Source organism: Spermophilus citellus (genome assembly GCF_964194105.1).
Source record: "Spermophilus citellus genome assembly, contig: SCAFFOLD_223, whole genome shotgun sequence".
Classification (NCBI taxonomy): Eukaryota; Metazoa; Chordata; class Mammalia; order Rodentia; family Sciuridae; genus Spermophilus; species Spermophilus citellus.
The window spans coordinates 4196-76284 of record NW_027672867.1 but is presented as its reverse complement, the minus strand read 5'-3'; the positions used below and the strand labels follow the sequence as shown (position 1 = coordinate 76284).

Genomic DNA, 72089 nt, shown 5'->3' with positions numbered 1-72089 from the left:
CCCCTCCCCTCCCCTCCCCTCCCATCATCCCTCTCTACCTCCCCTGCTGTTGTTCAATTCTCTCCCTTTTTTTAAAAATAGGAAGTTGAAAGTATTTGAAGTAATTTTGGTGATATAGAGGCACTTCTTCATCTTAAAAGTTTGTTGTGATTTTTTATTATAATAACTAGAAAAATTTCTACCCATATAAAACAACATAATGACAAAAGTAAGTCCTCATCTCCTACACAAAGAAATGGCCACCATTAACACACTTTTGGAAACTTATTGATGTATATGAAAGTATATATAGGGCTTTAAATAAAAATCACTCTCTCTATATATATGAAACTATGTGGTCATTTTTAATGTGTTTAATATATCTCTTTGTGAGTTGAAACTGATGTGCATAATCATCTGTGATCATTTTACTGGCTGTCTAGTTTTTTTTTTCATTTTCTATTTTTAGTTGTCAATGGATCTTTATTTACATGTATGGTGCTGAGAATTAAACCATGTGCTTCACACATGCCAGGAAAGTGCCCTACCACTGAGCTACAACCCTAGCTCTGGCTGTCCATCATTTAGAGGCATCATACTTTATGTATCTACTCCTTTGATAACAATTTAGATTGTTACTTGTTTTTCTTTCTTGTGAATAATGGTATGTTGATGATAGTATACTTATTCATTTATCTTCTTAGAGGTATAACTGCCAGGTCAAACATTACACATTTTAAATATTGATAAATATGGCTAAGTTGTTATCTGTAAAAACTATCCCCTCTCAATTTTAATGAGAATACTATTTTCAAAACCCTTGCTCATACCAAGTTTTGTTAATCTTTTTAATCTTTGATAATCCAATAGAAAAAAAATAACATTTTTGAGGTAAAATTTTTTTTTATTGGTACTGGAGATTGAACCTAGTGGCACTTCACCAGTAAATTAGATTCCCAGAAACTTTTGTTTTATTTTATTTTGAGACAGGGCCTTGCTAAGTTGCTGAGGCTGTCCTTGAACTTTTGATCCTCCTGCCTCAGTCTCCTAAGTTGCTGGGATTACAGGTGTGTTCCACTGTATCCAACTACTGAAGAAAACATTGTGTTATTCAAAGACTTCTTTTATTCAATATTCTTATTAACATAAAGAATTCTCTTCCTTAAGAACACACTTGTGATTCTTATTTGTGAGATATTATTAAGCATTAAATGTAATGAAAATATTTAAACATATTGAGTTGTTTTTAGGTCTTTTGCCTTGATTTTAACTTTTTATTAATATTTGAAAACTTGATGGTTGTGGAATTGGCTCAAGTCATAGCACACAAGCCTGGCATGTATGAGGCACTGGGTTTGATCCTCAGCACCACACAAAAATAAAATAAAGGTATTGTGTCCGCATTAAAACTTTATCCTTTATTTCTCCTATTACCTGCATTTGTTAAAATTTTTATACTACATTTAAATAGATATTAAGACATAATTACATGGCTGGGATTATGGCTCAGTGCTTGGCATGTGTGAGGCACTGTATTAGATCCTCAGCACCACAATCAATCAATCAATCAATCAATCAATAAAGCTATTATGTCCATCTACAACTACCAAAAAAAGACTTTATTACATGTTAAATGGGTTGGATTTTGTGCATTTGAAAAAGTTTCTTCCTATATTAGGCATAAAGCTTAGTTTAGACTGGCATAGTAAGTGATCATTTAATTGGAAAGTTGGGTAGACAGAGAAGTTCAGTTCCTGTGCACAATTTCAGACTTTGTACCCTTTGAGATGGAACAGCTATGCAGTGAGGGTGGTAGTACTGAGCTGCAGTGGGAGGAGAGATGCCAAGTGCTGATGTACAGTGTAGATGAGAGCCACTCAGGGTTTCCTTCTGTAAACTCTGCAACTGACCAGGTCTCTGCAAGGGGCACTGTTAACTCAAAGTCTTATGGGTGGAGTTTTAGAAAAGGGAGGGAAGAGCAGTAGCTTTGGGGCACAAGGTCCACAATGAGCTCAGAGCTTAGTGAAACTCCTTAGGGATATTCCAAAGTTCTGAGAAATCCCCATCCCTCTGAGGAATTCCCTCTCTTCTAACACTGAAAGTTTTTTCCAGTGTGTGGTATGATGCAAATTTGTATGGAGCTACACAGAGTGAGTCTATTCCTACCGAGTCTAGATGGTGTCTTTAAATAGACATCCAGCATGGGAGTATGGCTGAAAACCCTTTCCCCACACCTTATCTATAGCAGTGCAATTGAAATTTCACACAAGCTTTTCCTTCTTTGGTTTGTATAGAGAGGACACCTTGGTGAAGCTTGTGTTTGTGTACGTTAACCCCATGTGTTTTGTTTTAGATATATTTCAGTCTGTTCTAATATTTGAAAATGTTTCAGTCTGAACATTCTAACAGCCATCACTCAAACATTAATTGCTGTCAATGGGAAAGGATATCTTCCCACATCATCTCTTGGTGCATGAAACCATCCCACTTCCTTTTTTTTTTTTTTTTACTTTAAGAACAGATAACAGACACTTGGGAATTATAATCAGATTGTATCATTTTTTTATGGAAAGGTTACCAATTATTGCACTGCAAAATAGTCATTTCTTTCTAATAGAGAGTGTTTCTCCCCATGTCTCTCTTTCTCTCTCAGTTCAGTGCTCTGAAAATACCTCTTAGGTGAAGGAATGCTTTGTGTCATGCCCTGATTTAATATGTTTAAAAGAGACTTTATTGAAAGGTTTTTCAAAAACCTATGTGGGAGGTGGATGAAGGAGAAAGATTATTCATTCAATGTGAAATCTTCATAGATCTTTAGATGTCCACAAGGTAGAAGGATGGCCAATGTTAATCATCCCTACTCTGATATAAGTTCTGAAATGAGTATTTGCCGTGAAGAGTTGTGAAGAGTGAGGATTTTTGTGGTGGGCTGTGGATTGAGCATTGCACTGTGCTCTTTGTGTGCATTACTTCATTTTGTTCTCAATACAACAAGGACTCAGTAAAATTGTGAAGTTTGTCCTTGGGCATGTAGCAAGCATGTTTAAAAAAATAAAAACAAACAAACAAAAAACTATCACTTGAATTCAGTTCTCTCTATCTCTAAGGTCCAGTGCTTTCTAATGCATACAGAAAAGGGTACTGGTAGAAGCTTAGAAAATTATATGTGACTTCAGAGGCTGCAACAGGAAGATAGACAGTATAAGGCCAGCTTCAGCAACTTATTGAGACCCTGTTTTAAAATAAAAAGGTCTGGGGATGTAGCCCAGTGGTAGTACATCTCTGTGTGGTTCAATCCTCAGTTACATTAAAAAAAAAGAAAGAAAGAAAGTTGTTTGAATGTTTTCATGGTTGTAGTCTAGATAATGGAAGTGTTGAAAAGACTGACAATAACTTTATTCTGTCATCACCACTGCCATTATTAATATTATCCTTTTTATTTTTAATGTTCTTCAGCATCAACTAATGAAGTCTAGGAGCATGCCAGGGTGTCTGGCTCATAGGCTTATATAATTTAGCAGCACTCCAAAATGAAAGATTCATGCTGCCAAGTACAAACAGATGCTCTGTGGATTGTTAATTTGGTTATAGGAGAGAATGCTTGTTTTTCCTTGCTATGTGCTAATAAAGAATCTGGAAGATTTTCTTATAAATGTAACAGATTTTGACTTGTTTAAATCCATGTAATTGAAAAGAAATGGGCAGTCCTAATAAACATTTTTTCTTTTGTAGTGTTTGGTTAGTTTTATTCTGTAACCTGCCAGCTAATTGTGAATTGCATGCTCTTTTGTTCTTTGCTCTTTTTACTTTGGATCTGGTTTTATGGTTGGTTGCATTAGGAATTTATTGGTTGGAACACAGATTATTTCCCCATTTGAACAGATTGTGTGTTTTTATGACAGAATATTCTGTCACAGGTAGAGTGATTCAACCAGAACCTTATGCAGAGGTGTTACTATATGACTTTGTGCAACCATTTTAAAAAATAACAGTTTTATTGACATATAATTCACATTACCATCAAGATCACTCCTGAAAAGTGCAATTCACTGAGTTTTAGTATATTCGCATAGTTGTGTGCCTATCTTGCTGTCTAATTCTGAAACACTTTTGTCATCTTCAAAGACCCATACCCTTTAGTCATCACTTTCCACTTACTCTTGCTTCATGTATCTATGAATCTCCTTTTTCTCTTTGTGGATTTACTTGTTCTGGATATGTTATATAATTGTAATCATTCAATATATATAGCCCTTTGTGTCTGGCTTCTTAGCCTATTTTTGAGGTAGCACATATCAGAACTTTATTCCTTTTTTATTGCTAAATTGTGTTCTGTTATATGGATATACTGCAGTTTGTTTATCCATTTATCAGTTGATGGATATTTGCACTTTGTTGTTCTTCTGATCATGCCGCTGTGAATATTTGTGTTTTATAGTTGACTTATGTTTTCTTTGGGTAGATATTTAGGAGTGAAATTTATGGACCATAAGTAACTCTGCCAGACTGTTTTATAAAGTGACTCTACCATTTTATATTCCCATCAGCAATGTTTGAAGATTTCATTTCTCCATATTCTTGCCAACAGTTTGCCATGGTATTTTTCCATAGTAGTCATCCTAATGGGTGTGAAGTGGTATCTCATTGTGGTTTTGATTTGCATTTCCCTGATAACTAATGATATTGAATATCTTCATGTATTTTTTAGCCATTATTTATCTTTGTTAGACAAATGCCCATTCAGATTCTTTGCCCATTTTAAAATTGAACTGTCCTTTTCTTGTTCATTTGTAGTAGTTCTTATGTATTCTGGATATACACAAATGCACTCTTATGAGATATGTGAAGTATAAGATTTTTCTTACTATATTATAGTCTTTTCACTTCTTATGAAGCAAATAGATTTGTTGTTGGAGTCCAATTTACCAGTTTTTTGACTGCTTATGCAGTTTTCTCTGAAATTTTCTATAAGTTAAAAAAAAAAAACCTCATTTCTCAACATCTCCTATTAAAATTTTTTTCTACAGAAACAATGATCATTTCTTTAACTACAAAATAGGTTAGAGAGATTAGAAAATATTTTGTGTTTTCAAATATTTTCATCAAATTTAATGGGTGAAGCCCAAGTTGTCAAACCTGATATCCAGTGTACTTTTTTTTAAATCAGAAAATGTCTTTGAGTGTTCTGCTTAGCTCAGAATGCACATATTATTCTGTAAACATTTATAAATGTCTAATGTATTCTAAGGACTTGACTGGGTCCAGAGATCCAGGGATGCTGGGAACATGGCCCTGTCCTTAAAAAACCAAAGGTCATGTGCCAGGCTACAGATTTCTACAGAGTGTAGTGGCACCAGTGGAGGAGAAGGGTCACTGTCTGGGTGAGAAAGCCTCACAGGGAGTCAGTGTTTTTACTCTGTCTGCAGAGATGTGTGGGTGATCAGAACCTTTTGTTATAGTGTATGATTTTTTTTCTTTCAGATACTTGCTGTTGTGTGTGTTGTGTATCTTGGCACCAGTTATCTATAACAGCAATATTTAGGGATATCGATGTAAGGAAATGTAAATACCAATGTGATGACTTTGATACCTAGAAGCAAGCCTGAAGAAAGCCACTTTTCTTTGACTTCTCCAGGTTTTCAAGAATGGGAACTTCCTACTTACTAATGAATTCAGTGTGGTTTGTGTGTGTATCTGAGTTGCAGCCCAAACCCAAGCAATTCTGGGTAATCAGAGCTAAAATGTGAGTCAAGGAGGAACAGCTATTTGGCTGGAGAGAAGATTGTGTATATAAAGAGGGGTGAGTACTGTTAAGGAATTTAGATCTTTTTTAATAATGGAGAGCCATTGGTAGGTTTGGGTGTATGCAGGGAACATGGTTTCTCCTGTTAACTGTACCACAGATGATGGTTGTGAGGACTAGAGATAGGAGATTTGTGGGGCTGTTGGACTAGTCCAGATGAGAGCCAATGAGGACCTGAGCTAAGGCACAGATGATAGAGGTGGATACACAGACTGGAAATGTTTAGAAGGTGCAAGTTGGGATGTGTGGCTGCAATCAACCATAGTAAATTAAAAGGAGGATTACTGAAGAAGGAAGATTTCTGAAGAAGGATTCAAAGGAATAAAATGCCACCGAAGCCAGCATGATTTGGGGCCCTTGGGGGTAAAAAGTGACAGAGCAGGGGGCCATTCTCAGGCTCTCCCACAAGAGGGACAAAAGAGAGTCTCCTCCCAGCTGTGCTTTTTAAAATCCCAAGAGCACTCTTTTTTTTTTTTTAATTTATATTATTTTCTTTACTTGTTGATGAACTGTATATGTATTTTTTTTTTTTACTTTTATGTGATGCTGAGAATCAAACCCAGTCAGTGCCTTATACATGCTGGGCAAGTGCTCTAACACTGAGCCACAACCACAGCACTCAAGAGCACTCTTAGCCTTGGGTATTGTGGCCCTTGCTCAGGCAGAAGCTTTGCTGGGAGCTTCCTGCCATCATCACTAGCACTCCAAGAAGAGGGGAAGGATTGTGGAGCAGAACCATCTGTTTCTCTTTGGTAATTCAACCTGGCTTGGGCAATTGTTAAGATCTGAAGAGGAAAGTTGAGAATACTTCAGAAGTTTGTGGCCTGTTTAACCTGCAATGACAGCATTTCTGTGCAGGATCAAGGTTCACAAGTGAGTAGACTAGAATGCAGAAAGTAAACAGACTTCACATTTAGACCAGCTTTGTTTGGGATGTGACTGTCCAAATGTTATGTTTTTGTGACTATTCCCCTCTAGAGACTGGTTATTTTCTTTGCTATGACTTTCCAGAGCCTAGCATGGATTTTCAGAGGTACCCTTATCAGCTCCTAGAAAAAGTAATTAAAATTCATTTTATACAGTGAAGCTTATTGAGTTTTTTGTTTTCTGCCTTTTTTTTGTACTAGGAATTGAGCCCACAGTGCTCAAACACTGAGCCACATCCCCAACTGTTTTTTTTTTTTCTTTTAACTTGAGACAGACTTTTGTTAAGTTACTTAGAGCCTCACTAAATTGCTAAGGCTGGGTTTCATCTTGCAGTCCTCCTGCTTCAGGTTTACAAGCCATTGGGATTACAGGTGTGTTCCACCAACCTGGTTGAACAATCTTTCTTAATGGACAAAGAACAGTAGATGCTGTTTAACTGGTTCTTGCTCCTATGCTAGTGAAGTGTGAATTTAAATTTCTTTATGCATCTCAAAGAGAACACAATAGTGTACCATAATTTAAAAAGGGTGGAATTTATGTGGTTTCTGTAAACTCCTTTTCTTGATGTTATCCATTAAACATCAGTGTGTTTAGCAGTTAGTCATTTTTTTAGAAATGTTTTTTTTTAAAGAGAGAGAGAGAGAGAGAGAGAGAATTTTTTAATATTTATTTTTTAGTTCTCGGTGGTGGACACATCTTTGTTGGTATGTGGTGCTGAGGATGGAACCCAGGCCACACGCATGGCAGGAGAGCGTGACTTGAGTCACATCCCCAGCCCAAAATAGAAATTTTTGTCAGAGGACAGTGGAAGGCTAGACTGGCATTACACTGTTACAGCAACAGCATCGTTCAAAAACAAGCATTCTTGGCTGGGGATGTGGCTTGCCTCACATGTGTGAGGCCTTGGGTTTGATACTCAGTTGCACAAACAAATCACTGTTTTATGTTTTCATTAATGAAATACAAAGTCACTTTTGGAGGAATGAAGGATAAATTACTCATTTATATATCTTATTTGTTATAACATGACACGAATCATTTGCTTATGTGATAAACACTGCTACAGTTAAGATCAGAATTGTCTTGAATATTTAATGTCACTTTAAACATGATCAGGATTAATAATAATACTGCTGGTAAGGCCACTCTATAGATGTCATTTTACTAAGGATCTTGATCTTGCCTAAGTTTCCAAGATATAACAATAAAGGCTAGCTGAAAGCCAAAACTTGGAAGATAAATTGATGCACACACCCAGCTCTGCCACTATGTTGTTTCTCCTCAGGGCCAAGGCAAATGGTCAGATTAAGGTGAATTAGAGAAAAATAACTGTACTGAGATTAAATGGGAGTTATTCATGATAGGATGAATCCAATTTCTCTGACAGGTTTGGTCCAATTTGGGGCACTCTTGTTAAAAGGTTCAAGATATACTCTGTGTTGTCAGTAATGGGAAGTAGCTCAGTGACCTTGGACAAGTTATTTAAGGTCAGTTACACTCCACCTTTCTAAAATATTCTCCATTGTAGCATTGTTTTGAGGATGAGCACAGCTGCTGCATATAAACTGGTAAGCACAGTGCCAAGCACATTACGAATTACAAAGATCTTACTCCATGAAACAGTGTTTTTCTTCAAGGTAAAATGCAACAAGAGGGCAGTAATTGACATTGGACATATCATGAGGAACCACAAATTGGCTCTTAGCTTCAATGGAACTCAAGCTGTAGCAGGTATTATTTCACAATTTTAATTAAAATCAGTTTCAGAGGTGAGATGTAAAGTTTCATAATTTTAATTAAAAGTGGTTAAATGTCTTTGCTTTTTTCACCAATTTACCTAAAGAAAACCATTTGCATTTGTGAAACTCCAAAAATCAATAAATAGAAGATGCAATAACTGAATACTATGGTTTGTTTCATCTTTTGTTTAGTGGATATTGCTTCTCCATAGAGATGAGAATACTTGGATATTGTGCTTTCAGAACTCATGTTCTGCATTCCATGTTTACTGAACACTCAGGGTTAGTAGTGTTTAATGTAGATATGAATTTGGGTATGATGTGTTTAGAACACATGCAGAGGAATCATATCAGTCAAAATTTACTAAAAGCTTATTGTTTAGCAAACTCTACCTTTGAGAACACAAAACATGACAGTTCTGAAAAACCTGAAGAAATTTAGAAGAGGAGTGACTTTCTAAGTCAATCAGAAGCACATGCCATCCATAGTTATTGCTAACAAGTGATTTTTATAGATTTTTGTGTACCTGGCATGGGTCCTTGTATTCTTTTTTTAAATTATTCATTAGTTATGATCACTTATACATGACAGTTGAAAATGCTTAAATTCATTGTATACAAATGGAGCAGATGTTGTGTTCTTTTAGAGAAACAACCTTAAAGGATAGTATCATTGCAAGGGAAAAAGATAGTGGAAGATTTACAAATTGATTCCCTTGCTAAGCTGTAAAATGTCTTGTATTTTGTGGCAGAGCTATGGATGATTTTATTTGTGATGAATAATTAAGCTTGTATCTTCTATAAGATATACGAATTTACATTCTTGGTCCAGTTAGCTGAACTAAGTAATGAAGAATATGCTGCTACAGAGTATTATCTTTGATACTAGCTGAATTCACTTAAAACTTCCTATTTGTTTTTGGCATTAAAAAAATCATTTGTGGTCTGTCTTTTCACATCCTTTCATATTTCTAAGCCAGAATGAGCTCTTAGAGCTGGCAGACTTCATACTCACTGTGTGTGGAAGTAATTTGTAATCTTTGTTCTGAGTTCACTTAAGATATGAGAAATACTTGTAATGTTGGAATTAAGCTGTTAGGATACAGTTCTTCAGTCATATTATCATCAAAATTTATTATTTTAACCTTTAATTAGGAGAGTCACTGTTCTTGGCTGTCTGTGGCCTGTTTCCATTGCTATTCTTTCATCATGTGATTTAAGTGTTTCTAAATCTTACAAATTATTCCAAAAGAAGACATGGAATAACTTTGTAGTTCAGTACTGTCCATTCTGCATGAAATCCATCCCTTTCAACAGTGGCATACAGAGGGCACATGTGCAATAAACATTTATTTGAATTAATGAATTGTTTTAGGGCAGCTTGCAAAAGTAATGTTTTCAGTATTCAGTGACTGAGCCTTCAGTACTGGTAATTCAGCTAAACATTCAGACTTCATGTGAAGCCACTAAACAGACAACTGTGCAATCCAGGGAGACCAATTTGTTAACTTTTCTATCCAATAATAATTTACTTTTTTTAAGAGAGTGGGAGAGAGAGACAGAGAGAGAGAGAGACAGACAGAGACAGAGAGAGAGAGAGAGAGAGAATTTTTTAAATATTTATTTTTTAGTTTTTAGTGTACACAATATCTTTATTTTATTTTTATGTGGTGCTGAGGATTGAACCCAGTGCCCCAGGCATGCCAGGCAAGCACGTTACCATTTGAGCCACATCCCCAGCCAGTAATTCACTTTTACAATCTTGTTTATATAGAGTAAATGTCAAAAGAAAAGGTGTATTTGAAGCAGTTACATGAGTAAGTTTGCTACAGTGAAAGATTTTTGGTATGCTGATGGAGAAGGGACAATTTGGGATTTTCAAAAATCCCTAAATATGTGTCAGTTGATTAAACACTCTTGGGCATGCTGTTGTTCAAAGTTGAAAGATTAAATTTAATGATGTTTATACTACTTAAAGTAACTAGAGGCTCCATGTAGTATTCATCAACCTCCCATAGTTAATTTTTTTTTTTTTGCAGAGAAATCTATCCTTTAAATTGTATGAATATCCCCCACCCAAACACAAATAAGACTATTTCCCTGCTAAAAAAAAATATACTAAATGTTACAGCATTCAATTGTGAATGCAAACATGGAGTCAGGTAGATGGAGTTCTTAGTGAGGGTGGCAATAAGCCCTCACATCAATAGCAAATTAGAAACATTGCACACCAGTGTTGTTACATTGTTATTCAACAGAGCCATCATGGGGGACACAAACCAAATATCCCTTGAAAAGAACGATGAGCCATATTGGAATATAGAAACTATAGAACTTTGAAGTCAAAGAATTTATTCTAATTATATATTTTACAAAATGTATGTACACTAGGTTAACTGAAATGTCACAGAAAGAATACTCCAGAATTCTATGAACATGACAACTCTAAACTAAAAAAGAAGCTTTCTGAACAAAAGAGAATAGTTTTGTGATGAGGAGACGGAAATGAGCCCTTGCTTCCTAGGCATTTTTTTTTTGAGATGTAAACTTTGTGGAGATATATTGCATAACAATTTGAATTAATGATACTGAACTGTATATTTAAAATTTTGGAGACAGAAGGTTTTATTTTGTGATTTTGATTACAATGAAAATTATAAGAAAGAGAATTGCAACATTTCTCAAAGCTACATTTAAAATAAATTGGTCTTTATCCTATAAATCAGAACAAGCTCATCAACATATAAATGATGAGCATGCATATAATCTCAGCTAATAGGAAGTCTGAGGCAATTGAATTGCAAATTCAAGACATCCTCAAAAACTTAATGAGAACCTCTCTCCAAATATGAGTGAAAAGGAGCTTGGGGTGTAGTTTAGCATGAGTGTATCACTGCCATCAATCCCCATTACACTTACACATAGAAAACTTCAATTTCTACGTACATGGGCAGAATGAAAAGCCAATCAAGATAAAATACAAAAGTCATGGACAAAAGAGGCTTAATATTTATACAAGCAAGAGCACATATAATATTATTGGCAATACAAACAAGAATCATACATATCTTAGTTTGTGAAGCATTTAACTGATATGAGGAAACCCAGTCCTTAACAGGGAACCTACTGTATAGAATTAAAAAAAAAAAAGAAAAAAAACAAGCAAATTTTAAATATCTACCAATGTATTATTTTACAAATCCTCTAACTCAAATAAAACTTACACCATCTCTTGAAACAGCAGTCTTTGTCCAACTTGACATTCATTCCATGGCAGATAATTTCACAGAAAATCCATTACACATATCAGAAAGAACACTGATAAGGAAATTTTAGTGAAAAATATGTACAAATAAGATGAGAGAAACTGACTTATGATAGTAATGTATTACAATCGGTGGACCTAGAGGTCTCCAGAAATGTGCAAACTTTCCTGCAAATAATGGAAGAAGGGCTGGAGTTGGAGAGTAGTGTTAGAGAGCTTGCCTAGCATGTGTGAGGCCCTGGGTTCAATTCTCAGCACCATATGTGGATAAATAGGAAATTCATTAACAACTAAAAATATTTTTTTAATTATGGAAGAGATGTCAGATAATATTGACACTCACAAGGCAAGGGGACTGTTTTGTTGTTAATTTGAATATATGCAGACATTACTGGAGAAAAAGCAGGATACTACATAATTTTAAAGCACAAAATACAGGACAGGTTTTTCTAATAACAAGAGAAATAATTCAAAGCTTCTCAAAAATATTTTCTGCTGGATAATTTCTCAATGAACCTTTTTAAATATAGGCTTCCTCCCCTACCTCAACTATGTGCTCTGCTATATGCGGGCTACAGGATCTGACATCACTGCATTCCTCTAAGTCAACCATATGTCAAGTTAAAGATATATATCACGCCAAAAAAGGAAAACATTAAGGATGAAAATAAACATCATTAACATTTTCTTGTCAGCAGCAAGAACTACCCCATCTTCTTTATTGAAAGCATAAATCTGCAACACATTCTTGTGGAGAAGTTCCCAAAAGATATACTTCAAGGGAAGAAAACTAAATAATGATAATTAGGAATTTTGAAAGAAAGTCATGCTCACCCACAAAGACTAGGTTGCTGTAGTTCTCCAACATCACTTCTCTATATAAATTCTGCTGAGCAGGATCCAGACATTCCCATTCCTCCTCAGAGAAATCAATAGCCACATCCCCGAATGTCAATGGCTCCTGAAATAAAAATTGTTAGATCAATAGAACATGGACCAAACCATTATTCAGTTTTAACTTGAATTAAGAGTTTGTAGAACAGACTGTCATGTAGGAGAGTGACTTTAATTATGTAATAAGATACTTTCCATTATCTAATTCAAAGGAAAATACATGAGTCCAAAAACAGTGTATATATTCCATATCAGAGTGAAGTGAAGGATATATACCATAACTCAAGCACTGAATAAAAGCCCAACTCCTAACTTTTCTGTCATCAGCGAATGTGAAATTTGGCGGACATTCCAGATGCAAATCAGACTTGTCAAAGATATTCCCTTAAGGTGATTGTGCACAAGGGAGACAAAAAGAGTGGTAAAAAAGCTTTTGAAAACAGTCTGGTTCCTATTCTCTCTGCTTTCTATCCATGAGATAGATTGAGATCCCCAATACAATTACTTTCAAGTATCATCCATGACACATTCCCAATGTGTAAAATATTCATGAAATATTAATGTTTGGAGACATGTAAAGTGACACTTCCACCTCGTGGAAAGACAAACTTGAAATATTTCAAGTTCTATAAGCAGTTCAACGAGTGAATCAATTTGGTACAATAGAATGAACAATGGGTTACAGAAGACTTCAAAGAGGAGATTAAAAAATTCTTAGAGGTAAACAAGAACATAGACACAACGTATCAAAATCTCTTGGACACTATGAAAGCAGTACTAGGAGGAAACTTCATTGCATGGAGTTCATTCCTTAAAAGAAGAAAAAGTCAGTAATTGATCTCATACTACATCTCAGAGCCCTAGAAGAAGAAATCAACAGCAAAAGCATTAGAAAGCAAGAAATAATTGAAATTAGAACTGAAATTTAATTAAAAGAAACTATTAAACCTTGACAAAAAGTTGGTTCTCTGACAGACCCCTAGCTATGCTAATGAAGAGAAGGAGAGAGAAAATTCAAATTACCAGCATAAATGATTAAAAAGGCAGTATCTTAACAGACACCTCAGAAATAGAGAGGATATTTAGAAATTATCTTAAAAATGTATATCCCAATAAAATAGAAGACATTGAAAGCATCAAAAAATTTTGTAAGTCAGATGATATGCCAAGATTGAATCAGGAAGACATACACAATTTAAACAGACCAATATTAAATGATGAAATACAAGATGCCATCAGAAGCTTATCAACCAAGAAAAGCCCAGGCCCTGATGGATACACTGCCGAGTTAAACAAGACCCTTAAAGAAGAAATTCAAAACACCAATATTCTTCAATTTATTTCAGAAAATACAGAAAGAAGCAGCACTTCCAAACTCATTCAATGAGGCCAATATCACCCTGATCCCCAAACCAGGCAGGGACAAATGAAAGAAAGAAAACTTCAGGCCAATATCTCGAATGAACATAGATGCAAAAATTCTGAATAAAATTCTGGCAAATTAAATACAAAACATATTAAAAAGGTCATGCACCAAGATCAAGTGGGGTTTGTCCAGTAATACAGGGTTGGTTCAACATATAGAAATCAATAAAGGTAATTCATCACATCAATAGACTTAAAAATAAGAATCATATTATCATCTCAAGAGACACAGAAAAACCATTTGACAAAATACAGCACCCTTTCATGTTCAAAAAATTAGAAAAACTTGAGACAACAGGAGCATACCTCAACATCATACTGGCTCTCTACATTAAGCCTAAGGCCAACATCATTCTAAAGGGAGAAAAACTAAAGGCAATCCCTCTAAAAACTGGAACAAGAAAGGGGTGCTCTCTCTCACCATTTCTATTCAACATATTTCTTGAAACACTGGCCAGAGCAATTAGACAGATGTAAAAAATTAAAGGAATAACTACAGGAAAAGAACTTAAATTAGACTATTTGCTGAAAATACAATTCTATACCTAGAAGACCCCAAAAGCACCACAAGAAATCTTCTAGAACTAAAAATGAATTCAGCAAAGCAGCAAGATATAAAATTAACACACATTAAAAAAAGGCATTTCTGTATATCAGTGACAAAGCCTCAAGAAGGAAATAAGAAAATCTACCCCATTTACAGTAACTTCAAAAAAAGAAAACATAAGATACTTGAGAATCAACTTAACGAAAGAGGTGAAAGATATATACAATGAAACCTACAGAACCCTAAAGAAATAAATTAAAGAATACCTTAGAAGATGGAAAGATCTACCTTAGTCCTGTATAGGCAGAATAAATATTATCAAAACGACCATACTACCAAAAGCACTACACTGATTTAATCCAATTCTGATCAAAACCCCAATGACATTTCTCATAGAAATAGAAAAAGAAATCATGAAATTTATCTGGAAAAATAAGAATCCCAGAATAGCTAAAGCAATTATAAGCAGGAAGAGCAAAGCAGGTGGTATCACTATACCAGACCTTAAGCTAAACTACAGAACAATAGTAACAAAAACAGCATGATATTGGCACTAAAACAGGCCAGTAGACCAATGGTACAGAATAGAGTACACATAGACTAACTCACAAAATTACAATTATCTTACATTAGACAAAGGTGCCAAGAACATGCATTGGAGAAAAGATTGCCTCTTCAACAAATGGTGCTGGGAAAACTGGAAATCCATTTTCAAAAAAATGAAATTAAAACTCTATCCCTCACCATGCACAAAACTCAACTCAAAGTGGATCAAGGACCTAAAATTTAAACCAGAGACTCTGCATCTAATAGATGAAAAAGTAGGCTGTAATCTTCATCACATGGGGCTAGGCTGCCCCAACTTCCTTAATAAGATACCTATAGCACAAGGATTAAAACCAAAAATAAGCAAATGGGATGGATTCAAATAAAAAATTTTCTTCTCAGAAAAAAAAAAAATCTGAGGTGAACAGAGAGCCTACATCCTGGGAGTAGATTTTTACCCCTCACACATCAGATAGAGAACTAATATCTAGTATATGAAGAACTCAAAATGCTAAGCACCAAAAAAACCCAATAATCCAACCAACAACTTGGCCAAGGACCTGAACAGACACTTCTCAGAAAAGGATGTAGAATCAATCAACAAATATTTTAAAAAAAATGTTCATCATCTCTTGCAATTAGAGAAATGCAAATCAAAACCACTCTAAGATATTATCTCACTCCAGTCAGAATGGTAGCAATCATAAAGACAAACAACAAGTGTTGGCAAGGATGTGGGGGAAAAGGCACACTCATACACTGCTGGTGGGACTGAAAATTGGTGCAAACAACATGGAAAACTGTATAGAGATTCCTTCAAAATCTGGGAATGAAAACACCATTTCACCCAGCTATTCCTCTTCTCAGACTACTCTCAAAGGACTTGAAAACAACATACTACAGGGTCACAGCCATGTCAATGTTTATAAAAGCACAATGCAGAATAGCAAACTGTGGAGCCAACCCAAATGACCTTCAGTGGATGAATGGATAAAAATATGGGGCATATATACACAATGCAATTTTACTCAGCAATAATAAAATCATGGCAATTGCAAGTAAATGGATGGTATTGGAGAAGTGAAGTTAGGCAAACCCCAAAAATAAATGTTGAATGGTTTCTCTGATATAAGGAGGCGGACATAGTGGGGTAGGGAGGGGGAGCATGGGAGGAACAGATGAATTCTACATAAGGCAGAGTTGTTGGAGGGGAGGGGAAGAGGCAGGGGATTAGAAACGATTGTGGAATGTGATAACACCATTATCCAAAGTCCATGTATGAAGACCCAAATTGGTGCCAACATACCTTATATATAACCAGAGATATGAAAAATTGTGATATATATGGGTATTAAGAGTTGTATTGCAGAAAGAAATGAGTACATATATAATGGCATAAATTAGCATGAATATACTTTCTGTACAGAGATACAAAAAATTGAGCTCTATGTGTGTAATAAGAATTGAAATGCATTCCATTGTTGTCGTGTATTTAAAAAAATAAATTTTTAAAAAAGAAAGGTATTGAAACCCATTGGGAAAACTATAAGCCAACACGGCTATATATCTTAAAAACACAGAGCTGGAAGGAAGATGCATTAAAAAAATGAGAAAGCAAGAAAGAATGTGCCCCAAACAAAGATGCTACATTATTAGAATCCATGGTCAGAATAGCAGGATAAATGGGAGAAGATACATAATTTTTTTGAATTAAAGGATGATATGAGAGCAAATACAGGCAGCAAAGGATCATTTTGATAAAGAGCTACATAAGCAAATACAGAAAGCAAAAGTTTCCTTCAATAAGGAGATAGAGACTTTGAAAAAAAAAAAAAAACACAAAACAGAGATCCTTGAAATGAAGGAAACAGTAAACCAAATTAAGAACTCAATAGGAAGCATCTCCAACAGAATAGATCATTTGGAAGACAGAACCTCTGACATTGAAGGCAAAATATATAATCTTGAAAAAAATAAAGTTGACCCCAGTGAAGATGGTAAGAAACCATGAGCAGAAGATTCAAGAATTGTGAGATAATATGAAAAGACCAAATTTAACAACTATTGGGATAGATGAAGGCATAGAGGTCTAAACTACAGTAATGGACAATCTATGGGTGTACCAAAGGTGGGTCTGGAAATATGTCCAATTGGTTTCTCCCTGGATCCCATTTACTGGACAGCTCAACAGAGCTAACATGGCCACAAACATTGTGGCTGCAGAGTTCGTTCCTCCTTGTGTCAAAGTATCTGTTCAGGCCATAGTGTTAGATTCTACAGTTGCCTCCATAATGGTAGTTTCAACATTCAGTCTCTCTGGGCCTTCTTCATCCTCTTCCTCCTTTGTAGCTTTCACTTCCTGCTGGGGGTCAGGGCTGACATCTCTGGATCAATCTTCAGTACCTGAACCTCGGTTCTAGGTCCTCCATGTTTGATAGCACATTCAGGTACCCCAATAGGATGAGACGCACCTTCTGGGAAAACACAAGCATGACCTCTGCCCCATATTATCACTGGATCTGATATTTTCTGTTATTATGTTTGTAAATCTTTCCACAAACCTTGGCTCAAGGGACCAGCTGCAGTAGAAGAAATGAGTCCTTTGGCTGAAGTGTGACTTTCAGAGTCACAATTAAAAAAAATTAAAGCACGATTAAAGTTATTTTGTGGGGCCTTATGATTGTAGCTTAATAGATAAATGAGCTCATTCTACAATGGCTTGACCTTGAGGCTTCTATGGAATACCTGTTTTATGATCAATACAAAATTGATGGCAAAACTGCTGAAAAGAAAAATTAGTATAAGCTGGAGTATTATCAATTTCAATCTGTAAAGGACATCCTAATTCTGCAAAAGTAGCTAGACAGTGAGAAATAACATGCTGAGTATTTTCTCTTACACAGGCAGTGGCAAAAATAAATCTAGAGTAAGTATCAACAATAATATGAACTTAACACTGTTTGCCAAATTGACCAATGTGAGTTACATCCATTTGCTATAACTGATTTGGTAATAAACCATAGGATTAACCCTCATTGGTGAACATAAAATATGTATAAAATATTGTGAGATTTGATGTAGAATTTGACAAGTTTTTCCCCAGGAATTGTAATTTTTTTATGTAAACTAGAAGCATTCTGATGATGTAAAGAATGTGAGGCTTTTGCACAATCATATAAAGACATTTATTCACAAATGGCAATAAGTTTATCAATCTTATTATTACCTGATTCTAAAGGACCTGGAATATTAGAATGTGCCCTTATATGGCTAATGAAACATGGATGGTGACACATTTGAATTGTCTTTTATAAGGTCTGAAACACTCTTGCAATGGTGGGTTCCCAGTAGTTGATGTTTCAATATTTTTTGTGACTCCAACTGCAATATAAACTATCAGAATAAATATGGATTGACTAATTTGCAAAATGAATTAAAGCCCAAATGAAAGCTTAAATTTCTGCTCATTCTGCAGAAGTATATGCTGTCTGCATTATCTCTGTATAAACATGGCTATAGAAACCTGCTTTTCCTGAACTCGATCCATCAGCAAATACTGTTAGATCTCCAACTATTGGTTAAGTACATACAATTTTGGGAAAAATAAATGTAGTCACAAGAGTAAACTGAATAATTTTCTAATGAAGGTAATGGCTTTCCATTTGACCAGGGAAATTAGCAAAAGCTATCTGCCAAGTATTAGAAGATTGCCAAAGCCAATCATGCTCTTGAGTAGAAAAAGGGCCAACATTAATATTAGGCTATGACCCAACTCTCTGCAAAACTCGTGTTCTTCCTTTAGTAACTAACTGAGCAATAAAGCCATGGTATGGAGTTGATGACTTTTGAGGAGAATAAGGTAGGCAAGGCCACTCAATAATTCCCAATTATTGCCATATTGCTCCTGTGGGAGTATGAACAGTGGGAAATGTTAATCAATATATAGGCTCTTGTGGATTAATTCTAGTAAGCTGTGCAGTAATCCTTGCAGATTCAACTTTTGTTATGGCAATCCTTTCTTCTGCCAAAGTTGATGAGAAGGAAGAGAAGGATCTCCCTGTGCAATCTGAAACAAAGAACATAAATCTGCAGTGGCTAGTTTTAAACTAGGTCATAGCCAATGAATATCACCTTGTAACTTTTAGAGATCATGTGCCTTGGGCAATTTAATGTACCTTGGGAAGCTGCAATACTTCCCAAGTTTAAATCTAAATCTCCAGGACTATATAGAATATTCTGCCCGAAAGAGTAGAGTACACATTTTACTCCAGTGTGTAGGAAACATTGTGCAGGACTTCCCATTTAAAATCCATAAAAAATGTTAATAAATTTAAAAGCACTGAAATTAGGACAAGTATCTTTTATAACTACAATGAAATTAGTTAAAAAACATAAAATTTTAAAATTTGCTAACATGTAGCAATTAGACAGTGTATTTTTAGGAAGAAGAAAAAGTAAAAACAAGAAAATAGTTTAGGTGGATAAATAGATGACCCCCAAGTAATTCACAGGTGGCTCCTTGAAAGTCAGTGAGGCCCTACCTCAAAATACAACATAAAAATGGCTGGGGATAGGTCTCAGTGGTAAAGTGCTCCTGGGTAAAACCCCCAGTACAAGTAAAAAAAATAAAAAACAACAAAGAAAACAGCTGGAGGGCTATGCACATGTCAGACAAAATCAGCTGTAACAGAAATTGTTAGATAGAGGCAAGAACATGATATATACTCGCAATTACATATATTAAATTATATATTAAATACATATGCACATTTATGATAAAATTAAAATATATAATACATATCAATAAAGGGGGCAATCTCACAAACTAAGTTATAAATGTATACATGTCAAAAAAACAATGCTCCAAAATATGTGAAGTGAAAACTATCAGGATTAAAGGAAGAAAAATTTCTCCAAAAACGGGTGGATAATTTGTGATATCCCATTTTCAAGAATGAATGAAATGTCTAGCAGAAAGTTCATGTAAAACAAAACAAAATGACTTGAACAACAGTATAACTCTTCTAGGTCTAGAGGACTATATAGAATATTCTGCCCCGAAGAGTAGAATACACATTTTACTCCAGTGTGTAGGAAACATTATGCAGAACTTGCCATTTTAAAGCCATAAAAATGTCAATGAATTTTAAAGCACTGAAATTAGGACAAGTATCTTTTGTAACTACAATGAACTAAAGTTAATAAAACAGAAAATTTAAAAATTTACAAACATGTAGCAATTAGTGAACTCTTTAGGAAGAAGAAAAAGAAAAAAATAGAAACTCGTTTAAATGGATAAAAATGAAAATCAAACATGAAAATGAAAGCAACCATGCCAAAACTGATGAGATGCAGCTAAAGTAGCCCTCAGAAGAAAATTCATAACCACAAAGGCCTACATTATAAAAGAAAAACTGCCCAAACAAATACCTAAATTTACACAGTACTAGACAAAGAGAAGCAAGCTGTAATCAAATTGCACAGAGAATAAATTTTAATAAAGAATAGAACAAGCATAAAACAAATAGACAAAAGAATTAAGAAAACAAACTTGATTGTTCAAAAGATTTACAAAATTGATTGTTCAATTAACCAAGCAAAAAGAGAGAGTACTCAAGTTAATAAATATCAAAAAAAAGTGAGACCACAAAAACAGACTCCACAAAAAAATTAGAAAAATTTAAGGGCATATTATGAACAACTGAATGTGAACAAATTTTTACATAACATCCATCAAAACTGACTTAGTCATAGAAAATCTCAAAAGACTTAATAAGATATTGAATCAGTAAAAAAAACAATAGTAACATCCATATAAGAGCTGGGCATGGTTGGTGTACACCTGTATCCCAGTGACTTGGGAGGCTGAGGCAGGAAGATCGTGAGTTCAAAGCCAGCCTCAGCAAAAGCAAGGTGCTGAGCAACTCAGTGAGACCCGTCTCTAAATAAAATACAAAATAGGGCTGGGGATGTGGCTCGGGGGTCAAGGGCCCTAGAGTTCAATCCCTGGTACCCAACAACAACAAAATTCCATATTAGAAATGTGAAGTGAAACTATCAATCTATATCTGACTCTAAAAACAGATAGATAGCTTTGTGTGAATTAAATCCTAAGGTCTCTATGAAAGAATGATTTAAATAAAAAAGTTCAGCATTTGTGCAGGATATAGCACCAATCAATACAATTTTTGTAGCTGAACAATAAATATTAAAAGCAAAATTACTTTTAAAAATTCCATTTATGGTAGTATCGAATGTTAAATACATAGCAAAAAATTAACAAATATCTCTTGTAAGCAGAAAATACTATAGAAAATGTTTAAAAGAATAAATAGGCATTGACTATTTATTGATAAGATTAATGTTGCTGAAATGGTAAAATGCAAATTAATTTACATATCAATGTAAATCTTACCAAAATTCCCACATGCCATTTTTGAAAAAGATGTAATAATAAGCCTAAAGTGAATATGGAAGTTCAGTCAACCTCAAATACCAAATACGGTTTGTTTGTTTGTTTGTTTTCAATAAAAATATAAAGAACGAAACTGGGAGACTCATACATCCCAATTTTAAAGCTCATTATAAATTTTCAGTACTCAAAGAAACTGGATCCCTATTTCTCACCCTGTTCAAAATCAATTCAAAAGTGGTAAAAGACCTGACTGTGAAACTACAAAATAAACAAGGGAAAGCAATTTAAGACTCTTTTAAGGACAACAAATGTTTTGGACAGAATTTTGAAATCACAAAAAGTAAAAATTAAAAATTCCATTAAACTAAAAAGTTGATGAACAGCAAAGAAAAAAAGGGGGGAGGGAATCCTTATAAAATGGGAGAAAATCTTTGCCAGTATGTGTTTGATACAATCTTCATATTTAGAATATGTAAAGAACAAAAAAAAATCATAACACCAAACAAACAATCAAAAACTAAGTAATGCCATTCAAGTGGGCAAACGAAGTAGACAGTTTTTCAAAAGAAACAAAAAGTTCCAGCAAACATGAAGAAAAATATTCAATATAAGTAGCCTTCAGGAAAATGCAAATAAAAAATACAATGAGGAAGACTGGAGAAATAACTCAGTAGGTAGAGTGCTTGCCTTGCATGTGCAAGGCCCTGGGTTCAGTCCCCAGCACCACAAGAAAAAAAATACATGAGGTATCATCACATCCCAGTAAGAATGGATAAATTAGAAAAGTGACAAACACGATGTGGATGTAGAAAAAAATCAACACTTAGGCACAGGTGTGTGCAAGTAAATTGGGTAGCTGATATGAAAAACTGTGCATATTACTCAAAAAATTAACAATAGCTGGGATCATGGCACATGACTAATCCCATATATTTAAGAAGCTAAAGAAGGAGGATTACAAGTTTAAGGCCAGCTTGTATAAGTTCAAGTTCAAGCAGTGCAAAACTCTGTCTCCAATAAAAAAGAAATATGCTGGAGGCCAGGAATGGTGATAAATGCCTGTAAAGTAGGCAACTTGGGAGACCACAGGAGGACGATCCTGAATTTGCTGCGAGGATAGGAAACTTAATGTAATGCTCCCTCAAAATAAATAATAATAATAATAATAATAATAATAATAATAATAATAATAATATAAGGCACTGTGATGTAGTCTAATTGTCAAATGTTTGCCAAGCACATGAGGCTTTGGTTAAGTCTTTTGTATCTCAACCAAATAATACTAAAATAGAATTACCTTGTGATTCAGGTATCCCACTTGGGAGTATGTAATGAACAAGAATGAAACCTTCATCTGATACCTGGATGCCCATGTTTATTGAGGCACATCCCAATTGAAAAGATATAGAATCACCTAGGAATTGTGTGGCGGATGGATAAAGAAAATATGGCATATATGTATGCATACATCCATAAAAATCAAATCCTGCCACCTGCAACCAATTGTATGAAATTGGAGGGTAGAGTGGTAAAATTAAACAAAACCAGACACATAAGTACAAACACTGCATGCTGTCCCTCGTGTGGGGGAGGCTAAACCTGAATTTAGGCTGGTGATTTTTAAAGGTTAAAGAGTGAAGGTGGGGAATGAGAAAGGGATTTCATCAGTGGATGTGGCATATGTGTTAAAATTCCATGCAGAGACCCTTTATTGTGTATATATAGTACATCTTCATCAAAGCTATTTTGAAAATGTTACTGTAATCAGTACTGAGTCACACTTACAAAATGATTAAATGGAATAATATTCCAGGCATGGTTGTGGATGCCTGTAGTACCAGCAACTCAGGGGACTGAGGAAGGAGAATTGACAATTTGAGGTCACCCTTGGGAATATAGCAAGATATTGTCTCAAAACCAAAGAAATAATGAACTGGGGATAAGTCTCAGTGGTAGAGTGTTTCTAGATTCAAATTAATTACTGCAAAAAGAAATAAGTAAATGGAATATAATTTAGAAATAGATCCTTATATTTATGGAACATGATCTCAAACACTATCTCACACTTTACACAATTAATTTTAAATGGAAGGGGCTGGGGATGTGGCTCAAGCGATAGCGTGCTCGCCTAGCATGCGTGCAGCCCGGGTTCGATCCTCAGCACCACATACAAACTAAGATGTTGTGTGTGCCAAATACTAAAAAAAAATTAAAATTTTAAATGGAAGAAAAGTGTAAATATGAGAATTGGGACTACAAGATTCTTGGGAGAAAACATGTAAAAATCTCATAACCCTGCATTGAACAATGGATTCTTAGAAAAGACAAATTTTCTTTGTTTCTTTTTGGTACCAGGGATTGAACACAGAGGAGCTTAACTACTGAGCAACATTCCCAGCCCTTTTAAAAATTTTACTTAGAGACCAATTGCTAAGTCTGGCTTTGAACATGTGATCCTCCTGCCTCAGCCTCCCAAACTGCTAGGATTATAGGCATGTGCCAAAAGATACTGCTAATAATGCCACATATTTAGAAAGTATCTACAGGATTTTAGATATGAGGTTTATGATGTGGCATAATAAATTTTGTGAAGGGTAAAGAAAAATATATTTATAATTTAGCCAATATGTTTTTTTAAACTATAGACTTCATCTAGACTTCCATATATACTATTTGAAATTTCACTGTCCCCAGTGGGGACTTCTATCTGAAAAACTCCAACCACATTTACCTTGTATAAGTCAAAACTGGACATCCATTTTTCTTAATCTATAGACTTAAATAAAATTGAAATTTCTCAAGAGTAAAGATTACTCCTCTGGAGCCAAATGATCAATAGCATTGTGTGGAATCATATTAGCTGAAGGGCTGTAAAAGAAATATTAACTAATTAACTTCTGACCCCAAATAACATCTGTATACTTGTCGCTTCTTCATGTAGTCATGAATGCATTGTTGAGTCACAAAAAAGAGAAATATAATAATTTTGTGGGCATATTTTTTAGCAAGTTATGAATTATCATGAAAATGGTTCTCATTTTCACCGAACACACAGAAGTATCAACAGAGTCAAGATTAAGCCTATTACATTCAGAAATATGTTTGTTCCTTTAATAATTATTTGTTGGTACAGAAAATTGAACTCTGGGGTGCTTTACCCCTGAGCTACATCTCCAGTGCCTTTGTTCATTTTTAAATTTTACTTTTTTTATTAGTGAATTTCAGTTACACGTAACATTAAGTTTTATTTTGACATGAAATCATACCACTTTTAAATGGGGATTATTCTGAGTGGTGAGATTAAAATAAATACAAATATTATATAGCCATAACCACATCCAAAGTAATGAAAATTTCCTCAACTGTTTTTATGACTTTTATGCTTCTAGCTATTACACAAAGGACTTTGATCCTTTTTTTAATTTTATTTTTGTACATGATGTGAGGTACATATCCAAATACATTTTTTCTTCTTGTGGATATCTAGTCATCTCAGGGGCATTTTTGCTTTAGCTTTCACTCTTGAAAAATATAAGCACTGTGTGTGTGTTTGTGTGTATGTATGTGTGTTTGTGTGTGTATGTAATCCATCTGAACACCAGTTACAAATTGCTGCCCATGCAGGTCAGGAAAATTGCTCCCCACACAGTTACGAAATGCTGCCCCCGACCTGCAAAGTCAGCTTAACTTAAGGGCAGTCCTGTGAATTTCCAGGGACACCAAATAAAACATAGACACACTTTACATTTACACAAGCTTCAGGACTTCTTCTCTGCTCTTGGTCTCAGGCTCACCAAAAGGGAGGGCAAGGGAAAATCACGAGAGGCTGGTGAGAAAATGACCACATTCAGAAGAGAGCTTTTATTGGAGTACACTTGTTCTTAGAAAGTTCTATTCAAAAAAGGCCAGAGGGGGCAGGGTTACAAGGGACACATGAGGCTAAGTCAACCCTCATGAATAATGCCTACGTCTGAAGACCCATCTCTCTATCTAAGCTGGAATAACACCCAAGTCACCACAAATGTAGTGACTGGTCAGAGCCTCCTACTTCAGGACTGGAAGGCATGGGTCATTCAGAAGGGCTTCCCACATATCCGTCCTTCTTTCTTTGAAAAACCAAGTGATGGGTCATTATTTTGATTTCCTGAATTCTTCTTAGAGGGGCACAACATCCTACAATTACAACACAAGAGAGAATAAGTAGCAATGAGAACAATACAAGAATATACCATGCAGAGTGTTTAAGAATGTTTCCAGGGTTAAAGCTGTTTAATTCTTTAAGTATTTGATCAGCTAAAGAAGTAGGATCTGAAAAATGAATCTTACATTTTTGTATCTTGAATCTGATGATGCACCTCCAAAAGATCCAAGCATTATTCTGCCAAATATCCAACAAATGGTTTTGAAGCTTCTTCCAATACCATTAAGAAGCATTGCATTTGGCAGCAGTATCACACACTTACTTATAGCATGACATTTAGGTCTTTCCTTGAATTTCAAAGTGGAAAGTTCATTATTTATATTCATGACAGCAGTCTCTAAGGCATTTAGCTTGGTCGCATTCCTTTCATCAACATTTATTTGATTGTGAAGAGCCTTGGAAGTATTCTGAGCCAAATAATTAAGAAAATTTGCATGTTGAATATTTGAGATATGGCCACCAAAGCTGTCACCATGGAAGCAATTAAAGAAACCAATCGAACAACTCTCACTATTATGAGTCCAAGAGCACACTTAGGTCTCGCTAGCTGGATGTGTATTTGTTGTAAGACTTGAAAAGCAGCATCAGCCTACCATGGCTCTGAAATATTTCCTGGTAATAAGACAAAGGAGGGCTGATGAAGTGTCAATGTTCCTTTTTCCTCTATTATTTCTGGTGAAACAATTAATTAAATTACATTTATGACATGTAACAAGACATCTATCATTTCCCTTTTAACTTTTACATTTCCTGTAATTAAAACATAAGGAGATTGAATACAGGCCCATAAGCTGTAGCAAGAACCTTCCTGTTACAGTTCTTGCCTACAAAGTCTGGTAAAGCTTTGTCAGTAAAATGTAAGAATTCTGAGGCAGCAATTAAGTGCCAAACATCTTTCTGTATGCCACCTTCCCTGAAGGTCAGGATGCTACTAACAAATCTTCCAGGATTCATGGCATTACCCTTGCATAACTGCCTTTTGTCAATTTTAGGAGACCAGTCCAAAATATACCGACCATTTCTACACACCTTATGCTGTACTTGAAAAGTACAAATAAAATTTAAAGTTTCTAGGATTAATGATAAAAATGAAAAAGAGATGGAGGGTGCCAGATCTCTAGACTCTGGAATATAAGCAATTAAAAACAGACTTATTTGCAATGACCAAAAAGACAATAAAGGATAAGATGGTAAGTGGTTATCAAATGAAACATTAGATTTGCACATGATTATTGCCCAAGTATTTAACTCATTAGCTAATTCATCAATTTGATTCATAGTATATGGAGTAATAATTTTATTGGGAGAAATTCCAAACACTCCCTTTGCTGTTTTTATTCCTTTGAGTATTATTTGTCCTACAGCCTCAGGATACCTAGTAAGAATAGTGTTAGGAGAATAAGATAAATGTATCCATAATAATGGACCTTCTTGCCAAAATACTCCTGTAGGAATATTTTTTGTTGGTAGTACAATAAATAATAAAGGCAAACTTATATTAATTCTATCCAAATGCATATTTTCCATATATGTTTCAATGATTTTTAATGCCTTTCTTGCTTCAGGCATTAACATTCGGGGTGAATTTGGATCTGATGGACCTTTTAGGATATCAAATAAAGGTCCCAGTTCTCCTGTTGGAATACCTAGATAAGGCCTTATCCAATTTATGTCTCCTAATAACTTTTGAAAGTCATTAAGTGATTTCAGTTGATCTACTCCTATTTGAATTTTTGGTGGACGGACCATGGTTGAGGATAATAGAACTCCTAAATAATTAATTGGAAATTTTAATTGTACTTTGTCTATTGCTATCTCTAGATTATAATTTTTTAATAAATTTGTAAGTGTGGCATAACATTCTAGCAATGTGTTTTTAGCTTTGTGTGCTAATAATATATCATCCATATAGTGAAATATATGTAGTTCAGGATTTTGATTTCTAAGTGGCTGGATTACATTGTTAACATAAATTTGACACATAGTTGGGCTGTTAGCCATCCCTTGAGGGAGTACTTTCCATTCATATCTCTGATCAGGACCTTCATGATTCAGTGCAGGGATAGTAAATGCAAAACGTGGACTATCCTCAGGATGAATTGGAATTGAAAAAAAAAATCTTTAATATCTATAACTAAAACATACCAAGTTTTTGGCAAAGCAGACAATTGACGAATCCCCGATTGAGCAGGTCCCATAATGACCATTTCATTATTAATGGCTCTTAAGTCTTGCAATAATCTTCATTTACCAGATTTCTTTTGGATGACAAAAATGGGAGTACTATGGGGAGATACAGAAGGTTGTATATATCCTTCCGCTAATTGTTGTTTGACCAGATCATGGGCTGCTTGTATCTTTTCTTTAGTCAAGGGCCACTGAGGAACCATACTGGTCTTTCTGATTTCCATGTAATTTTTATTGTCTCAGTGGCCCTTTGTGAAAATCCAACCCATGTCTGTCTGTTCCTTGATCTATTTGTATTGGTGCTGCTATACCTTGTTCTTGTTTTTCTAATCTTTTTCCTTTACTAAAACCTTGTCTAGCCATAATAGTGGGTGCATTTTGATTGATGTTATTTGTTAATGTCAAACCTAATTGATCTAAGACATCTCGTCCCCATAAATTTACGGGAAGATGATCCAATACATATGGCTGTATAGTTCCTTCACATCCTTTAGGATCCTTCCAATCTAATACCATTGCGCTTCTATCATGATTAGTCGCCACTCCTAGGCCTCAAAGCGTTTGAGTGGCTTGTTGTAATGGCCAATGTTTTGGCCATTCTTGACGAGAGATGATGCTAAGGTCTGCACCTGTATCCAGTAGCCCATTAAATTCACGTCCTTGAATATTTAGTTTTAGCATGGGGCGAGAATCTAAATTTAAAGAAAGCATAGCCCAATCTACACCTGTGGAGCCTAATCCCTTGGAACCTCTTACAGCATGACTGGAAAATTTATCATGTAGGCTTGGTATTATTAGTAACTGTGCTATTCTATCTCCTTGTGAAATTACTGATATACCCTTTGGAGAACTGCCTATAATTTTTATTTCACCTTCATAATCGGGATCAATTACCCCAGGACTTATCAAAAGTCCTTTTAGAGTAGAAGAGCTGCGTCCCAATAATAAGCCTACTGTTCCTTTGGGAAGAGGTCCTTTTACCCCTGTGGGAATGATTTGAACTCCAATCTCTGGAGTTAGTACTGATCTGGCGGAGGCGCAGATGTCCAACCCTGCGCTCCCTCTGGTTTGTCTGAAGAGGGATCTGATGGACAATGTGTCCTCGTCACTACCCTGATGGGGTTGCTGGGTTCCTCCAGTGCTCCATATATTTGTGGTTTGGGGCCCCGGAGCATTGGGGCCCCGTGTCCATTTTTTGGCAACGGAGCCCGATGCCTTTGTCCACAATATTGTGGATAAACACCTTGTCCTTGTTTGTTTTTTGATAATGGAGTACCCTCTATGGTGGTTTGAGAATGGCATTCATTAGCCCAATGTAATGGAGTACCCTCTACAGTGGTTTGAGAACGGCATTCATTAGCCCAATGTCTCCCTCTATGGCATCGTGGGCAAATACCCGGTATTCTACTCCTTTGATACCTAGTTTTGTTAAACCCTCCTTTTATGGGGCAATTCCTTTTAAAATGTCCTGTTTGTTGACAATTGTAGCATGTTCTTGGCCTGGTATATAAAGCCTGTTTTACTGCAGCTGCCACAATTTGCCCTTGTTCATTAATGTCTCTGGCATCTAAAGCCTGTTTTACTGCAGCTGCCATGACTTGCTTTTGTTCATTAATGTCTCTACATAATTTAATATATGTGTTTAAATCTTCCTGTTTCCATGGTCTAATGATATCTCTGCACCAACGATTCACTTGGTCATAAGCCAGTTGTTTTATTAATGGCATTGCTTGTTCTGTATTCCCAAAAATTCTGGTAGCTGTTTGAATAAGCCTATCTACAAATTCAGCGTAAGGTTCATTAGCTCCTTGTATTACCTTAGATAATTGACCTTGTAAACCTCCATGTCCTTGTAAAGTCTTCCATGCCCTAATCGCCTCTGCAGCAATTTGTGAGTATACGCCAGGATCATATGCAATTTGTTGCTGCTGATCCTCATAAGGTCCCTTTCCTAACAACATATCTAGATTTCTCTGAGGATAACCAGCTGCTGCATTTCACTTAGCCGTCTCCTTGCAAAATTCCTCATTGGCAACCTTCCATAACAGGTATGGACCTCCATTTAGCACAGCTTTACACATATTAGCCCAATCTGCTGGCGTCATGTTCAAGTTGTTAATGGATTCGACCAAGCTTACAGTGAAGGGTGCTTGAGGACCATAGGTTGTTACAGCCTCTTTTAGCTCCTTTACTGTTTTGAAATTTAAACCCTGGTAAATTCGCTGCCCTCCTACCTCAAATACAGGGCATACTTGAGATCCTGTCTCAGGATCCCAACTATCAACTGCGGGGGTTGGGAGTCTCCTAGCATATGGAGGTGGTGCTGTTGATTGGACACTTATGCCCTCTGGTGATAGAATGCTGTTAGTAGAAGTCTCCTGTAGAGGTGGTGCTGTTGGTTGGACACTTATGCTCTCTGATAGAAAGGTGTTATTAGCAGTCTCCTGTTGTAACTTTTTCCCTGATGGCTTTTTCTGCTCTAAACTTCCTTCCTCTGTCTCACTAGCTTGAAAGACCTTCTCTTTTACTTGAATCTTTTCCTCTTTCTGACTAACTTGAGAGAACTTCTCTTTTACTTGAATCAATATGTCTTCTCCTTCCTCTACCTTTGTCTGAATTGAAGGCTTTGGACTAAGCAAACCAGATACGAGTGTCCACAATTGCAATGTGCCAATTGGCAGAGTCCCTGGGTTGTTCTTTTCTATTCTTTTTAAATCTTCACCATGATGGTTCCATTGTGATATATCTAACAACTCCTCCTTAAAAAGCCATGGGCTACATTGTTGTATTGTATCAATGTATGCCCTAACTGTTCTTGATTTTACTGAGATGCCTCCTTCCTCTAACAATTTACTTAACAGTCTTTCGGTTTGTTTTTTACTAATTCCTGATCCCATATTTCTACTATAATACAACCCAACAAGATAACACCAAACAAAACCGAGACAGAATGAAATAAAATTGGAACCACACAAAATCATTATATCAGCCTTTCTATCCTCCTGAAATGTGTATCCGTCCTTTCTCCCTATCTGTTCCTCAGACGCAAATAGTTTTTCCTCAGATGTGAGCGGTTTTTCTTCCGTCTCACTCATCTCCAGGGACAGGCAAGTTAAAACAAAAATGAAGCAAAACAAAAGAGGAATCTTAGAATGGCTACCCCTCCTCTCGCCCTGCCCTCAGGGGCGAGCAGTTTACTTACCCTCAGTCGCTCCCCGTGCGGGCCACCAAATGCTGCAGTCTGGCTGGGCACAATTCAGGAGCCACTTGTCAAAAGAAACTAACTTTATTTTTAGAACTACAAACGCCAAACAAAACAACTCCTCAGGAAAAACCCCTCAGAGCCCAACTGCCACCACCGGCTTCGCACAAGCCTCTCCCCCACAAGCCTCTCACCCCCACACAACCCTCACCACCTCCCACAATTCTCCTGTTCTTGAGGCTGATTGGCTGGGTCACGTGGGCGGAGCCAAAGAAGTCCCCCAATGAGCAGCTCCGTGGAGGAGCCAATCAGCTAGATGTTGCTGGGGCCGCTGTGAGCCAATCATCAGCTGGCAGTCTGAAGGGCAGAGAAACAGCCCAATGAACATCACCGCAGAAGAGCCAATCAGCTAGATGTTGCTGGGGCTGCTGTGAGCCAATCATCAGCTGGCAGCTGGAAGTTTGCTGGCAGCTGGAAGTTTGCTGGGGCCCCTTTGGCTGTGGCTCTCAAAACACTTCAGCTGAGTTCCCAGCAAATGTGACTGCCATTGGGGTAACGGTTCAGAGACCACATTGCTCCAGTTTTAGATGATTGTGAGGTAAGCCTGGGCAACCGAGTCCACCACTGTCTCAAGAAAGAAAAAAGAGTGGGGGGGCTTGGTGAGGGTGTAGCTCAGTGGTAAAGCAGCCTTGGGTTCAATCCCCTGTGGAGACCAGTGACAGTGATTGGGAGACAAGTGTCTGAGATGGAGGTTTCTAATGATGTAATGGCAGTGGCATACTTGGTGACTAGAAAAGTTTCTATGCGAATGTATAGGATGCCTGGTTGCTATGGCAATGCTCTCTATGGTGGAGACTCTGTTGTGGGAGACTTTTCAGCTTTGACCTTATTCTCAGGCACAAAGTTCCTTGCTAAGTCAACCGCATGGTTCACCAGTTCCACTGGTGAACCTGTCTGTAAGTATCAATACCCAATACCAAATATAATGAAAATTACTAATCCTATCTAATCAACAACTGGTATATATTTTGGCCTCAGATTTGGCCAATATTTTCTGTTTTCTCTATTTCAATAGCATTCTAATGCAAATTGTCCTTATCACTAACAGGATCAAATAAATTTTCAGACTACTCATCAGCTTTTCACAAATGACCTGAGACTCACAGCATCACATTTTTTGCAGGAGCACATCATAAATTGCTGACATCCTCCTCCAAGGTTGCTTGACACACTCCTTAAAGACAAGAAAATCTTACACCTTTTAGACTGCCCTGGACCAGGTGGTAACGTGTTCTTCACTTATCAGTTTCACTTGAGCTCCCCAATGACATCATCTATAAATCAGAGACCTCCATATGGAATTCCTCCACCAAAAGGCTCTCAAAAGACAGGCACGTTTAGCACCTTCATAGACTCCTGCACAAAAAAAAGCTTTCACAAACTCTTTATGATAAGGACATTATGGCCACTTGTGATGACTACCAATTACTGAGGGTTCCTAGAGCAGGAAGCTTCTCCTCATGGACCTTGCTATATTATTATTTTTTAAAACCATAAAATTGATTTTTACTGAAATGGTGAATTTTACAGAGTTCCTGAATTAATAAATCATGCCTGAGAATCCAAAGAAGAAAACAATATAATGGACAAGCCCATCCACCCATCATATGGTTTATTAAAACTTGGTTCCTAATGCATTTTTCTTGGAGGTACTGGGAATTGAACTCAATGGCACTCAACCACTCAGCCACCTCCCAGCCTTCTTTTTTATTTATTATTTGAGTTACTTCTTAGAGACGGTATCACTGAGTTCTTTACTACTTGTTATCCAGGGAGGCCACCTTACAAATCACAACCCTTGGGGTAAGGTTGTGGTTCAGTGGTTGACAATGTGCCTAGCATGTGTGAGGCACTGGGTTTGATCCTTAGAAAAAAAATTATATATATATATATATATATAAATTTTTAAGAAAAATTAAAAGATGGGCTGGGGATGTGACTCAAATAGTAGTGTGCTCACCTGGCATGCGTGGAGTGCTGGGTTTAATCCTCAGCACCACATTAAAAATAAAATAAAGATGTTGTGTCCACTGAAAACTAAAAAAATAAATAAATATTTAAAAATTCTTTCTCTCTTTAAAAAAAAGTGATAAAAATTCACAATCCTCCTGCCTCAGAATCTTGAGCCACTGGTATTTCAGGTGTATGCCACAGCATGTGGGGATTCTCAATAATTTTGCGAATTTCAGAGACTTTCATAAAATTTTAACAATAGTGGAATCTATGCCTGCTGCAAGTCTTTAAAACTTCTAGTACACTGTACCATTAAATAAACCTCTCCATGTTTATCTCAGTTTGTTTCACATAAGCATCACACTACAAAAGTTTGTGAGAAAATGCATTCATGAAGGAAAATATGTGCTTCAAGGTACAAGAGGTTACTTGTTATTATGTTTGGCCCCCAAATTATGTCTTTGGTATGACAAAGAATATTTTAATTCTCATTTAATCATTGTACATTCTCACTATTTGCTCAGCTACAAACCCAAATCCATCAGAAGGTAGCCATCCACCTGCCAGCTCACATGACAACACTATTGTCCAAAAGGGACAGGCAGGTCCTGTCAGGAGATTCTGGAGCCCTCCTAAAAGTGTTGATTCCTGCACTGATGTCCTCACCAAGACTGAACTCCTACAAAGAATGCCCACATCCCAGGACAGCTGCATTCACTCCAGTCCCTCACACTGCCCAGGAGCAAGCCTGCAACTACTACCTTTGGATTTATTACAAAAAAATCCAGACTGCGTCAAGTGCTCACACACCTCTATGCAATATTTCTACTAAATCAAAAACGTAAAACTAGGAAATTGCCACACTGACTTATTAGCTGCAAAGAAAGTTTTTGGAAATCTTGGGAAGCATTCAAAACTATTTTTTAAAGAAGAAGTTTTTCTGGATGGCTTAGGCTGTATTTATCAAAAACAGAAGGGCCACAGTGCACTCTTTTGGCCTTCCACTCCAAATGAACACCAAGACACAGCAAAAGGCTGGAACAGAGATAGTAGTGACAATCAACCCATCTTTGGCATGGTGGCAAACTTCAATATTTGGCCACAAGTATGTAAGGAACTCTTACCAATGATCACACAAGATCCATGATAACTGAATAGGTTGTGGGTGAGGTTTTGCTCAGGAGTCTTTGAATCCTTAGGACAAGTAACTGAATCCTTTAGCCTGAGCAGAAACAGCCCTCTCCACAGCAAGTACTGCACAATACCACCTGATTGGAGGCTGCAGCTTTATTAGTGATGAGGACACATGAGGCTAGACACCCAAGGAATGTTCCAGGAGCACATTGATTAGCTGCAGGGTTCTGAGGGGTATCACTTAATATTTTTTGGATCACTGCTTGGAATTTCATTGATCTTCATTTACATCCAGTGGGACAGGGATGGAGGTTTATATTTTTTGTAGGGGTATACAAAAAGGTGTGTTTTTGTTGTTGTTCTTGTTTTGATTAGTTCACAGAAAGTGCTTTGTGTACCAATTGAAAGATTGGTCAGAGGTCTTCCAAGCTTTGCCACAAAAGCAGAAGTCTGTGTTATAACCCACATTGAGATCTTTGCAAAATCTTTTCCTGACATTCTGTTGAAGGTCTCTTGAGAAGCTTATTTAAGATTATTTTGTGGAGAAGGGAGTGTCACTATATTAGGACATCAGACTGGGATGCTCCTTACCAAGCCTTTGGTCATGTAGTGTGTATTAAGAAAACCATCACACAATTTTTTTCCAGGGCTACTTAGGTACTCCAAAACACAGAGAGAAATCAAGCCTGGGTTTTCTGGCATATTCCACCTAAGTATTATTCATGGGGAGAAAACCTAAGTTGGATGTAATTTTTTTTTGAAAAAAAATTCACCGGTATAAAAGACCTTTAAGAAGGAAGAGATTAGCTGCACTTGTGGAGGAAACACCTGCAGAGCTACATCTGCTGATGTGGTTATCAGTGGGGTAAACACTCACAGCAGCAGCAAACTCACCACCTGAGCTATGGAGCGTTCAGTGCTAGAATGCCTGCCTAGCATGCACAAGGCAGGATTCGGTCCCCAGAACTGGGAAAAGAAAAGAGAAAGCAACTCAAGTATAGGGCAAAATATATTTTGAGAAAGTGCCTCTCTAAACAATATACACAAATGACATTATTTTTTAATGCTCTTTAATGTGCCTCCATACAGCACAATACATGAGCCTTAGAACAAGCACAAGTGACAAGAGTGGTGGTCCCAGAATCATCAACAGATCAATAAGCAATCAAGGAAAAGGAAGAGGCCAGCCGCAGGGTACACAGACACATTCCTATGGTCCCAGCTGCCAGCCTCACCCCATCTCAAAAAATAACAATTAAAAAGACCGTGGAGAAACTCAGTGGTAGCGCACTCCTGGGTGAAATCTGAACAAAGAAAGAGAGGAAAGAAGTTCAGAAGACCCGTTTCACCAATCTGTACCAAAGGCTGGAGTGGAGAGGCCTAAACTAACCTACTCAATATGTAATGAAACATTAGACACAAAAGACTTAAAATACAGGAAAATGGAATCTAACAATAAGAGAGATTTAACCCAGGAAAATGGAATCTAACAATAAGAGAGACTTAACCCAGAAAAACATGTAGCTTTCAAATCTTCATGCTGATGCAATGCTCCTCTCGAACCCAGGGTGGAATTTTGTTACCTCTGAATAGATTAAAAAAAAGAAAGAAAGAAAAAAATAAATGAAGGCACACACACCATTTTCACACACCTACAGTGGTTATCGAAAAATAAATAAATAAAATGAAATAAAATAAAATTTTCCTCAAGTGTGAACAAGTTCAAATGGATCAGAAACAAGCAAAGTTCTCACCACATTTCTACATACAGAGCTTTTCTCCAGTGTGATTTCTTAAATGCTGTTCAAAGGGACCTGGAAAGTTGAAAGTGTTACTGCAATTTTTAAAGATAGAAAAAGGATTTTCACAGATGTGAATTCTTTTATGCTTTTGGAGAAAACTCCGAAAGCTTAATACTGCCCCACATGGCTTATCCTCAGCATTTTCTACAGTATGAGTCCTTTCATACAACTGAACAAAACTAGAATGGCTGAACCCTTTATATTTCTTACTTGCATAGGATTTATTCTTTTTATTCCAAAACAATATTCCCAGGCCTTAGGAAAAAATGAGAAAACTAGAAGATTTCCCACATTTCTCACCTTCACAGGGCTTCTCTGCATGAGTGTTTTCATATATAAGAAAGGAAACAAAGCTGACAGAATGTTGCAAATCCCCCAAATTCAGAGGGTTTGTTTTTCAATGTGAGTGAAATGGCTTTGAAGGCAACAGGGAAAATGGAATGATTTGTGATATTTTTCACATTTAAAGAGTTAATCAGTTGGATGTGGTGGTGTATGCCTTTAATTCCTGAGACTCAAGAGGCTGATTTTGAATAATCAATGTTGGAGGCTAGCCTCAGGACCTTAGGAAGACCCTAAGAAACTCAGCAAGTCCCTGTCTCAAAATAAAAAGTAAACAGGATCTGGAATGTAGCTCAGTGGTAGAGCACCACCAGACTAAATCCCCAGTGGATTGATTGATTGATCGATCTCTCTCTCAAACACACACACACACATACACACAAACACACACACATTTTCAGCAGTGTGAGCCTCTCTTGTCTTTGAGGATGACATGAAATATTGATTTACCATATTTCACATTCAAAGGGTTTTTCTCCAGTAAACTTCCTACATGTATATGCGTGAAACAGTAATAACAGAAGAGTTTACCAATTGTTTTCATGCATACAACTTCTATGCAGTATGTGTTCTTTCACATGTGTGAAGCAGACAAGATGTGGCAAAGGCTTCTACACGTTGTTGACATTCATTGGGCTTCTCTCCAGTATACATTCTTCCATGTCTGTGAAGGTCACTGGATCTAGCAAAGGCTTTGCCACACTGCTTACATTCTTAGGGCTTCTCTCCAGTATGAGTTTGTTCATGTAAGTGAAGGTAAGAGGACTGAGTGAAGGCTTTGCCACACTGCTTACATTTATAGGGCTTCTCTCCAGTATGAGTGTGTTTATGCATCTGAAGGTAAAAGGCAGTAGTGTAGGCTTTTCCACATTGTTGACATTCATAGGGCTTCTCTCAAGTGTGTGTTCTTCCATGTCTGTTAAGCTGATAGGATGTAGCAAAGGCTTTTCCACATTGTTTGCATTCATAAGGCTTCTATCCAGTATGTGTTCTTCCATGCTTATGAAGCTGACGGGATGTAGCAAAGGCTTTGCCACACTGCTTACATACATAGGGCTTCTCTCCAGTATGAGTTCTTTCATGTATGTGAAGGTCACCAGTTCTAGCAAAGGCTTTGCCACACTGCTTACATTCATAGGGCTTCTCTCCAGTATGAGTTCTTTCATGTCTGTGAAGGTCACCAGTTCTAGCAAAGGCTTTGCCACACTGCTTACATTCATAGGGCTTCTCTCCAGTATGAGTTTTTTCATGTGAGTGAAGGTGAGAGGAATGAATAAAGGCTTTCCCACACCACTTACATTCATAGGGCTTCTCTCCAGTATGAGTTCGTCCATGTATCTGAAGCTAAGAGGCAGAAGTAAAGGCTTTTCCACATTGTTCACATTCATAGGGCTTTTCTCCGGTATGCATTCTTCCATGTATGTGAAGATGATGGGATGAAGCAAATGTTTTTCCACATTGTTGACATCCAAAGGGTTTCTTTCTAGTATGTGTTCTTCCATGAATCTGAAGGTAACTAGATCTAGCAAAGGTTTTTCCACACTGCTTACATTCATAGGGCTTCTCTCCAGTGTGTGTTCTTCCATGTCCTTTAAGATGATGGGACCTAGCAAAGGCTTTTCCACATTGTTTGCATTCATAAGGCTTCTCTCCAGTATGTATTCTTCCATGTGCACAAAGCTCAGGGGATGTAGCAAAGGTTTTTCTGCATTGTTTGCATTCATAAGGCTTCTCTCCAGTATGTGTTCTTCCATGTGCACGAAGCTGAGCGGATGTAACAAAGGCTTTTCCGCATTGTTTGCATTCATAAGGCTTCTCTCCATTATGTGTTCTTCCATGTGCACGAAGCTGAGGGGATGTAGGAAAGGCTTTTCCACACTGCTTACATACATAGGGCTTCTCTCCAGTATGAGTTCTTCCATGTGTGTGAAGGTCACCAGATCTAGCAAAGGCTTTTCCACACTGCTTACATACATAGGGCTTCTCTCCAGTATGAGTTCTTCCATGTGAGTGAAGGTCACCAGATCTAGCAAAGGCTTTGCCACACTGCTTACATTCATAGGGCTTCTCTCCAGTGTGAGTTTTCTGATGTATTCTAAGTAATCTGGGATACGCAAAGTCTTTCCCACATACCTTACATTTGAAATGTGCATTCCTTGTGTGTGTGATCCTGTGCTTTTGAAGACTTGTGTGTGAGATAAAGGTTTGACCATCTTGTTTACATTCATAGAGTTTCTCTCCAGAATGAGTTCTTTCATGTCTTCTAAATAAAGAGGAGAAATGAAAGGCTTTCCCACATACCTCACATTGCAAAGGTTTACCTCCACTGTGTGTTATCATGTGTCTTTGAAAACCTGGGAGAGAAGAAGAGGCTTCACCACATTGTTGACATTCATAGGGTTGCAACCCAGTATGAGTTTCTTCATGTCTTTGAATGTCATTGGAACAACTGATGACTTTCCCACATACTTTACTTTCATATGGTCTATCTCCAGTTTGCAACAACATTTGTGTGTGAACACTTTTGAGAGAAACCAGAGATTTCCTATATTGTTTAAATTCACATGGCTTCTCTTCACATTCCTCATGCTTGTAGTATTTGTGTCCAGAGTGAGATGTGATGTGCCTATGAAGGAATGAAGGACATATGAAATCTTTTGCACACATAATGAAGTCACATGGATTTACTCTATTAAAATTTTTCTTTGTTTGATTAAGAATTGGAATCGATTTGAAGGTTTCCCCACACTATTCTGTGGGGAAAGTTTGAAGTTTACCATAGGACTTCTTTGAAGAAGAAGTGACCAGCACATAATTGATACCTAACTCATTCACAGTTTTCTATTTATTGATAGGTCTTTACATTTCTACTAACATCAGGTAAAGGCTAGATTTTCTGACTTGTTAAAGTTGCCTGAAAATAAAGAGATTGAAAGGAAACAATACTTTGCAACACAGCTTCTCTATGGCTATTATTCACATAGTCATATTCACATAGGCAATTTCATAGTACTTTTTGCATGTCAAATACTTTGAAAAGACTGAATACCTGTTACAGATAAGTATATATTTCTGGCAAAAAATATTATAAGAATAAATACATTTCAAATCATGCATACTTCTTTTTTTTCTTTTTTTTTATTTTTTAAAGAGAGAGTGAGAGAGGAGAGAGAGTGAGAGAGAGAGAGAATTTTTAATATTTATTTTTTAGTTCTCAGTGGACACAACATCTTTGTTGGTATGTGGTTCTGAGGATCGAACCCGGGCCGCCCGCATGCCAGGCGTGCGTGCTACCACTTGAGCCACATCCCCAGCCCTATGCATACTTCTTCGGTTGGTTTGCTTTAAAAATTATATGACAGTTCTCAGATTCCCTCACGAATTCCTCTTGTGAGTACAGTTACCTTAGGTTGCTTCCAGAGTTTTCAATCTGATCTTCAGTGGTCTTGTCTTCCCACTTGTTTCCTAAAATGAGAGAACATAACAATCTTTATGAATATTTAGGAGCTAGAAATGCTTTGCCAAATTGTAGGTGCCATTTATGCTTCAATAATTCACCAACTGATTTCCTTTTCACCTTCTACATAAATGACCAAAATAAACATGAGTTCTCTATTTGATTAATTTTAAAATGAACATTATTACCTATAGAAGCCAGGTTTCTGAGGACTTCCAGCATCACATCTCTGTAAAGGTTCTTCTGGGAAGCATCCAGAAAAGCCCACTCCTCGGTGAAGTTCACAGCCACATCCTCAAAGGTCACTGAGATCTAAAATATCCCACAAATGTATAGTGGAGGCCAGGAGAGAATGACAGCATGAGAAATCTGCACTCAACATGCATGATGTTCACGTGATTCCCTGGCCTCCTGATTAATTCCATGATTTGGTCCATCAAATCTTTTCTGCACTCAATTTCTTACACCCATTCCAACACTAGAAATTGGCTACTCAGAAGGCAAACATCATACCCTTCCTTTGGTGAGTTCACAGGAAGTAAGACAGGCTCCCAGATCACTCCTAACTTCTTTAAGGGTTTCACCTCAGTTACATGTCCTAGAAATGTCCTGTGTGGTACAGAGCTAATATAAGCACTTCTGATAGTACTTATCTTTAGAAAAGAAAGGTGATGAGTAGAAAAATGCAGGAATCATGAAACTAAGCATTTGAGAGAGATTCTGCCAACTACAGTGGCTCTCTATACCTACAAAGTTAATATAGGCAACATGGTATTTACTGATGTCTTGTTTCCTCTGAAAGTCTATTGTTCCATACTTAAAGAAATGCCTAGAACCAGCCCCCACTCCCACCCTCCGGGCATGGGGTCACTAAGGAGATTCCTTCATAGACAACATTTAGACAACATTTCACACAGGTGGTCACAATGTGTTAACTGGAGATTAACTCATTCTGTGTGATTACACTAAGAACAACTAGAAGTTTGCAGGTACTTTACTCCAGAACAAATTTAGTCAACTAGCTTACTATTATATGACCAAAACAAACATGAATTCTCTATTTTATTAATTTAATTTATTTATTAATAAACACAACAATTTGCTAATTTCTTGTGGTTACTGTCAAAGCAGAATGGGGTAAGTGGAAAGCTGGCACGTGTCTTAGAAATAACTCTATGACCCAAAAATGTCACCATGGGCTGGAGATGTGGCTCAAGCGGGAGCGCTTGCCTGGCATGCGTGCGGCCCGGGTTCGATCCTCAGCACTACATACAAAGATGTTGTGTCTGCCGAATACTAAAAAATATGTAAAAAAATTCTCTTCTCTCCCTCTAAAAAAACAAAAAACAAAAATGTCACCTTGTCCAAACAACAGCCTTACAAAGTTTTATAACTCTCAAAACAATCTTCTTAATAAACAGCAGGCACTATTTTTCTAAGTCTCACAGCAACAATGAATGTCCAATGATTGTCAAACTCTTCTTAACGGGAGCCAGTTCACTACCATAATGTACAGTCATGAGACACATACCAATGTTGTGCTCAAGAACATTTTGATCAAGGTTGGGCCACATATGCAATGGTTGTCTGGTGAAAGAGATTCATTGTGCCTGTAGCAATGGTGGTGCAAACAAACCTAAGGCAGAAGCTCTTCCAGTGTGTGGTAAAGCAACACGTTTGTAGCCCAGAATTCTGAACTATCCCACACAGTCTGCGTGTGAAAGAGGCCACCATTCACATCTGTAAGCATGCTATGATGTCTGCACAGTGATGGAACAGACAAAAAGAAAATGTCCCTGCCACTTACACAGAAGCATACTCAAGGACTGAAACCATACAGAACCACCCCAAACAATGAAGAACCCACAATTACCCTCAGAGACATCAGCCCAACTCTGTCAGGAAAATGATGCAGACAGGAGGGCTTCATAAACCTTCAACCAAACGGGAAGCACACTGAGGTCTCAGGGTCACAGCAACATTCTAGAGGACATAAAACACACCCCTACAAGTGCACCACCAGTGAAATCCCATGCACCACCAGTGAAATCTCAAAGAACATGAGAGATAAAGCAGAAATCAGATCAGAAGAAACTGAAAAGCCTCCAGGGAAAGGGACATGAAACACAGGGCTCTGAAAAGATACAGGACAAAGAGGTGACTCAAGAGAAAAGGTGACCATTTTGAAAGAAAAAAATGTAAAAGTCCATCATAGGAAATTCATAGAGAACACCAGAGGTGGCGCTGTATTGGTATCTAAGTCATCCAACGCACATTTCAGAAAAGAACAGATAAAAGCAACCAATGAAACTGCCGCTTAAGAAAACCAGAGAAAGAAGAGCAAGGTAAACCTAAATTAACCACAGGTAGGTTGCCGCAGTCTGGCTGGGCACAATTCAGGAGCCACGTGTCAAAAGAAACGAACTTCATTTTTAGAACCACACATGCCAAACAAAAAAGCTCCTCAGGAAAAACCTTCAGAGACCAACTGCCACCACCAGCTTCCCACAAGCCTTTCAACCTCCCCCACTCCTCCTGCTCTTGAGGCCGATTGGCTGGGTCGCATGGGTGGAGCAAAAAAGTCCACCAATGAGCAGCTCCATAGTCCGAAAGGGCGGGAAAACAGCCCAATGAGCATCACCGCAGAGGAGCCAATCAGCTAGAAGTTGCTGGGGCCGCTGTGAGCCAATCATCAGCTGGCAGTCTGAAAGTTTGCTGGGGCCCCTTCGGCTGTGGCTCTCAACATCTCCCCCTCTCTGTTTAAACAACAAGCATGTGGCTTAGGGACCATGCCTGCCTTAGGTTGTCCAATAGTACATATGGTCCTTACCCGTTATCTTAGGTTGATACCATTGCAATTGGATCTTACACGTCACTGACTACCAGTCCAGTATACAGCCACACCTGTGGATAGGTCTTTGTACCAGCGGGGGGGTGAGGTTCTTTGCCTCACCTCTGTTGGCACCCAAATTTTAGCTGAACGATCATGACAAGCAGAAGGGAGGAAGATACACCAAGCCAATTGACGGCTCCTTTTGGAAAAATTGTACCACCAATGACATCATCAGCAAAAATACCCCAACACTACCACAAGTCGCTGCACCAACAGATAGTTCACAATGCATACAGGTGAGTTCACAATGCATATAAGTGATACATAGTCCAGGCAAGTTCTGCAAGCAGTTCAGTGATGGCTATTGCAGAAGCTGTAGATTGGTTTTATCTTTGTCTTCACTGGCACTGGGATGAAGATAGGAATTCTGGCAATAATGGCTAAAGAAAAAATTATGTAACATTCCAGAAGGCACTAAAAGAAAACAATTTTCTTAACAATTTACATTATCTTGAAGAGAATTATTAAATATAATGAAAAGGAAAGGTGAAAGTAAACAAACAGATCTGTTAACCTCCTTTTTTGTTCACATATTAAAACAATTCTCAACAGTTGTTTACCCAATTTAAAATAAACCATTTAAATCACGTGAAAAAAAAAAGAATATTGGATCCATTTTTTCATGAGCGCTCATCATTTATGATATATGGACATACGTACATACAAACATACAACATAAAACACAAGTGTGCACACAACTAATAAAATAATTGTAAAGGCCTTAAAACTTTTTACAGGTGAAATCTCCATTGTAATGTTTAAAAACTCTATAGTCAAAAAATAGAACTGATCAGCAAAACATTAACCTAGGTCTGTATGAGCTCAAAAAACAAAATAGAACTTCATGATGTGGGAAAGGGCAATAATAAAATAGATATTGAAAAAAGCATCCTGGTTCTGTCGCAGATGTAAGGGTAGCCAAACTGGAGTTCTGGATATCAGCTGTTATGGATTTGAGCCAAATCATCTTCTTTTTGGTCTGTAGAAATCGCTTTAGTTAGGGCTGGGGATGTGGCTCAAGCGGTAATGCGCTCGCCTGGCATGCGTGTGGCCCGGGTTTGATCCTCAGCACCACATACAAAAACAAAAGATGTTATGTCCACCGAGAACTAAAAAATAAATATTAAAAAATTCTCTCTCACTCTCTCTCTAAAAAAAAAAGAAATCGCTTTAGATAATCTCTCTGGAATCCAAATCGGCTGCTGTTCTCCCTGTGGAAACACATAAACAGACCCCCCGACTCCAGACAATTACTGGGTCAGGACCTTTCCATTGTCCTGTTAGAATATCCTCCCAAAGTACCTTGGGCTTATGTACATTTTTTGGACACATATGCCTTTCTACAGCACTAAGCCCTGATGAATCCAAATTTTAAAAGTTTAGAGTAAAAAGGGTTATTTTAAGTTTAACTTTGGGGAATATATACCCCTTCCCAATTCCTTCTTTTTGCTTTAATAAGTAGATTTTAATAGTTTGATGAGCTCTTTCAACTATGCCTTGTCCCTGTGGATTGTATGGGATTCCTGCTATATGAGTAATGCCAAATGTTGAGCAAAATTGTTTAAAAGAGGTAGAAGTATAACCAGGAGCATTACCTGGTTTTAACAGTTTTGGAACGCCCATAGTGGCAAAATTTTGTAATCAATGAGCTATAACATCTTCAGTTTTTTCTCCGGCATGAAGGGAGCCCACCAAAAATCCAGAAGAAGTATCAACTGTAACATGCAAATATTTTAATTTTTCAAATTCTGGCAAGTGTGTGACGTCCATCTGCCAAATATGGTTAGGTATCAGTCCTCTAGGATTGACTCCAAGATTAACTTGTGGTAAAAAGGTCACACAATTTTGACATTGTTTTATTATTTGTCTAGCTTGTTCCTTAGTTATTTTAAAATGCTTTTGTAAAGTATTAGCATTGACATGGAACCTTTTATGAAAATTTATAGCTTCTTCTAGTGTAGAGAAAATATGTATGTCATGTGTAGTTTTATCTGCTAAGGGCTCCCGGCAATCCTGTATGTGCCCTGAATGGATCTTTTCTGTCCCAGATTAGACTTTGTATAGTGGAAAGCAAAGAGAAAACAGTAGAGGAAGGGGAAATCCTACCAGCATCTTCAAGGGATACTATAGCATTAACTATATACTGATTATCGGAAAATAAATTAAATACAGAATCTTTAAACATCACAAAAGCTTGTAATACTGCATTAAGCTCTACCTTTTGAGCTGATTGTTTGGGTACTAAAAATGTAAAAGTTTGATCAGGTGTAACTATTGCTGCTGTACCATTATTTGACCCATCAGTGAATATATTTGGAGCATTCATGATAGGTGTTTTTCTTGTCATTTTTGGAAAAATTACAGGATGCAATGACCAAAAAGACAATAAAGGATTAGATGGTAAGTGGTTATCAAATGAAACATTAGATTTGCACATGATTATTGCCCAAGTATTTAACTCATTAGCTAACTCATCAATTTGATTCATAGTATATGGAGTAATAATTTTATTGTGAGAAATTCCAAACACTCCCTTTGCTGCTTTTATTCCTTTGAGAGTATTAAGTGTCCTACAGCCTCAGGATACCTAGTAAGAATAGTGTTAGTAGAATAGGATAAATGTATCCATAATAATGGACCTTCTTGCCAAAATACTCCTGTAGGAATATTTTTTGTTGGTAGGACAATAAATAATAAAGGCAAACTTATATCAATTCTATCCAAATGCATATTTTCCATATATGTTTCAATGATTTTTAATGCCTTTCTTGCTTCAGGCATTAACATTTGGGGTGAATTTAGATCTGATGGACCTTTTAGGATATCAAATAAAGGTCCCAACTCTCCTGTTGGTATACCTAGATAAGGCCTTATCCAATTTATGACTCCTAATAACTTTTGAAAGTCACTAAGTGATTTGAGTTGATCTACTCCTATTTGAAGTTTTGGTGGACAGACCATGGTTGAGGATAATAGAACTCCTAATTAATTGGAAAATTTAATTGTACTTTATTGCGATCTCTAGATTATAATTTTTTAATAAGTTTGTGAGTGTGGCATAACATTCTAGAAATGTGTTCTTATCTTTGTGTGCTAATAATACATCATCCATATAGTGAAATATTTGTAGTTCAGGATTTTGATTTCTAAGTGGCTGGATTACATTGTTAACATAAATTTGACACATAGTAGGGCTGCTAGCCATCCCTTGAGGGAGTACTTTCCACTCATATCTCTGATCAGGACCTTCATGATTCAGTGCAGGGATAGTAAATGCAAAACGTGGACTATCCTCAAGATGAATTGGAATTTAAAAAAACAATCTTTAATATCTATAACTAAAACATACCAAGTTTTTGGCAAAGCAGACAATTGAGGAATCCCCGATTGAGCAGGTTCCATAATAACCATCTCATTATTAATGGCTCTTAAATCTTGCAATAATCTCCATTTACCAGATTTCATTTTGATGACAAAAATGGGAGTATTATGCAGAGATACAGAAGCTTGTATATGTCCTTCCGCTAATTGTTGTTTGACCAGGTCATGAGCTGCTTGTATCTTTCCTTTAGTCAGGGGCCACCGAGGAACCCATACTGGTCTTTCTGATTTCCAAGTAATTTTTATTGTCTCAGTGGCCCTTTCTGAAAAATCCAACCCATGTCTGTCCTTTCCTTGATCTATTTGTATTGGTGCTGCTATACCTTGTTCTTGTTTTTCTAATATTTTTCCTTTCCTAAAACCTTGTCTAGTCATAATAGTGGGTGCATTTTGGTTGATGTTATTTGTTAATGTCAAACCTAATTGATCTAGGACATCTCGTCCCCATAAATTTACGGGAAGATGATCCAATACATATGGCTGTACAGTTCCTTCACATCCTTCAGGATTCTTCCAAACTAATACCATTGCACTTCTATGGGGATTAGTCACCACTCCTAGGCCTCGAAGCATTTGAGTGGCTTGTTGTAATGGCCAATGTTTTGGCCATTCTTGATGAGAGATGATGCTAAGGTCTGCACCTGTATCCAGTAGCCCATTAAATTCATGTCCTTGAATATTTAGTTTTAGCATGGGGCGAGAATCTAAATTTAAAGAAGGCACAGCCCAATCTACACCTGTGGAGCCTAATCCCTTGGAACCTCTTTCTACAGTACGACTGGAAATTTTATCATGTAGGCTGGGTATTATTAGTAACTGTGCTATTCTATCTCCTGGTGAAATTACTGATACACCCTTTGGAGGACTGGCTATAATTTTTATTTCACCTTCATAATCGGGATCAATTACCCCAGGACTTATCATAAATCTTTTTAGAGAAGAAGAGCTGCATCCCAATAATAAGCCTACTGTTCCTTTGGGAAGAGGTCCTTTTACCCCTGTGGGAATGATTTGAACTCCATCTCTGAAGTTAGTACGGATCTGGCGGAGGCGCAGATGTCCAACCCTGCGCTCCCTCTGGTTTGTCTGATGAGGGATCTGATGGAAAATGTGTCCTGGGCACTACCCTGATGGGGTTGCTAGGTTCCTCCAGTGCTCCGTATATTTGTGGTTTTGGGCCCCGGAGCATTGGGTCCCCCTGTCCATTTTTTGACAATGGAGCCCGATGCCTTTCTCCATGATATCATGGATAAACACCTGGTCCTTGTTCATTTTTTGATAATGGAGTACCCTGTATGGTGGTTTGAGAACGGCATTCATTAGCCCAATGTTTCCCTCTATGGCATCATGGGCAAATACCCGGTATTCTACTCCTTTGATACCTAGTTTTGTTAAACCCTCCTCCTATGGGGCAATTCCTTTTAAAATGTCCTGTTTGTTCACAACTGTAGCATGTTCTTGGCCTGGCATCTAAAGCCTGTTTTACTGCAGCTGCCACGACTTGCTCTTGTTCATTAATGTCTCTACATAATTTAATATATGTGTTTAAATCTTCATGTTTCCATGGTCTAATGACTTCTCTGCACCAATGATTTGCTTGCTCATAAGCCAGTTGTTTTATTAATGGCATTGCTTGTTCTGTATTCCCAAAAACTCTGGTAGCTGTTTGAATAAGCCTATCTACAAATTCAGCATAAGGTTATTAGCTCCTTGTATTACCTTAGATAATTGACCTTGTAAACCTCCATGCCCTTGTAATGTCTTCCATGCCCTAACCACATCTGCAGCAATTTGTGTGTATACACCAGGATCATATGCAATTTGTTGCTGCTGATCCTCATAAGGTCCCTTTCCTAACAACATACCTACATTTCTCTGAGGATAACCAGCTGCTGCATTTTGCTAGCCGTCTCCTTGCAAAATTCCTCATTGGCAACCTTCCATAACAGGTATTGTCCTCCATTTAGCACAGCTTTACACATATTAGCCCAATCTGCTGGCGTCATGTTCAAGTTGGTAACGGATTCAACCATGCTTACAGTGAAGGGTGCTTGAGGACCATAGGTTTTTACAGCCTCTTTTAGCTGCTTCACTTTTTTGAAATTTAAAGCATGGTGAATTTGCTGCCCTCCTGCCTCAAATACAGAGCATGTTAATATTTGAGATCCTGTCTCAGGATCCCAACTATCTACTGCGGGGATTGGGGGCCTCCCAGCATATGGAAGTGGCCTTGTTGGTTGGTCACTTACGTCCTCTGGTGATAGAAAGGTATTAGTAGCAGTCTCCTGTAGAGGTGGTGCTGTTGGTTGGACACTTACACCCTCTGGTGATAGAAAGGTGTTAGTAGCAGTCTCCTGTTGTAACTTTCCCCTGATGGCTTTTTCTGCTTTACACTTTCTTTCTCTGACTAGCTTAAGAGGCCTTTGGACAAAGCAAACAAGATACGAACATCCACAATGGCAATGTGCCAACTGGCAGAGTCCCTGGGCTTTTTTCTTCTATTCTTTTTAAATCTTCACCATGATGGTTCCATTGTGATATATTCAACAACTCCTCCTTAAAAAGCCATGGGCTTTTTGTATTGTATCAATGTATGCCCTGACTGCTCTTGATTTTACTGGGATGACTCCTTTTTACTGGGATGCCTCCTTCCTCTAACAATTTACTTAACACTCTTTTGGTTTGTTTTTTACTAATGTCTGATCCCATATTTCTACTATAATACAACCCAACAAGATGACACCAAACAAAACCGAGATAGAATGAAATAAAAATGGAACAACAATAAATCATTATAGCCTTTCTATCCTCATGACATGTGCATCCGTCCTTTCTCCCTATCTGTTCCTCAGACGTAAATATTTTTTCCTCAGATGTGAGCAGTTTTTCTTCAGTCTCACTCATCTCCAGGGACAGGCAACTTAAAACAAAAGTGAAGCAAAACAAAAGAAGAATCTTAAAATGGCTACCCATCTTCTCACCCTGCCCTCAGGGGCAAGCAGTTTACCTTATCACTTACCCTCAGTCGTTCCCCGTGTGGCCCACCAAATGCTGCAGTCTGGCTGGGCACAATTCAGGAGCCACTTGTCTAAAGAAACAAACTTTATTTTTAGAACCACAAAGGACAAACAAAAAAGCTCCTCAGGAAAAACCTTCAGAGTCCAACTGCCTCCACCGGATACCCACAAGCCTCTCAACCTCCCCCACTCCTCCTGCTCTTGAGGCTGATTGGCTGGGTCGCATGGGCGGAGCCAAAAAGTCCCTGAATGAGCAGCTCCGTAGGCTGAAATTGCGGGCAAACAGCCCAATGAGCATCAACACAGAGGAGCCAATCAGCTAGAAGTTGCCGGGGCCGCTGTGAGCCAATCATCAGCTAGCAGTCTGAAAGTTTGCTGGGGCCCCTTCGGCTGTGGCTCTCAACAGTAGGTAACAGAGAAAGTGTTGATGAAACAACACTCAGGAAATCCGCAGTCTGCAAATCAAGTTCTTCATGAACATCAGCATCACTGATTAACTAGCAAAAGGCTAAGAATACAGAGGACAGGGACTGGGGTTGTGGCTCAGTGGAAGAGTGCTTGCCTAGTGCTTCGGAGAAACTGGGTTCAATCCTCACTGCCACATAAAAAGAAAGAAATTAAAAGTGTAAAATATACAATAATATTAAAGAAAAAAACAACGAGGACTGAAAACCTACTAACAGATTTAAAACTGTCATCGTCAACAATGCATTGGGACTTCAAGATTATCATAAATGTGCTTGACACAAGTTAGACAACTTACAGAAACTGGACCATTTCTTTGAGAGAGACAATCTCCTACAACTTACACACAAGGGGAAATACACAAAACAGATGAGCCCATGGCTGCTGAGAAAAACAGAGTCAGTAACTAATTACTTCCCAAAAAGGCAAGGCCAGGCTCCGACATCTCAAACAGGCTTCCATGAGACACATAAGAACTGCCACCAATTTTCTACTTTGTTTCCAGAACATAGAAGCTGAGTTAACACCTCCTAAGTCTTCCTGAGGCATAAGTTACCATATTATCCAAATTAAAGGGATGAAGAAAAGTATTAAATAGAAAAGAAAACTATGAATGATGCTCATAATCATAAATGCAAAATTTAAACATAAATGCAAAAAAAACTGTACAATTAAGTCATCACACTCCAAATGTCTATGCAAATGATGTGAAAATTATGGGCACAGGAACCCTCACTGCAGTGACTACAGCAGCCATATCCAGAACGGCCCAAAACTAGATGCAAGGAAGATGCACATTTCAATACTGAATGGACAAGCTGAAGTTTAACCACACCAAAGAGCATCACCCAGAAAATGAGCTCTGCAGCCTGGAAAGATACAGCACCCTTAAAGGCAGACTGGTAAGTGAGAGAATCCAGTTTGAAATGGCCAAGTGCAGTAAGATTCCAAGTCAAGAACATTCTGGAAAAGACAACATTATAGATGCACTAGCAGAACTGATGGGTGCCAGGGACTTAGGGAGCAGAGAGGGAGGAAGGAATGAGGAGGAGTGATGAACAGGTGGAACACAGGATTCCCAGAGCAGTGAAACTCTTCTGTATGACATTATCTTGTATACGACGTGACACACACAATCACATCACAAGGAAGAGGAACCCTAAAGTAAAGGATGAACTTTGGCTTATCCTAAATGTTGCTTCATCCATTCTCTTTATCAAATGTTCAACACTGGTTTAGTAACTAACAAACACCCTACACCAATGCAATATGTTGAAAACAGTGGAGACTATCAGCTGGAGAGAAGGCGTATTTGATACTATGTGTAATGGCACATTTAATTGTCACCTTGATTGGATTAAAGGATGCCGATGATTAATGAGCTTCAGGGTGTGTTCATGAGGGTGTGTCTACAAATGACGGGCATATGGGATAGTGAGCCAAACTGGAGAACCTCCTTAAGCTAGGCAGCACCATCCAATAGGACGCTGTCTTGGGTGGAACAAAATTCTTCACTCTGCCAAGGTGGACTCTGCCAGTGATTCTCTATTGAGTTTCCAGAATCTTTGGTCTGGACTAAGGCAGCACCATTGATCCCCCTTGTTCTGAGGCTTCAGCCTCTGGGACTCTGCAGCTACTACTTCTCAAGCTCTCCAGCCTGCAGATGGCTACTGTGGACATGCACCTTCGGGTCAAGTAGGCCAATCTAATGAATCCCCTTTGATAATCATACTTCCTCTTAATACTTTTCCTCTAGAGAACACTGACTAAAACTATGTAAGCCTAAAATTGCTCATAAAAACAAAGTTTATCTAATAAAAAGTAAATAAACTAACAAGCCATGAAGTTTAAAACTGTATACACAAGAAACAATATTAATATGCTAAATACCTTTTTCATAATAATGCAAAAATAAAGCAAAGAGGAAGAGTCATAATTATAAATTTAAAAAGTATGAACAAAAGTTAGAAAACTGATTTTCAATACTATTTTCATCTAGAAAGAAATTGGATGATAAGTCTTCAAAACTCATTCCAACTGCTGGTGTAGTGGTGTGCACCTGTAATTTCAGCCTCTAGGGAGGTCAAGGCAGGGAAATGGCAAAAGTTTGAGGCCTGTCTCAGCAACATAGCAAGACACTCAGAAATTTAGTGAGACTGGTCTTCATCAAAAATATCAAGGGGATCTGGGACTGTAGCTGAGTGGCACACCACTTGCTAACATGTGTGAGGCACTGGGTATGATCCTCAGCACCACAGAAAAATAAATAAAATAAAGGTATTCTATCCATCTACAACTATAGAAAATAAAAATAAATAAATAAATAAATAAATAAATAAATAAATAAATAAATAAATAAATAAATAAGAAGGGCTGAGGATGTGCTCAGTGGTCAAGTGCCTGTAGGTTTATTCCCCAGTAAAACACCTGCCCACCTCCAGAACGTTGCTCAGAAATTGAAATTCATTTCTGGGAGATAACTAAGCATGAGCAAGTCCATGGCATCAATTCCCAGCACTCAATAAGTAAGCAAATAAATAAACAACAGTCTACAATACTAATTCTCTTGGGCTGGAGAGTAGTGCTTGGTAAAATACATGTAATGAGAGATAAAAATGATTATAATACAAAAGGCACACAATTAGAGGCATAAAAACACAACAAAATCAGTGGAAAGACACCACACTTTCTCACAAAGAAGACTGAATGCTCCCATGATCTAAACTCTCTGAAAAAACACTGAGTGTTTCAGTAAATTCTGTGAAATTTAGGGCATGGTTTACTGTATTTTGAAGGTAAACTTAAGAAAAACTACATCTAAAAATTTAAATAGTTGGGTTGGGATTCTGGCTCAGCAGTAGACTGCTTGCCTAGCACATGAGAGGCCCTAGGTTTGATCCTCAGCACCACAAAAAAATAAATAAATAGGTATGGTGTCCAACTACAGCCACAACAAAAAATACTCTTCAAAAAATTGGAAATAGTAAACTCTATCTAAGACCAGGCAAAATGTTGTACAAGACAGAGAGAATAGAGAGCATTTATATTACTCCCAAATTTCGTAAGCTAAAAGGCTAGCTCTCAAAGGGGTGGCCCTACGAGGAGGCAGTTGGGAGGGAACAGGAATTAGGTGACATGGTGAGGGGATCAGCACCCTTATTTAGACACATGGATCTCTCCTTTGCAGGAAACAGGTGTCATTTACTCTTTCACTGATATTCAGTGATTAAATGATTACAGTTGGGTATTCAAGCTATTGCCAAAATTGTCCTTAAAATTTACAATGAAGACGGGTGTGATGGTGCATACCTGTAACCCCAGCGGTTCAGGAGTCTGAGGCCCTAGAAGATGTAGCAAGACTCTGTCTCAAAACAAAGAATCTAAAAGGGGCTTGTGGTTAAGCACCTCTGGGTTCCATTCCTGATAACAAAAAACCACACAGTTAGCATGAACCTGCCAAGTTCAGAAACAACAGTGAAAAACTGTCGTCCTTTGTCAAATTCATCACCTTGTGAAGGACAGACACAAGTTTCCATGAAATCACATTCATAAATTTATCCACCACTATTTTTGTAGAATTGGACTCAAATTCTGCAGCAATAATGCAAGACAGAGTTTCTCTGTATCTTACGTGGTATTTTGGAATCGAGGGTTGGATTTCAATTTGAAACCACTGAAAAGACAAATCTGAATCTTACAAACTTTCTACACATGCTCAGGGGTAGCAAAAGATAAATTAGTCATTTAGATGTTTTCTTTTTCTATTTTTTCTTTTTTGTTTGATGCCTCCGAGATTAAACCCAGAGATATTACTACTGAGCCACATCCCCAATCATTTTTATATTTTATTTTGAGACGCAGTCTCACCAGGTTGCATAAGGCCTCGCTAAGTTGCTAAGGCTGTCCTCAAATTTGCAACACTCCTGTCTCAGCCTCTGGAGCAGGAAGGATCACAGGTGTGCACCACTGTATCTGGCTGTAAGCTGGGATTTTTAACAAAAAAAAAAAAAGGTGGATTTTAACCCAACTCTTTCTTGCTTCTTTAATAATAGTCCATCCCATTTGGCTCTGAATAAATAAACCAGGGCCTCAGATAAGTGAGCATATCATTTCAAAGTGATACACAGAAAGCTTTGGTGCTGAGGGAGAACAGATGTGTCAGGCTAAAGGGGCAGGGAAGGTCTCTGACAGCTGGGACATGCTTCCTCCTGGTCTTGCTCATGGAGAGCATCCAGGATCACCCTCCCAGGCACCTGGACCATGACTCCAGTCTATGAGGCTTTTCAGATTTGCACAGCTCTGCACTGGGGTGGGTGGTCCTTATGCTCCAGGAGAGGTTTTGCTCCTTCACACCATGAGAGACTAAAAGGGCAGGAGTCACTGCTCACCTTGACCCTCAGCACCAGCATCCACAGGCCGACTCTCCACCTGTCTCCAAATAATGGGAACAGAGCTTGGGGAAAACAAGATCCCATGGAAATAGCTGTTTAGATGAGGCCTTTTTCAGGAGATTCCTTAGCCCAGGGGCCCCAGCAGCTTCCCTGAGAGCCTGCCCCCCACACATCAGGCTGCCCTCTAGGGGGAGCTGACCCAGGGCCTGAAATTCTGTTCACCCTGCAAGGCACAGGGCAGTTGTGGGCACTCTGTGGCAGCTCCAGGAGAGGACAGTGGCTGAGGACATGGGACTTTGGGAGGTGTCCAAAGGGAACCTCTGCCCAAGAAATCTGACATGGTGTCTACACCTAAGGAAGATCAAAGAAAAAGCACAAGATTTTTACAGCTGTGAACTCAAGTTCTCTATACAGTTGCATCTACATCAAAGAACCTTCAGAGTACTTGACTTTGGCTAACTAGACGACCACCATGAGTGTAGAAAGGCAGGGTTCTGTATGGAGAGCAAACATTATCTTTAATAGCCAATCATCTTAATTTCTGTATCAGACCACAATCTCAAAACTTCTCAGAATATATCACTGACCTTACCAGACGTCTCCAAAATCTACCAAAGCTCACAATGCAGTAACAGACATACAGAAGAAATTTTCTTTGTTTTTTCTGTACCCCACCAATCTGATGTCCCTACCAATGCAATTGGTTAATGCACTAATACACAGTTTCTTTTATAAAAGTTCATGGAGGCCAGGCACAGTGGCACACAACTGTAATCCCAGCAGCTTGAGAGGCTAAGATAGGGGGATTGCTAAATTCAAAGCCAGACACAGCAACTTAGTGAGATCATGTCTGAAAATATAATATAAAAAGGGCTGGGGATGTGGCTCAGTGATTAAGTGCCCCTGGGTTCAATCCCTTGTATGAGGAAGAAAGGAAGGAAGGAAGGAAGGGAGGGAGGGAGGGAGGGAGGGAGGGAGGGAGGAAGGGGAAGAAAGGAAGGAAGGAAGGAAGGGAGGAAGGAAGGAAGGAAGGAAAGAACATAAAGAAGAAAAAGAAAGAAAAAAAGTGATGTAATCTCTTCCAGAGAGGGACACACACATCATTCAGGGTAACTTGAATCCATGTTCCTTAGTATGATAATTAATATTTGGGTTAAAATGAACTATTTTCTGTAGCTGGGGTTGTTGATGCCTTTAAACCCAATAGATTGGGAAGCTGAGGCAGGAGGATCACAACTTTCAGGCCAGGCTGGGCACCATAGCCAGATCCTTTCTGAAAATCATACTGAAAAGAGCTGGGGATGAAGGACAGTCAAGGAATCAGACATTAATATAGTGGCATCCCCTTTTTTCACAGAAAATTTTAACTGGGTTTCTCCAGAAATCTTCACCATGGCTAATTTTAACTGTCAACAAAAGAGTGTCCACAAAAAAGTTCAGTGTAGATAAACTTCCTATTTTTGTGTTGCCCTATTTTACTGGGCTGCTAGTCTGGAAGAAATCAGCACTCCAGGTGCTGGACTCCCCCTTACTAGTTTTTTACACACTTGTATCCAGTATAGTAGTTTGTAGAAATGTGCAAATAAGGCCTCTGGCCTTGAGCTGGGTTTCAGAGAAGTCACCAACTGGGCTCCATGGTAACAGCTGGTGGGGGAGGAAAGAAAGGGGAGAAGCTCTCCCCTCCTCAGGTGCTGTCCTTGAAGGGTTAACTTGGCCAGAACAGAGAAAGAAAAATCTGCTTTTATGTGTGTGATGTGACAACTTGACTATGGTGACTCCACTTAGTGAACTCAGCCATGACACTCAAAAAGCTCATGACTGGGGCAGTTTGTAATCTTTTATTCATGAAAATTCCCCAAGAACACAGAATGACCTATGAGGCCAACTGGAGACTAACTGACCACAACTTTCAGGCTTGCTTATGTTGCCTGAACCCCCAAACTTCCCTTTTGTGGTTTTTGTGCTTAAATATGGAGCCAACTAAAGGCAGGGGCACCACTCTGACCATCTCATTCTTTCAAGAGCAGAGTTTCTGACACTGGCCAGCAATAAAGGCTTAACTGGAATGAGACTGTGTGGTCTGTTATTTGTGGGTCTCGGTATTACAATGTGAAATCTGAGCCCCCTCCCCTTACATGCTGGGTATAAAATTCTGAAACCACCTGAACTCGGGGTTCAGGGGATGGATGGATTGATTACAGCAAAAACAGTGCCCTCTGAGACTGGCTGCAGCCAGATAAAACTGTTTAAAGCTACCTTCAGTGCCTTGCCTCCTTTGTCCCTACATCATTATTACCCGTGTGCTTACCTAACTACAGGACTGGTGTGACTCTACATCATGGACCCTCAGAAAACGGAGCAGTTATACTGTATTGATGTAGCCCAGGATTCCGTATCCCTGGGATCTATAAACAACCCCCTTATTCCCTTTAGAGCAGTTATTCTGACCAAACACAAGGAAGTGTTAAGTGATTATTCTTTCCCCTCAAGGATAATATTCACAAATAGAAAACAAATGCTTTCAAAAGTGTTGTTCTTGCCAGGGACATTGGCACAGGCCTGTAACCCCAGTTAAGCGGGAGGCTGAAGCAGGAGGATCACAAATTGGAGGCCAGCCCAGATTCCAACACAAGGGGAAGGGAGGAAGGGAGAGGAGAAGGGAGGGGGGAAGGAAGATTGATTTATTCTTTCCAACATTTCACTAAGCGATAATGACAATTAGCAGACTGTGTCTATTTGAAATGAGTGGGAAGAAGGAATGTCTGGCTGAGCTGCGAGGTGGAGGGAAGGTGGCCTTTTAGAAGGCAGGAGGCGCCTGCAATATGGAGGACCTCCACTGGGTGGAGCTCCACTGAAAGAAGGAAGGTGCATTTATGGTCCTGCTTCCTACACGTTGGGAAAAGTGAGTGTGGGCCACAGGTAGGGATCAAAGGGGACACCTGGGACCTGAGCCTCCCTTCCTAACCCAGGGAACCAGGGGACAGGGCCCAGGGCCACCCGACAGCAGCGACTCCCCGCGCCACTCAGCTGCTCACCGCCCGCCGGGCTCCAAGGCAAGTGCTGACCGCCTACCTTCAGCGAACTCACCATTTTTGGCTTCTCTGGTGACCTGGCGTCCACTGGAGGAACCTCCAGGCACCCGAGATCCCCGAGAACACTGGCAGCGCAGTCACCTGGGTCCCTGGAGCAGAGAACACGGGGGCCTGGAGCAGGAGTAGCCCAGTCAGTGAGGAAGAAAAGCCCGCAAGCTTGCGGAAGCCCGCCCTTCCCCTCCCTCTGCGCACTGATTGGACAGTTTCCCCCAGCGACCCGGATGGATGGCCTCCAGGCCCGCCTCTGGATCATGACTGACAGGTAACATCATCCAATCACAGGCTGAAATTGGGTAGAGTGACAGATTCGTGGCCCCAGCCCTTTTCAGGAGGAGCTTCCAGGCTGTGCTGGGAACTAATCCAAGTAGGAAGCCTTGGCTAGGCCTCTGCGACAGAGGTGACACAGGCCGCTGTGCTTTCTGAACAAGGCAAGGCCCTGGGTTTAACCTCAGCACAAAAACAAAGCACAGCTTCTCCTGGAGGCTGAGGCTGGAGGAGCCCAAGGTCAGGTCAGCACCTGCAAACAGTGAGACCCTCTCTTCAAATAAAATGAAAAGGGTGGTGATGGAGCTCAGAGGTCGGGGTCAAGCCCCATTGGGTTTATTCCCCAGTACCTTAAAAAAGAAAGAATGATATTTTATTATATATTATATATAATATATATTTTATATATTTTTTGTATATATAAAATATATATCATATATTTTTATAAAATATATATATAATATATTATATATTTTTATATATAAAATATGTATTTTATATAATATATTCTATATATAAAATAGATATTTCATACAATATAGTTCATATATATATAATATATATAGATATATAAAATATATATAATATATATATATTTCTCACACTAAGTACATCTAATCAGAATATTATCTATAATATATTATATATATATATATATATATAATATATATATATATATATTATATATATATATATATTCCCCCAGCTGATGCGACCTCAAGTGACTTAGAAAGACACAGTCTCCAAATTTTTGAAACACTTTTTAAAGATATCATATATATGACCCATATATAATATCTAAAAATGAAAACAATTTGAAAACTATTTAGTAATTCTCCTCACCTCCTGCCCTCTGTTGCTTTGAGGAGGCTCCTGATCTATGAAAGGAAGCAACTGGGGTTGGCTCTGATGCCCAAGGCTCCCTCCCCAGCAGAAAGGGTGGGGGAGGAAGGAAGGCAATCCTCTAGGGCAGCAATGTGCTGTGGAAATAAAATGGGTGCTTTGGGCTTAGTGTCGATGTTCTACTTCGACTGTTAGGAAGTCTTCTGCAGAGACGTGACTCTGGTGACCCCACAGGTCTGGTCAGGTGTTCACCCAAAACCAAACAGAAAAGGTTATGATGCAAAGCAGGAAAGAAACTTTTACCAGTGCAGCTACACCAGGAAGACAAGGAAACCCTGTCCTTACCCTGTCTTCAGATGCTGACAAGGACTTTGAGGTTTTGTAGAATGGGTAATCATAGGCATGTATGGATAGGGGAAATTGATTCTAGGATTTAGTATTATCTGTAGGATTTAAGGTTCAAGCATCTGTGGTCTTATAACTTGTCTGTGAGCTCACGCTCACTTGCTCCCTGGATGCATGTCAGTCTATTGCAAAGACTGACCTCACTTTGTCAGGAGGAAGTCCCCCTCCAGTGTATTCTTTCCATGTCAAGGTTTTCAATAAAAGCCACAAGCCCTAGGAAGCAACATACCCCCAGGCGCTGACCCAGCGGTTTAACCAGAAAGAAACCAAAACCCTGCTCAGCTGGGGCCATTAACCCTGCATATAAACCATAAAAAATTGCCACTTGGGGCCAATACTGCCTGTCATGTCTATCCCCCTCTTGGAAATTAAGTACAATTTTTTTCTCTACTCTTAAGTTGGGCTTTGTGAAGTCTTTCACATACTGCTCACTGGCCCAAGTTCATTCTACCTATCAATATTGCCCATGGACTAGGGGGCTATTGGGTAAAAAGTCATATTTCCACAGGTGTGGAAAAGTGGACACATAGTTGCCCAGGGCTGAGAATTGAATTCCAGGTGCCTTTATTGTCCCCCATGGTAGAGACTGAATGGAGGGCAGGGCACTTTGCCACTGAGCATTGCTTTTATTGTGGTTCAAAGAAGGTGGGTGTGAGCATAACTGTAATGGGCCCGAGAGAATAACTCCAGATGGTGACTCCAAGCTACAATCAATCCAATGAAGAAGTTGACAAATCAGAGGGTGAGACCAAGCATAATTGATCATGCCTGTAATCCCAGAGGCTCAGGAAGCCGAGACAGGAGGATTGCCTGTTCGAATCTAGCCATCAGCAAAAATGAGGTGCTAAGCAACTCAATGAGAGCCCGACTCTAAAAAAAATACCAAACGTGGATGGGTATGAGAATACAGTATTTTGCTTTAAATGTAGAATTGAGACATAAGAAAGGCAGCCTGAGGGCAAGGAGAGCAAAATGGAGAGTCAAGTGTACAGCCTCAGACTGTGGATGTGGCAGATCCCGAGTCCATGCACCTGAACCACCCTGGACACACAGGAGGTAGGGGAGGGGTCACCCTGACCAAGAGCGAAAGAAACATTGTTGATTTAGGTAAAGTCAAGTGTCTAGCTCCAAGATGCACTCAATCCAAGAAGACTTTCCCGGCACAAAAGGACAAAGGGAGTTGGGGACAACTAAGGGTGTATTGCTTTATATACAAATATATGGGGTTTTTGATACCAGGGATTTAACTGAGCGCTGCCTAGCGACTGAGCCAAAGTTCCAACTCTTTTTTACTTTTACACAGCATCTGGCTAAGTGGCTTAGGGCCTCCCTAAGCTGCAGAGGCTGCTTCAAACTTGCAACTTTCCTGCATTAACCTCCCAAACCAGTGGGATTTCAGGCATGTGCCACTCTGCCCTGCAGCATGCTTCTTTAAACAGCCCAGTGGGACACAGTGAAACCCAGGTGAAGATCTGGAAGTTGGTGCATCCCATAGTACTTTGCCAAAGAGGAACTGGGGTGGGAAGCGGGGACCCTTGTGAACCAGAGGATAGAATGCTGACTGCAACTTGCCTGCTCACCCACATGTTCCATCCTGAAACACTGTCAGCGAAAGCTGTGCTTTTTCTGTACCTGTGTCTCTTAGTCTTTTAGGGGACACACACAAGAATGGTGGGAACACACGGTTAAGAGAATAATCCTATAAAATGGGCCCACCGTGCTGACCTGCACGTGCATTCTTTTCCAAAAAGCAGTTTACCTGAAACTCTGCCTGACCCAATTGGACAGGAGATGTCACATTCCTCAGCCAACTACCTGTGATCTGCATGAGAAATGCAGGCAGGAAACCCCCTAAGAGGAACCCAAGTGACTATGCGGGGACAGACTTTGTGACTCTTTCCACAGACCAGATTTTGGAAGAAAGGATGATTCTTTGGATAAGAATCCAATTAGAATGGCTCAGCGTGGCCCAAGGTGACATAGAGTTGCCATGACTGTCGAGTCTTGAAAGTATGATGTCACCCTGCTGTCAAAAGTCAAAAAGTGCACCTGGGCAGGAGTCTCTGGAAATTTCCCAGGGACTCCAATAAAACTAGAGTGCAGAAGAGGCACAGGGTCTGTCTGCTTTCTGAGAGGACCCACTCTCGCCCTTGAGAATGTCCCCTTCCCATTCAAGAAGTTCATGCCTGTTACAGGGTGACATGTCTGAAAACTTTCTGATGTGATTGCAAAAATCACGGGCTCAAGGGGGTCTTTTCACTGCCTCAGTTTCTCAGGAGGTCCCAGCTCTATAATGAGTTCATTCTCTCTCTAAAAAAAAAAAAAAATCAGAAACCTTCATTAACAAAGAGCAAAACAAAACAAACAACAACAAAAATAGATCAGTAACCTGCTAGAGCAGCCTCCGCAATTTAGCTTCACTCTGTCTCAGAATAAAACTTGCAATAGAGATGTAGTTCAGGGCATGTAGTCCAGAGGGCCGGGCTTGGTGGTGCACATTTCAAGTCACAGGAGCTTGTGAGGCTGAGGCAGGAGGACCGTGAGTTCAAAGCCAGAGTCAGCCATGGTGAGGTCCTAAGCAATTTGGTGAGACCCTTTCTCTAAATAAAATACAAAATAGGGCTGTGGATGGGGCTCAGTGGTTGAGTGCCCCTGCGTTCAATCCCCAGTCCCCACCCTCCCTCCAAAAAGACATAAGAAAACAGAATGTAAAAGGGCAGATATAAAACTAACGACATCAACAGTGACATTATATGGGAATTGACTGAGCGATCCTATCCAAAGGTAGAGGTCATTAGAAAAATAAAAATAAAAACAATGTCCAATTCTACGCACCTGAGACCCAGATCAGGAAATGTAATGAGCAAACTAGTCCCATCTTTGGCCCAGATCTCCCTCCTGGCTGCCTGATACCTTTTTCTTTGGGTTCTAGGATGTCTCCTCTGACCTTAAGGTTTCACAGAAAGAGAGAATGAGAAAGAGAGAGAGAGAGTTTCAGGGGTTGATGTAGTGATCTGTCAGAGCCTCTTGCTTCATGACTGGAAGGCAGGGAGTCATTCAGAGTGGCTCCCCACATATCTCCTCTTCCTTAATATTTGAAGGCGATTGGGAAATTGTATCTTTCAGTCACTGGATTCTTGGTCCGAGGTCATCATGATCTACTATTGAAACACAAAAGGCATTAGTAGAAAACATACTATCTCTGGGACATAGCCAACTTGGAAGATCCAGGTTAGTAGTAGTAGTAGTAGTAGTAGTAGTAGTAGTAGTAGTAGTATTCTGCCAAACACTCATCAGAAGATCCTTCATCTTTTCTTGATTTTATTGGGAAGCCTTGCACTTTGCAATGGTAACATGGACATTTTCATTTGGCATGGCGCTTCAGCCTCTCCACAAACCACGGAGCAGAGGGCTCAGTCACAATATTTATCACAGTGGCCTTTTAGAGCATTTTAACTCAGTTCTAGTTTTACCATCAGCATTTATCTGACTATGAAAGCTCTTGGAAGGAATTTAAGTCCAACGTTAAGAGAATCCCTATGTTGTAAGTTTGAAACAGAGCCATAAAGACTGTATCATGGAAGCAAGGGATAATATTTAAAGTGGTCACTTCATGAGACCAGGAGATGGCCTGGGTCTGGATAACTGGCATGCACCTGTTTCAGACCTGAGTCTTAACTTCAGCAGAGTGTAGCTCTGAAATATCAGCTGGCAACAACTAAGATGAGTTGTATTCATACAGGCGACAGGATAGTCATCATCCTTTCTCTTAATTCTCACATTTAAGGAATCTGTTAGATCTGTCAGTGATGTAGATATTCTGACGGCAGAAGACAAACCTCCTAACATCCTTTTGGGTGCCATCTCATGAGGGTTAGGGTATTACCAGTAAAACCTCCAGGTGACAGGCATCCTCCTGTAATTGTTCTTGTCCATTCTAGGAGACCAGCCTAAATGCATCCACTATTTCTAGACCTCTTGTGTGGTCCTGACTAGATATTTGCATAATACTTAGGAATACTCAGGAATAATACTTAGGAAACGTGCCAATTTCCATTGTAGCATTATCAGGGCAACCCTACTTTGGTGGATACCTTATGTAAATAACTGGCCTGTAGAGAAAAATGCTATTTCAACAATCCTTCTCTTTGGACAATGGTCCAGATAAGGAGTCTTAATTTCCAAGGGCCAGCATGATTGTCTGGTTTAGGTTTCTCATATGGTGTCTTTTCCTCAAATATAATCCCAGACAACTTGTTTGCCATAGGATCGACATATAACTGGCCACTACAGTCAGTAGGATTAATCTAGTTTCATGGGTGGGATTTTCAGTCCACACTACAATGTACATTAAAAATGGATCTGAGTGCTGGGGTGGTGGCTCGGTGGTGGAGCGCTCGCCTAGCACGTGCGAGGCCCTGGGTTTGATCCTCAGCACCACATGAGAAAATAAACAAAATAAAGGTATTGTTTCCATCTACAACTAAAAAATTTATTTAAAAAAATAGATCTGAGAAATGGGTCCATAGAAGTCTCTTCATAATTTTTGCTTACCTGACAAGCTCATGATGCTGCATGGTTGGAAAATCTGCAGTTGGAAGATTTACCTTCCTGTGTCAGGTTTTTCAGTCATTTTCATGATGACAGGTTTAATTTCTATCTTTTCAAATCTGGTTTAATTTACTGAATCATATTCAGCAGCAGTCAACATGATTCAGTAAATTCAGCAGCAGTCTCAATTTTTTTTTGGGGGGGATGGTGCTGGGGATTGAACCCAGGTCCTTGTGCATGTGAGGAAAGCACCCTAACAACTGAGCTATATGCCCTGAGATTCTCAATGTTACAATTAAGAAAAAAAATAAATATTTTGTAAGATCTAGTGTGTGCCTCTGGGGTCCTGTGTTCCCCCTTTTCTTTATTTAATAAAATTGAGTAAAGACTTGGCATAAGCCATAGTATCATCAGTTTAAGTTATGGATAGTAGTACAAGTATTTAAATGATCAGATTTACCTTGTATTGATTATTGTAATTTCCCAATATATATACTAGTTGATCCATCCTAACAATTTAAAAGGAATCCTCAATCTCTTTCTGAGAGAAGGTCTCAAAATATCTTCATGTCTCAGAATATTATCCTTTAAATAGGTGTCTCTCGATTGTCTTTTTAAAAATGTCATTAAGCATTATATAAATCCTACCATATTTTTATGGATAATAGGTCCAGTCAGAGAACTTCTATCATGTCCATGAATTTTCAACAAGGTTTGCAACTTTTATTGCTCAAAACTAACGTACAACTTTAATTTGGAGAACCAGAGTCCTAATAAAATTCCCAGATCTCAAAATGATTCAACAAACAAAATATGCAAGAATAGACAGTCTTTGAATCAATCAAATTTAGTCTCCAAGGAGAATTGTAAAAATTAGAATCTAAGTCAGCAGTTTAATGTATTTAGTGTTTAATCTAGGATGTGAATTTATTCACCCAAATTAATCCTTGCCTTAAACAATAAGAATCATTAGGCAATAAAGACCTTGCTTAACAGAATTAAACTTAATATTTTAATAGGTCTTTATCATGTCAAAATATGAACAAAAAATATTAGCTCAGTATCAGCATAGAGAGTAAAATCAGGGAAATAGCCTGAAATATCCTTGAATTAATCAGTTAAAACTTTTAGTCAGTCCAGTACATACAAATCTTTTTTTTTTTTTACATTTCTCTATTATCTGTCTAATTAATAATATAAATATATTTCTATTTAGGAAAATATTTTTATCATAAAAATCTAGAATATAAAGATCTTGGTTTACCCAAAGATGATTTCTTTCTACTTAGGTCCTCCAGTGTGTGCTTCTCCTCTGTTGAAATTCCTTTTAGAATTTTTCCTGGTTACACTTTGAAATGACTTCTGAAAATAATTTCTGAAAAATAATTATCTTTGTACCTTGATAAAAAAGAAATATCAATGAGGCCTGGGGTTGGGGTTCAGTGGTAGCACACTTGCCTGGCATGCATGAGGCACTGGGTTCAATTCTTGGCAATGCATACAAATAAATAAAAAAGGAAAAGGCCCATCAACAACTTAAAAAATATATTTAAAAAAAAGAAAAGAAATATCAATGTAAATATAGTTAAAGTCCTTGGATATTTCTGTAGATAAGGCATAACCTATAATTAATACAGTAGAATTGATTAACTTTATGTAACCACGTGGTTCTTAAGACATTTTGGATCCATTTCAATTTGTTTTAACTAGGAGTGAATGCTTTCATGTGACGTCACGTGATGTAGCTGATGATCCTTGTGTATACATCTATTTATTTCTTGTAATTATATAGTCAGGAACAAGAAGAGGGATTTGGGGGGCCATCCCAGGAACATAGATGGCTTTGTTTCTGCGATAAGCAAATGCATCCCCGAGTTACAGCCATCTGATCTAGTAGGAGATTCAGAAAATACACACACACACACACACACACACACACACACACACACACACAGGCTGAACCCTTTTATTGAGGAGAAGCCATTCAAATGAGGCCAGGGGTCAGGTTTCAGGGGGCTGAGTCTAGCTTCCTGATGTCTTGTCCACAAGAGGCTTGGTTTCAGCTTTGGAGTTGTTCTGTATCCTCACTTGCAGGGAAAGCATGAATGAGAGTCAGACACCATCATTCCTCCTCCAATTAAAAAAATCCTGCAGGAGAAGGGTGGAGTTGTGGGAAGGGCGCCCCCTGCCAGGCTCTTGCAGGAACACGCGGCTGCAGAGTTCTTAGGGTCCCTGTTAGCCTCAGATTGTGTCACCTGAGCAGCAAGTGGAGACCTATTCTAATATCCCCCAGATTTCAGAGATGGGGGTATTTGCACAGAGCATATCAATAACCTTTGGAAAACATTGACTAGTAAAATAATGTTATACTGAAGTATGCATAGATTTTGGAATGCTTCAGTCTAGAGACTGTTTTCACATTCTTTATGGTGTTTGAAGAGAAAATTCTTATCAATTTGATGAGGTACTCTTTATCAAATTTTCTGTTCTTGCTGGTGTAGTGGTTCATGCCTGTCATCCCAGCAGCTCAGGAGGCTGGCGCAGGAGGACTGCGAGTTTCCAACCAGCCTTGGCAACTTAGTGAGGCCTGAAGCAACTCAGTGAGATCTTCTCTCTAAATAAAATATAAAGAAGAGCTGGGCATGTGGATCAGTGGTTAAGTGCCCATAGGTTCAATCCTCCATACCAAGAAAAACAAATAAAAAATAAAATTTTTTTAAAAGTGGTTTCTGATTGTACCTTCACTATGATTCTAAGACATCTATCCTCTCTCAAGATCCCCAAAATTCCCTCTTGTTTTTTGCCTTGATAATTCGAATAATTTCAGTATTTGCATTTCTGTGTGTTCCATGACACTAGAGTATATTTGGACACATTATACATACATGGAGTGTAACTTATTCTGCTTAGGATCCCAGTCTTTTAGTTGTACATGATGTGGAGTTACCCTGGTCTGTAGTTATAAATGAACATAAAAAATGTGTCCCATTCAGTTTACTCTCTTTCCTATACCATTCCCCTCCCTTTCCATAAGTTCCCTTTATCTAATCCAATACACTTTTATTTTTTCCCTCCTCAACCTCCCTGTGTGTGTGTGTGTGTGTGTGTGTGTGTGTGTGTGTCACATTTTCTTTATCCATTCATCTGTTGAAGGGCAACTAGGCTGATTGCATAGTTGAGCTATTGTGAATTGAGTTGCTGTAAACATTTTTGTGGCTGAGTCACTGTAGTGCACTGATTTTTAAGTCCTTTGGATATAAATCGAGAAGTGGCATAGCTGGGTCAAATGGAGGTTCCATTTCAAGTTTTCCAAGGAATCTCCATACTGCTTTCCAGAGTGGTTGCACCAATCTGCAGTCCCACCCACAATGGGTGAGTGAACCTTTTCCCCACCTACTTGCCAATATTTAATGATACTTGTATTCCTGAGAATGGCCCTCCTGACTGGAGTGAGAGGAAATAGTTTCAACTTCCATTTCTCTAATTACTAGAGATATTGAACTTTTTTTCATATATTTGTTAACCATGGATGACTGTATGTTTAGTGTGTGACTGGTGCTGGGGCTGCAGCTTCATCATTCTGCAGGACAACTTTTGAATTTTCTAGAATCATTTTAGAAACACTTCTGTCCTCATTGAAATTCTTGGTCCATTTACTATAATGAATTGTTCACAGTTGTGTGCATCATTCCATCTTCAAATACTCCCAGTGGTTTATAAGAATCCAATCTCAGGCTAGAACTTTGTGGTTTGTTCACTGTAGTTTTTCAGTAAGAATTGATGTCACTGTGCTGAACCACAGAGTTTTTCCATGTATTTGAAAGAGTGGGTCATAGTTTTGGTTTTCTTCACAAATTGATGTGGGTTTTAGGGAACTTGTCAATTTCTCTCCAAGTTTGGAGAATACACTGAATCCTTATGTCAATTTGTGGTGCACTGTTTTCTTTTACTTTTTTGGAAGTTTAAAAAATATATTTATAAAAACTTATGTGACTTTTACAAAACAATTATAGAATTCACAAAGATTTAACAAAATTCAAGCCCAATTGAAGTTTATTACAATAATCTTTCCTAGACTTGTTAGGCTCGTATCCAGGACCCCCCAAAGACCACCAGAGACCAAGATCCTTGTAAGCAGCAAAGAATTGTTTATTGGGAGCTAGCTTGGTCCTCCATGTGCATCCAGCAACTTGTGATGTTGAGAGGCCCCTAGCCCAGGGTTTGCAGCAGTTTTATACACTCTCTGGGGAAGGCAGGGACTTCACATACGTCATAGCATCTCTTGGCAAATCATCACGCACCGCGGGAAAATCATAAAACAACTCTAAAACATGATTAGCACATTCACTGGTGGGAACAAGTTGGGTAGGGGTGATTGGTTAGTACAGAGGGGGATTCATTTGAACTGGTTGGTTTAGGCCACGAGGATTGTATGTGCTGAACTACATGGTTTCCCAACATGTTATCAACCACCATAAACTACAGGGAGGGTCATCTGGCATCCCAGGTATTTCCCTATCTCATGCTGATTGGTGGCTGCTAGGGGGTTGCTATGGGTCCCCACCTAAACTGAGTCAGGGACACCTGGCACAGCAGATATCTCCTGTTATTTGCAGAAAAACAACTCAGCAGGGTGCATTTATGCCTAGGAGTGCTCTGTGGGTCTTTTAAAGGACAAGGGTCATGCCCCTTCCTTGGACAGGCTTTGCTCTGAGGTACAGGCTGGTTTTTCAGACTCAATGGCATTTTTTAACAAAGGTTGGGGGATCTCTGATCTCTGTGCTCTTCAACAGATGAACGGATAAAGAAATTTTGGTATATATACAGAATGGAATACTATGCAGCCTAAAAGAAGAACAAAATGATGACATTTACCAGCAAATAGATGGAAATGGAGAATATCATGCTAAGCGAAATAAGCCAGTCCCAAGAAATCAGAGGCCAAATGTCTTCTCAGATATGCAGATCTAATTCACAATAAGGGTGAGTTTCTTGGGAAGAATAGAGGAACTTTGGATTAGACAGAGGGAAGTGAAAAAGGGGGAGGGGCTATGGAGGTAGATTGAAAGTAAAATAAATCAGATGTCATTTCTCTCTGTACATATATGACTTCATGGGGCTGGGGATGTGGCTCAAGCGGTAGCGCGCTAGTCTGGCATGCGTGCGGCCCGGGTTCAATCCTCAGCACCACATACCAACAAAGATGTTGTGTCCGCCGAGAACTAAGAAAAAATAAATAAATGTTAAAATTCTCTCTCTGTGTCCCCCTCTCTCTCACTGTCTCTTAAAAAAAAAAAAACATATATGACTTCATGACCAGGGTAACTCTATATCCTGTGCAACCAGAAAAATGAGTAGGTATAATCCACCTATGTAGAATGTGATGACCAAATGATTCTGCTGTCCTGTGTAACTAATTAGAATTAATAAAAAAATCTTTTCAAAAGTTCATCGTACATTTTTGTATAAAAACAGTATCAAGTACTTGGGAAATAATTCCCAAGTATTTAAATGAAATCATGAAGATGTATAGACGGTAGTTTAGCAAGCAGAAAGCAGTTAAGATTAGAATGTGAGTCTTGAATCAATCATCACTCCTAGCAAATTAAATGTAGAAAACCATAATAACAGAAAGAAAAGAATTCAGAATCCAAGTAGGAAATAGGAGTCACATCCTGAATGTGAACTTGGACCCTGGGAGTTCAGCTGTCCATCAAAGCACTGGTCTCTCCACCCAGCCATAGGGTGCATTTGTGAATGGGCTGCAAACTCTTCCTATTTTCTGTGTTTCCTGCCCCAGGATTTCTGCTGAATGCTGTGACTAAACATTTGACCACTTGTCCTCAAATTCCACTTCAGATCTACTTCTGAAGAAAACGTTTCTCCTCCCACATGAAGAATGATATAAACATTTCAATGGCTTAAATATGTTTAATTACCCCCACCCTCAAATCTCAATGCCTTGCTAACCCGTGTCCAATGAACAAGTCACTTTCTGGATTTTTTTAAACTTCTTCACTCTTTTTAAAGCACATGTACCTCTTCCTTGCTCCTCTTCATCCTCACTTTGTAGGAAACTCCGTGGAGACTTGGGACAGTCTCCCTTCACCTGTGTGCTGAGGCCAATGATTTGCTTTTATTCATGAGGGTGTCTCTGGGACCTGGACCAAGGAGGCCTCATCAGTGACACAAAACAGCCCTGGGCCCAGGTTGAGGAGTGAGGTTCAGCAAGATATTGAAATGTTTTCAAGACAGGTCAAGGGGCGACATGGTGCACAGAGAAACAAACATACTCACTGAGATTGTCCCAGTATTACTCTGTCCCTATATTTTATTTATTTATTTTTTTTAGGTGTAGTTGGATACAAAACCTTTATTTAATTTTTATTTATTTTTATGTGGTGCTGAAGGACAGCAGGTTGCAAGTTCTGAGCAGCCTTCAAAAGGAATCTGCTGCCCTTACAGGGGCCTTTATTTTTATATCATTTTTGTAGATATCTTTCCAGGTAGTTAATAAATAGTCTCAAAGCCCCAAACTTATTTGATGTCCATACTTTTCAAGAGTCACAATCTTTTCTGACATATTGATTATCTAAGATATATTGAGGACATGGTTTAGAATATTTTCCTGTAACCTTTGGCAATCAGGATTAAATATTTACATTTTTACCTTAATCACTAGGTGCACACTGTTGTGGGGCAGGTCACTCAGAAAACACACCAATTCCCAGTTCTGTCCAAATGGACAGAATTTAGCTGGCCAGCCAGGGACAGCTCCCTGCAGGACCTATAACTGTCTCTGCAAGGAATAGACCCAAGCCTCAGCATGGGAGAAGCATTTCTTACATGATATGAAGTCTCAGGGTAAAATGGAGTCTGTTTGGTCATTGCTCATATAACCCTGGCCCATAACACTATACTACACAACTCGACTACATGTCTCCTGGTCTATTATTAACTTTTAACTTTAAATCATATGTATAATTACTTCATTAACCTTTAACTTTAAAGCACACCTATAATCATTAGTAAGCTTTCTTACTTTCAATCTAAAGTCCCAGTAAAACACACTTCAAATAGTGAAACACACTTAAAATAGTGAAAGCCTACTATTTCGAAGTGACTCTAAAATATATCTATATTAATTTTACATTATTCTATTTTTAATTTCCAAAGTAATTTCTTTTTTTATATATGACCTATTTAACTGTTTTCTTAATGTTTCCTTGATCCTTGGTCAAAGCCCACCAAATCTCGTGTCTTTTTAGTCTTTTAACTAAAGGGCAGGTTCTGCACCTCAACCCATTTGCCATTAATATTAACTCTGGGTTCTCCACTTTCATCATGAATTCCCGTGTGAGGCAGAGGAGGGGTGTTAATGGGGGGAATGTATTTTTATGAGCCTCTTGTCCTCGAGGGGAATACTATAATCTTCCTTTAATTAAGCCAGTTACATAGGGTGGTCCTTGTTGGCACAGTGATTGTTTTTCTGTAACTAGTCTATTGTAGAGGTTGTGGCTTTGGAAGGGAGGGGGACATTAGTGGACATTGTTAACCCTGGGATAAACATTTCTTGTGGATTAGGCTTTTCTCGGGAACTTTGATTGGTCATCTTGCCCCTGTGAATTTCTTTTTTTTTTTAATTTTTAATATTTATTTTTTAGGTATCGGCGGACACAACATCTTTGTTTGTATGTGGTGCTGAGGATCGAACCGGATCCGCACGCATGCCAGGTGAGCGCGCTACCACTTGAGCCACATCCCCAGCCTGCCCCTGTGAATTTCTTAAGGAATAACACTATTGTTTGTATCCTGAGAGTGATTGAAACACACCTTGGGGCCTGGCTCAATTGTGTCCTTAGTCTCATTCTGGGAATTTTCCTGCATTCTCAGGCAACACGTACTTTTATTATTGATTGACGGGTGCCCTGTTCTCCATATCAGGAGGATCATAAACCAAACACTTAACATTCTCCATGGTTTCGGTTTCCAGATGGTGTGGCCCTGCCACAGCATCCCCCACACTGTGACCTGTCAGACAGCAGATGACAGGAACCCCTTCACCAACTCCTGATTGTGAAAAACCCCAGGAAAAAAAGATAAATTTAATTAAAAAAAAAAGAACTGTGAAGTAGCTTCATCAGAACCCAACATGCCTGCTCTGTACTGAACAGGTGATTGAGAGCTGCCTAGGCCAGGAAGTACTTAAGCATTAAGAGCTCCAGGACCAGATGCTCCTGAGCTGGTCAAAAGGTGGGAAGGAGATGAGCTGAAGGGGGAAGGACAGGATGGAGCAGCCAAGGACACATTAATCAAAAACCTTGTAGCTCCCTGTAGGGAGGGGCAATTGCTGGGACAAGCTATCTTAACAGCAGATTGGCTCAAGGGCAGGTTCTGGAGAAGGGTGGAGGAAGGGCACTGAAGGAATTGACATTTCAATCCCTCAGGGAACAGTCTCCAACTGGCCAGACTCATCAAAATTGGCCTCACCCCTTTTCCCTGTCTAGACTGACTGGTTTAATTCTGGCTTCACCCCAGGTCCTGGGAGCACAAAGTAGCAAGAGTCCAGCCCCCTAGAGATTCCCAATGTGGAGTCTGGTGGAGCTGAATTTGCACCAATTCTATGAGAGAGGTGGGGCTGTCCCAAGACCCTTGGACGGAATAAAAAAAGGGGGGGGGTTCCCTAAGCTGCCCTGGCTGCCTTGGGAGTCACCCTGCTTGTGCCCCATCATGATTAAGCAGCTCCAGAAGCCCCAGCTTCACCGGGAGGTGGGGACCCGGGAGAACCTGTTTCCAGGCATTACTCCCCAGGCCCAGAGTTGGGAGGTTAATCAGATCAAGTGAGCCACCTGGGTCCAGGAGCGCGCCCAGCAGCCCGGTGGGAGAAGACGCCAGCCCAGGAGGATCGC

General features: G+C 38.7%; 1 protein-coding gene across 1 annotated transcript; it reads right to left on the bottom strand.

Moving 5' to 3' along the window:
- Positions 1-31973: 31973 nt before the first annotated feature.
- On the bottom strand, positions 31974-57370 carry LOC308640506 (zinc finger protein 490-like; the record flags this gene model as incomplete). The annotated part of the gene is made up of 5 exons (XM_081312390.1): positions 31974-32084; positions 38891-39047; positions 39826-39886; positions 40067-40190; positions 57113-57370. 5 exons carry the CDS (start codon positions 57368-57370, stop codon positions 31974-31976), a joined length of 711 nt encoding a protein of 236 aa, XP_081168516.1.
- Positions 57371-72089: the final 14719 nt, after the last annotated feature.